At 42.0% G+C, this 72,089-nt stretch overlaps 2 protein-coding genes across 6 annotated transcripts in view; both read right to left on the reverse strand.

Moving 5' to 3' along the window:
• Positions 1-369: 369 nt before the first annotated feature.
• Positions 370-24,514, reverse strand: thbs2a (thrombospondin 2a). 5 transcript variants are annotated; one of them, XM_049008336.1, is made up of 23 exons: positions 24,454-24,514; positions 23,526-23,597; positions 22,605-23,158; positions 21,666-21,750; positions 18,252-18,463; positions 14,431-14,571; positions 13,571-13,664; positions 12,287-12,460; positions 11,003-11,179; positions 10,462-10,635; positions 10,056-10,183; positions 9,068-9,220; positions 7,355-7,573; positions 6,351-6,458; positions 5,761-5,920; positions 5,520-5,638; positions 5,115-5,349; positions 3,669-3,896; positions 3,319-3,590; positions 3,126-3,223; positions 2,753-2,892; positions 2,190-2,220; positions 370-1,872 (listed from the first exon to the last, which is right to left on the reverse strand). In XM_049008336.1, the coding sequence occupies exons 2-23, from the start codon at positions 23,590-23,592 to the stop codon at positions 1,869-1,871; spliced, it is 3,573 nt and encodes a 1,190-aa protein (XP_048864293.1). In that variant the 5' UTR covers positions 23,593-23,597; positions 24,454-24,514; the 3' UTR covers positions 370-1,868. The 5 variants fall into 5 exon arrangements, with proteins under 5 accessions (XP_048864293.1, XP_048864295.1, XP_048864292.1 ...); XM_049008338.1 differs by lacking the exon at positions 24,454-24,514 and adding an exon at positions 24,102-24,411 and having other exon boundaries at positions 12,287-12,457; XM_049008335.1 differs by lacking the exon at positions 24,454-24,514 and adding an exon at positions 24,102-24,411.
• A 17,350-nt stretch (positions 24,515-41,864) lies between these two features.
• Positions 41,865-72,089, reverse strand: part of wdr27 (WD repeat domain 27) — an 85,366-nt gene continuing 55,141 nt past the window's right edge. The window contains exons 24-26 of the mRNA XM_049007890.1: positions 66,717-66,815; positions 43,527-43,614; positions 41,865-42,931 (exon numbers count right to left, since the gene is read on the reverse strand). Of these exons, the coding sequence (XP_048863847.1) occupies positions 43,561-43,614; positions 66,717-66,815 (153 nt within the window). The 3' untranslated portion in view covers positions 41,865-42,931; positions 43,527-43,560. The remainder of the gene's footprint in view (positions 42,932-43,526; positions 43,615-66,716; positions 66,816-72,089) is intronic.

Raw genomic sequence — 72,089 nt, forward strand, 5'->3', positions numbered from 1 at the left:
GCTATTTTCTAGTAGTATTTTAGATGGGATTTAGGAGAAGCTTAACCACTTGTCCTATTCAGGGTCGGGGGGGGGGGGGGAGGGGGGGGTCCGGAGCCAATCCCAGAGCCTACAGATGCAAGGCAGGGAACAACTCAGGATGGGGCTTCGAACCATTGCAGAATACAGTCCAGAGAATGAATGTACGTATCATTTCATAATTAATTTTCTTAGCATAATTTGTGGTTGAAATCACATTTAAGGAAATGCAATGCATGTTTTTGTGTGTTTCATACGAATCAAGTATCATACGCCATGTTACAATCATACAGACAATGTGATACGATGTCTCACATTACAGTTCCTAAAAAAGTCACACCTAACAAACAGTGATAATGAAATGAATATAAAATATTTATTTATGAATCATCTCTCCAACAGTGAACATGTACAAAATGTTTGCTTTATAACTAAATCAAAAAATGAGGTGGGTAGCAGGAAAATTTACATTTGTGCATCATAAACCATCAGAAAATATGCTACTAATTAAAAATATAAAATAATGCTATACAAAGAACTAGTAGCTATACATTGTCAATGTTTTGCATCTATGTATCTGTGGTTATTCGTAATATAAAAAAAAAAAACAATGAATGTGTAATTGCATCTGGCTTTTTATGTTTAGTAAAAACCAAAAAGTACAAACCCACTGACTGAAGATATCAAAAAATGTGAACGGTTAGCATAAATAAGCATTTGTTGGTTAAACCGTCATTTCTGAAATGACACCCCTTGATTTGCTGATCTGACGTTGTTTAAACATGTCTGCACAATCACACAATTAGAGAAAACGGCTGCCTTTTTCCTTTCATTGAATACATTGTGCTTTATATTTTGTGATTTTAGGTGAACATACCAATCAAAATAAATCTGTAAATATACTTAAAAAAAATATCCTGATGTATGGAAAATTTGGATGCTGTAATTCAATGTGTTTTGTACTTCAAATTATGAAATTCCGTCAGTGTAAACAAATAAATAAATATTTACAATCTTTGGCAAAAATGGAACAAATCTAACATCAACTAATAATGCTGTAAGACAAATATAAATAATTTACAGAAGAAATTATCATACAGTCTAAATATAAACATCTTCATCCGCCAAAAACTTAATAAGTTTTTAAATGATCCCTGTTAGAATATAGGGATAGACTAAAACAGACTACATAAAATTTTAATAAACTCAAATTAAAAATTAATTCAAGAACTGGTATGCATTCAAAAGGTATGTATTCAAGATGGCAGGAAACACTGCAGTAACAACAAAACACAAAAGAGGCCGTTTGTGCATCGAAGCCGAGGCCGAAGAGGACGGCCACCGGCCCCCACGGCCCCCGCAGCCCCTGTTCAGTCTGTGGTGGGGCAATACATGGATGTGAAGCGTGGTCCTTCATTAAGGATGCATCAAGATATCTCGTATCAAAGTGCAAGAAAAGCGTGACACACCATACCAACCTGATCCAGGAAACCGAAATATGTGTGACCAGTAATAAAGATAATGTAAAAAAAGTCAAAAGACTAATCTTTAAATGATCCGTTTAAAACACTGATGAAAATTAGATGAAAGTACTTGGGTGTCAGGGTAACAGTATGATATCCAGAGAAGAGTAGGACTCCCTTCGATGCTGACCTTTGCTCGTCCTCAGACACATCTGCCTGCCATTGGCAGACTGGGTAGGGAGTGCGCATTGTAGCTTCGATAGGGGTGGGGCTCTCACTTATTGGCCAATGGATGGAGACGCAATTGGTGGGAAAGCTTGATGACCAGGAGGAGACTGAGGTGAGCCTGTCCAGTACTTCATCATTGTCGTGTCAGATGTAGGTCAGTTATCTGTAGGAGAAATACGTCACATTTACCAAAGTATTTAAGCTTGGTTCACCTGAAACGCAGGCTGGAGAAATGCAAACACTTGTTAAGAGTGAACGCATAGCAGAAGGCGTGAATATTAAAATGAGTGTATTTCACAGGGCATCTGCAGGTGGAAAAGGAGCGGTGGCTGAATTTCCAGTTAGATTAATGGATTATTCTGCTTTCTATTGCATTAATTACAGATCCAGTCATCAGGCAGGTCAGGCTGCTGCAAGACGTGAGAGGCAGAAACAAAAGCGTGTCGCTAAAGGAGATTTGTGGTTCCCCATTATCTTTACCTTATCAACACAGGGGAAAATTCCGGGTTATCTAGGTAACAAAGCAAAGTTCCAGTCTCTTAATAATGCAAATTTCCCCCCAAAGGTTTAAATATAACATCCTGTGTTTTATTTTTACAATTCTTCATTTGTCCAAAGTTTTTAACAATTACATACTAATTAATTGATCATGCATGTGTCATAATGGGGGGAAGACAAGAGACCCTTAGATTTCGGCTACAGTTCCCAATTCACAAACTGCTGAAAAGGAGAGATGGTGAACTAGCTTCTAGTCCAGGAGAAGGTACAAAAGCTGCAATCAAAAATATTTGCATATATGCATGTTTTTTTTTTAATTTACACCTAAAATGCAAATTCAGTGTATAAATCAGTGGAATAGGTATGGAAAGTTCTGACGATATTAGCACCCAATCCACTTCCTGATATTTACCATGTTTTTTGTTTCATTAAGCATTAAAGTTGGACACATTGCCATCTAGCTTGCCAAAGGCTCTTGTAAGTTGCACTGAGTTGTACTCTGACAGGTCTGGCAAACCATGGCGATCTCTTCAGGGGTTTATTACCTCGGCACTCGTATTTGAGATCGGAGAAGAAGATCAGCTCCTGAGAGAAGACAAACAGCCCTAATCTGCCTCCAGCGTACGTCTTGTCATAGACAGGACCCGAGTCAGCCATGATCTGCTTTCCTTCATACACCACGACCCTAGAAACAAGGACAGACCCGAGACGTTTTTTGGGTTCTGTGCCATCATAGAGTGGACAGCAGATGGGTTAGTTCCTTAGAACATAAGAAATTTACAAACGAGAGGAGGCCATTTGGCCCACTCAACTAATAGCTCAGAGTTGTTAAAATCGTATCTGTGTAAAGAAGTGCTTTCTCAAATCCATTTTAAAGATCGATAATTTCCGCCTATCAATGCCATAAAGGTTCCTCACCTGATGAAGCCAGTCTTCGGTCTGTGGATAAGATGCCACCGGTAGGCGGTATAATCTTTCCAGCCAATGTTCTTTGGGTCATGCCACAGAGTTTGCACCTGGGGACAATTTAGAAAATGTCGTGACGCGAGGAGCTGCACCTCCTGCTGCCGAGGATGAAGATGAAGGTGAGTGTAAAGATGAGGTCGCCCACCTGGCCAGCGGTGTTACCCGTGTGCCACAGGGCGTTCCGCAGATGCTCTCCGGTGCCTGTAGTGGAGTTGACCACCTTCAGGGAAACTCCGGAGATACCAAATGCCTTTGAGGGTTTGTCTTCCCAGTAGGTTTGAGTGATCTGCTTCCACATCACCACGTAAAAACGCGCGCTGGATTGGTAGCCAAATACAAAGCCGGCGTAGTCGTCATCCCGGTCGGTGTTGACGTAGAATGTGCCGCTGAAGTCCACTGCACTGAACTCATCAAAACCTATGGTGGCGATTTAGGGTCAGTAAACATCCCAGCAGTGCATTCACATATCAGTGATACTGCAGACATTTGACTCACCGACGGCAATGCCAGGATCAGAATTGGCAGTCTGCACCAACTCCTTGCCTTGGTGCCTCACCACCCAGTTAGGGTCAATCTGTGTGGTCCCCTTAGGGTCCAGGTGGACCATCTGGAACTTTCTGAAGTCCGTGACACTGATCTCGTTGTTCTCTGGACACACGTCAAGGATGTCAGGGATGCTGTCGTTGTCAAAATCATCTTTGCAGGCATCACCGCGGCCATCTCCTGTGTTTGAGAAGGATCAGAAACATTCAGCGGATTTGCAATAACTGTGGATTTGACCAGTTTGCTATATATGAACGTCCCATATATTTTTTTCAGCTTCAGTGCAATATGATTTGATGATTAGTGTATTGGTATTACTGGAAATTTCCTTACAAATGTGTCTGAAAACTGTGGAATCCAGTGAAATGTAAGAGAATAAAACAGGCAACTCTCCATTAGAATGATTTGAGGGAAAGTAGTTCAAAGAAGCAACGTTCCTTGACTTTGGGGCTCTGCTAAGCAAAACGCAGAATATCAGCTGCCATACTGTGGTAGCTTCCACTCGAATACATAATTTTAGAATGGACATACTGTTAAAAACAAACCCACTTGTTAAATGGAGGGAAGAATGCAGATGGCAAATTAAGTGGACCCAAAATGCTTAGCATCTATTTGCTGGCAAAGTTCCGCGTAGCCATTTGTCTCAGTGGTCTTAAATAAATACCAGCTGATGAATTGTCATTTGCATGGAAGTCCCTGGTACCACGACGACTTCTGCCAAACTGATTCATTGCACAAGAGTCATTTTCATTGCGCCATGTGCAGGACATGTTTGTTATTATTTTAAAACTAGAATGATTAATCATCATTGTCTTGTCTTTAATTGCTTTTCTTAAGTCGCTGAACAGTATGGCATTCATTTAATAACAGATTTGCTCTATAACTTGCAGGAACTGCTACGTATGCTTTAATCTAACCCAGTCACTGAAGCGAGTCACCAGAAAGCAACACACATGTTGTATTCTTGGCTGTTTTGTCCATTAGCAGTAAATGATAAGTCATATTAATAGCCCTGTTTTCCACAAAACCCACAGGATTGTATTTAATATAGCATTTATTGGTCTGGGAAACAAAGATGTTTACCACGTACTCTGATGACTGATAACTCTTCATTCAGTTACGTTTTGGGTGATCTATAGCAAGATGCAGGATAAAGGCCTGAATGAGAGCCACTATACTAACAAATCTATGACATGTTTCTGATAGATAAAGCTGAGGAAGAGCAATGGGAGGAAACCCATGCGAAAATGAGTACATGCAAGCAGAATATGCTTGAATTATGAATGATTTTTGAATTAATCTAGTATGATACAATTTTGTTGGAAATATGACTCATAAAAAGAGATTACATCAAACTGCCAGCAAGGTTAACCACTGCAGACTGTGCCCTCTCTTTACCGTCAGAGTCCAACTGGTCTTTGTTGGGCACCAAGCGGCAATTGTCCCGGTCGTCAGGGACACCGTCATTATCGTCGTCATAGTCGCAGGCATCCCCTTTCCCGTCCTTGTCATGGTCAGCCTGGTTGGCATTGGGGATGTAGGGGCAGTTGTCCAGATTGTTCTGGTGGCCATCCTCATCGATATCCTGGTTGTTGTCACACTGGTCACCCACCCGGTCATTATCTGTATCAGTCTGTGGAAAGTCAACGAATCGTAACAAAGATGTAAGTACGGCAAATATTTTTGGTGGAGTGTCGGCTCCCAAGGAATAAATTCCAAGAAGTGTCAGCAGGAGTTGCTATAATGGAAGAAAGGGGATATTTGTTCCCTATAATATTTCTTCATACTGGTACTCTCCCTCACCTGGTCAGGGTTATGCATCAGTGGACAGTTATCACATTGATCGCCTACACCATCCAGGTCAGTGTCTTTCTGGTCTGTGTTGTACACGTAGGGGCAGTTGTCATCTTCATTCAGAATAGCTAGAGGTGAAAATGCAGAATGAAAATCTAGGCTTTTGCAGTTCTGGTTACATCATGGAGTAGTCACACACTAGCATCTGGATGATGCAGATGGCATCAGAAGAGATAAGAGGTTCACGCACCATCACCATCGATATCAACCGCACAGGCGTCGCCCTCCCCGTTGTTGTCAGTGTCAATCTGCGATGGATTGTGCTCATAAGGGCAGTTGTCACACCTGTCGCCCACATCGTCTTTGTCATAATCGAACTGACGTGGGTTGTACAGCAGGGGGCAGTTGTCCTAGAGGAAACAAAACAATATATTTTTTTCACGGGCATCCCTATTTGGTGAGTCAGCTGCAATAGACCCCCCCCAATCAAACTTCAAAAACTTCCAAGCGAAGAAGACCTTCATAAACATCTGCAAAGTCAAAAGTGAGAGTGCAAGCAGCCAAAGTACAGACAGTTTCTAGTAGTTCAGTTTAAACTGGGTCTATGCCATAGTTCTCGGACTATTAAGGGACCATTAGAGACACTTAAGGCATTTGCTCTGCTTGAGAAGCTGTTGGCAGGAGGGGATGCAGCTGTGGAGCAGCCTTCTCAGATCTCTCCGTCACTGTAGCCCAGTGCTCGTCCCCCAGCCAAACCTTTATTCTACCTTACGGTGAAACGTTTGCCCCGTCCAATGACTCAGTTACCCTCACGATAAATGGTATGGGGGGAAGACGCACCCTCTCATCGTCGATGTTGTCGTTGTCATCGTCTTTGTCACAAGCATCTCCTTGACCATCCTTGTCAAAATCTTCCTGCCCAGAGTTTGGCAGGTTGGGGCAGTTGTCCTACAAGGCAGAGTTTTAAATGCAGAGCTTAATACTGACCTCATATTGTTTCTCTTAGTGTGCTCAAGCCAGAAAGACATTATATGAACCTCCTGAGCTCTGGCACACCACTAAAATTCATGATGACCAGCAGGATTGCGTCATACAGGTATACGAATCTTGTTTATATACAAACGTGTCATCTCAAGAACAAAAGTGTAATACATTATTCAGAACAATATTTTATATTATCTCTGATCTGTCCTTGTCTGTTTTATATTGCCCCACTACTAGACACCACGCATGAATATCTTTTAAAATTCTACTTTAACGATAGTGACAATGGAATGCACATATAGAAGATGAGAAACATCTGCACTTTGAAAACGAAAAAAAATACCAAAAACAACGATGTTTATGGACAGTGATGAATTGCAGGTGCCCATGTAACTTGGGCTAATTATTTTTTATTGACAACTTTCGTATTGGATAATACCAACATATTATGTTGGCTTTCTGAGTGGGTAATCTAAATTTAAAACCATTCCTTTTCATGTAGATGCACCACAGTCACTCTTAGAGTTAAATTGCTGTGCGAGAGATGCAATTTATCGTCATCGTTATGATGTTAGCTATTCATCCATCCATCCATCTTTCCATCCATCCATCCTCTGTAACGGCTTTGTCAGTACCCCTTCATTGTGAGGAGCCAGTCCCAGAGCACACGTGGGACAACTTAGGGGACTTAGGTATGCCACCGAAACGTATGCAATATACAAACATGGGGAGAACATTCAAACTTCATGCATAGAGAATAGTGCTGGTGACCCACAACCCTGGAGGCTTGAGGACACTATGCCACTCTCATCTCTGTCAGCCAGTCCACTCCTCCAAAATGCAGGTCTCACAGCCCGTACCTTTTTGCAGTGATAGGTGGCGTTGGCCCCGCACACCAGGTTCTGATTGGGCCAGCCGTCCAGGTCGGAGTCCTCACCACAGATGATGCCGTCGCCCGCGTAGCCGATCCTGCACTCGCACTTGTACATGGGGTCGCTGAAATGGCTGAGGTAGACGCATTCGGCGTGTTTGTGGCAGCTGTGGGTGCTGTCCTTACAGGGGTTTTCGGGGTCACACACCTGTCACACACAAGCAGGTGGCGTTAGTTCAGCGCTGGGTTAGGCTCACATCTAAAAGAAAGGCAATCAAATGGATTTAAGGCCTTAACGCTTTACACCTGTATCAGTTGGAGCCAAATTTCACAGCTCTTTACATCTCCCTGCGCTGGGAGGAAACTGCATTCATTAAACCACAAACTGTCAAGCTGTATTGTTCGGCTACAGAGCAGATAATTTGTTTCAACAAATTTGGCAGATTTCCTGTTGTTTAATAGGCAAAGGCTGTTATAGCCAAAGGTGTGACGTAACCATGAAACAATGACTGTACCCAACGTTATATATGGAACAGTGCCTGTATCCATAATAGTTACATCCAAGGCATCTGACATAAAAGTTCTGTTTTAAGGTTTACGCAGAATTTAAAAACTACTTATTCCTCACTAAATCTCTAAAAATTGTTGTTTATCGTTCTGTCTTCATACACATAATGAAAAAAAGAAACCTTCAAACCTTCACAATGGATGTAGTTATTATGTAAGGTTATCGGTCAGTGGTAGGAAATTGACTGGTGAAACAAAAGAGGATCCATAACCAAACTGCTGCTTGTTGTTTCCACAGCAGCGAATCAGTAAATGAATCACAGACACACACACACACGCACACACACATACACACATACACATACAGGTTTGTGGGGACTCTCCTTTCATTTCTATGGGGTAAACTCTAATCCCTATACAGTTTGATGACCTTAACCCCTACCCAGTCCAAACCTTAACCATAAGTAACCAAGCAAAATATGAGACACACACACACTCACACATACCCGCTCGCGCACACACACACACACACACACACTCATTTCAGCCAGCTGGGACCATGAAGCAAACCTCTGGTTCTGCAGCCCTGTCACAGAACCACAGGCAGAAAGAGAGCCCTTGAGTGACGAAAACACTAATTGGTGCTCTGTGTTTAATAAGATCCACTCGCAAATGTGGTCGTAGTTCACCTCAGTAATCTGTAACTACATAATTTCCTAGATTAATTTGACTCCACTCCACAGTTCTGACAGCCTAAAAGAACTGAACCATAATCGTAGTGATCCCAAGATGTCTGCTCTTTGTTCAAACAGAGATTATGGGTTGGGGAGGGACTAAGGGACACATTTTCTTTTAGCAGCTCATCAACATGTATTGTGAGCCTATTTTCTGAATCCAGCTAATGGTGCCCCCCATTCTTGTCTGATGGGGGGAGGACTGCTTTCACTTGACACTTAAGCACATTAGACAAATGAGAAGCACTCAAATCATGGTGACTTTGCTGACAGGTCATATATTCCTATCTTGACCAGCACAACCCTCAAGGCTCTGCTGTGAAAATTTAAATTGGTTGCAGCTACAGCATGTTCTTCTGCTCTGTTTGAAGAAACAGTTTGTTGAGCACATTTATGTTAAATGCGAAGTCTTCATGTGCAAAGCCTTAAGTCACGGTTGACAACAGAGGCAACTGACAGACCTGCTTGTTCTTTTTGGCTGCCTCCACACCCATACCGAAGGGCTGGTTGCCCTTGTACCGCGGGGGACAAGGCAGGCAGTGGAATCCTGGGTTGGTGTTGATGCATCTCGGCGAGCCATGGAGTTTGAAGCATGTATCTGACACCAGGTCACACTAGGGACAGAGGTGGAGAAAAACACTGGGGGTTCACTGAGAGAACCTGAGAATTCTGTATTCAGTTCCCTGTTAGAGGAACAAAGCACCAAATCCTGTAGGGTGTCCGATTGCACTGCGCTGTCAATCAACCAGAAGGATTCCAACAGAAAGGGGGTTTAACCAGTCAGTGATTGACAGCACGTAACCTGCATACTAATGATTTTGAAGCTGCATGTTTCCACTAACAGTACCAGTCAAACGTTTGGATCTGTACCATTCTCTAAATTTTAGAATAATCATAAAGTCAAACTAAGACTGCACAGACCAAAAAGATATTAAACAAAAATAATTCATTTGTTGAGGGGGGGGGGGGCGGGGGCGCAGCTCTGTGGGTTGGGACTCAGAAGGTTGTCTGTTCAAATCCCTGGGGCAGCAGAGTGATCCCACCATTGGGCCCTTGAGTAAGGCCCTTAACCCCAGTTGCTCCAGTGACTGGCTGCCCCTGCTCTCTCCTCTGTCCCAGTTCCATGAGGTGGCCTCCTGGGATACTTTTCCAGCTGTCCACATATATTCTGAGCACTCACTGCTGCTTTTCTTTCAGTCTCTGATCAAATTCCTCCAAAGCCATTTCTACTGTGATTAAGTCAGGTGGCCAGGTCATCCCAGTAACAGAATGATGCAACACTCTCACTCTCCTTTGTAAGTAGCTTGGCATATTCAAACTTGACTGGTGCTGTAAGTTTTAGGCTTGTGGGACTGGAGAGTCCCATGAATTAAACAGGACAACCCAAGATAAACTGCTTTGGTGTGTCCTGACATGACACTCAAACTGCAAATTTCAATGTCATGGTACCTCATTGATGTCCTCACAGGAGGTGCCATTGCCACGGAAACCCACGGGGCAGGGGCCACACTCCCAAGAGCCATCAGGGGCACTGTTGCAGTCCACTCCACCGAAACAGGGGTTAGAAAGGCAGCCATCTGCTCAAACAAAGAAGCATGGAAACACCTTTAAATACCAGCAAGAGGACAGTGGAAAAAAACTAGCTAAGTCCCTTCTTACTTGCCCAGACTTAATGATCAAGATTGATGGATTTCCTCTGTATACAGATTAAATCTGGCTGTACATTGAGGTAATTCCATTCCAGTGTGTTATACACTGATTAGCTAACCTATGATGTAACAAAGGAGTCTCTCACACAGTGATTTAAGCTCTGGATTCATTAGTCAGTGATGAAACACTGCTACCATGAACCTACCGACAGGGCAGTCTTGTGGGTTGCAGACATCGATGTCTGTGGCGTCCCCCTGGCATTTCTTGCCGCCATACTTTGGGCGGGGGCTGTTACAGACATGGGTGCGACTGCGAACTCCTCCTCCACAGGTAGCTGAACAGGTCGCCCAGGGAGACCAGGGACCCCAGCCACCGTCAACTGTAATTGGACAGATACAAGCCAGGGGATTTCAACATAAAGTACATTTTATTTAGACAATTACATTCAGAAAAATCCATATTCTCCTCTAATGTGATACTCTAAAGTATAAGGCAATTGAGTAAAGTTAAGCTCAATTGAAAGTCAGTTTTTTTATCCTTAAAGAAAATACTACTTTTATGAGATTGAAAAATCTTTTCAAACTTGGCCAAAGACCCCAAAGCTACGAAGACCCCCCGACTGCTCGTTTCCTTCCTAAGCTGACAAACAGATCAGCCACACAGAATTCAAAGCCACACATGCTGTCATCTGATCCTCTGTAAGTGACCCTGCTGGAAGATATTCCTCAGGGGTTCACCATACTCACCAGGGCAGGGGCTGGCCTCGCATTTTTGGGTCTCTCTCCCACTGCCGTCGCAGTCTTTGCCACCCAGCTGAGGCACAGGCGAGTTGCAATGCCGGATTCTGGTGATCTGGCCCTCGCCACACGTCACTGAGCATGATGACCATGGCGACCACAAGCTCCACCCACCATCCTGACGGACTGCGGTGCAAAAATGAGGTTAACAGCAGCCAATCAAAGAACTGGTTCCACCTTTAAGGCAGTAATGTCCAAATGGGCCTTTGTTTCTGTTGTACTTTAGAATGTTCTCAACAAGCACATTCTGCCTGAACTGCCCCCCCCCCCCCCCCCTCCTTAGCTGGGAGACTCCCAGACCCCCCCTGTGCTACCACAAACCAGAGAACATCCACTTTCATTTTTTCGGGAGGGGGATTACCAAGAATAAGTTCTAGGATGTATAATGTAGAAGCCCCATTGAGAGGAGCCTGATTACATTTCACTGCTCTGTTAATCTATCTCAGAGGATGGTGGTTTTGGGTGGGGGGGTGGGGTCCAGGGAAAGGAAAGAAAAACACAGAGCATGTGTGACACGAGTGCACAAATAAAACCTCTGATATATTGTGGAGTTTTCTGAGCTTGGAACATGATTTTTGACACTTCCAGGCAAGCCATAAAGCCCAGGGTCACTGTAGGCCTTGCCGTGAGTTGATCAGACAGGCGTTGTTAAAACGTTAAAACGTTCCAAATCTTGTGTTTTCCCAACTAAATGTATTTCCACTTGGTGGTTGACCTCACTGATCTCCTCCAAAATGTTCTTGGGGGGGGGGGGGGTTGCATGGCCCTATTTTCTTGAGTGCTGAGGAAAGTAGGGACTAAATTAACTTCATGCACTAAGAAAATGGGGGTTAGAAGGATGTCCTGTCCTCCTGCACAGGAAATGAGGTTTCCCCCCCTAGCTTCCCTAACAGGATCTGTGACAAACTTGATTCTAATTACTAGCCACAACAAACAGCTTTTTGTAATTAATCCACCTGCGCGGCCAGGTACATAGACAGACATACTACTAAGTCATCTTTGCTCTGTCCCAAAATACATGTTTGTGCCTTTCTGATTTAAACAAGCAAAGCTTCAAGGAATCAGCATGACTTCGTAGTTTGTTATTCAATAGCTTTACAGAGTGTCCCCTATATAATATACCGTTTGGTCATGTAACGTCATGTGTTCTACCATGCAAACATTTTTTCGCCTGATATGCATAATTCATCCACTTCCTTCTGCATTTTGACAGCGACGTGAAAATCAGCTAACCGCGACTGTCGCATTTCCTCAGGCTGCATTTGCGGGTCTGGATGGAGGGCCCAGTGCAGGGGTTGCTGGTGGCATCACAGGACCTGCCCCTTTGTTGTGTACCCGTCCCGCATGTCACGGTGCACTCAGTCCACTCAGACCATGGGGACCATCCGTCCTCGCTGCCGTTTGCTGCTGACACACAAACAGAGCATTACAAAAAAAGGGGGTGACGTTTTCATTTTATCCTTAAAATTGTAAATTAATAACACTGGAATTTTAACTTCATTATAATTAGTTATTTTTCTCTTGTTTCTGTGGAATGCTGAACAAGAATTAGTGACTCGATGCAGGAGGCTTGCATGGTCATTGGACAGTGTGGAGGTGCTGCAGACAGGCTCTGGAGGGAAAGTCATGTGACCAGGGCTATCCACAGCAAATCCATGTCAGTTCCAGAACTCAAAACTGGCCATTTGGTTTCTGCTTGTCCCTAAGTCACAAGTTTTAAGTTTGATTTTTTCCCCTCAAACCAAACTCAGTCCTTTGCCCTTGTGTTTGTTACTTTTCTGACATCTTGGCACCGTCCCCGTCAATTGTCCCCACAAAGAGAAAAATCCCCAGATAACGACTTCCCAGCAATCCCGTGACCTGGATTCCTTCCTTAATAAATGGATGGATGGATGGTTGGAAGGATTTTTTTTTTAATATGACTTTCTATTCCTAGGCTCACTCTAAATTGTTAGGGCAAGTATGTCATGTTTATGTGTGATGTCACCACCCTGGGATCAACACAACGACCAGGAGAATCCACTCTCTGGGGCTAAGCTATAACTTGCCCATAAAAATACATGGCTTACCCTTAAAGCTTCTTAACAAGCTTCATAACAATAACAGGTCACTATCATTAAAGCTTAAAAAATTTGGAAAGTTTCTTATCCTGGTTTATGGGTCATGTTTCTCAAATGCCAAAAGTCTTGTATTTGGGTTGGTTACTTATGGTTAAGGTCAGGAATGGGTAGAGAGGTTAAGGGTGTCGTGATTGAGATTAGGGTTTTTCCCATAGAAATGAATGGACGGTCCCCATTTAGACAGGTAGGGCAACTTGTGTGTGTGTGTGTGTGTGTGTCTGTGTGTGGCACTTCTGGTCAGAGCATATTAACTGTACATTTGAGTGGATTTTACAACTATAACCTTTGCTGTCAGATTGGTACTATTAGGAGCAATACAAGAAAGACTGAGGCCAAGAAATCAAAGCAGGCATCTGAGTGCGACTCCCTGCGTGTTCCTGCAGGAGCTGCTACTTACACAGGCAGACAGGACAGCACTCCTCGTCGATGAAGGAAGGGCTTGCGCAGGACACTGCCGGACATGTGATCTGGTGACACAAGATCTTTGACTCCTGTGGAGAAATGCCATAATGATCACATGATGTCAATTATGTCAGCTGTCCAGGGCCTTTTTCTTCCTGGTAGCAACAAATCAGGAGGCCACCAATGGGGGATGTAGACTTCTGGAGTAATAGGAAGTACAATCATGGAGGGCTAACAACATCCGCTGCTGTTTCTGCGAGAAACCCTTCTGTGTTGGACACATGGGTCTTCTCAAGCTGTTGTCTAATGTTTTACAGGAAAATGGGGATTTTCAGCCTTAGTACTGCAGGATTTGCTTGCTTGTGTAGACATTGCTGGTGTAAGGAAGGTCCTCTAACAGAAAAATGAATCACCTCAACAGAATTTTAGTATTATGTATGCTCAATCAAGCACACGTGTCCTTAGCTGACCCTGAGCAAGCCTTCCCGCCCCATTTCCTGTCAGCTGCCACGCCTTCTCAGTCAGCATGCCACGCCCACATACTGCCTCAGCTTCCTTCCCGCCCCATTTCCCACTAGTTGCCACACCCTTTCAGACCCCAGGCCACGCCCACATTCTGCCTCACCATCCTTCCTGCCCCATTTCTCTATCATGCCCTTTCAGACCCTAGGCCACGCCCACCAAAGCCACGCCCACTCTATTGCCTGTCTCACTGGTCTCCCGCACCATTTCCCTCCCACCTGCTACACCCTCTCAGTCCCCAGACCACGGCCACTGCATTGCCTGCATCATCAGTCTTTCCGTCCCATTTCCCCCCTGCTGCCATGCCCTCTCAGTTCCCAGATCATGGCCCACCTGGCAGGTACACTTGGTGCAGCTGTCTACGATCCAATCCTCCTTGTCCTCAAACAGACGTCCGTCCTGCCAGCACATGTGCTTCTCTTTGGTGTTTTTCATCTTTCCAAGGGCTTCCCGCATGATCATGTTTTCATCCGTCTGAGAGCAAGCAAATTGGGTCAATCAGGCACTTTTCATGATGCTTTTATCTGGGTAACATCTCAAACAAGCTCTTCCGTAAACACACGTGATGTCAGTTGTAGCACATTGGAGGGGCTGTGTCACTGGGGGATTCTGCCCAGTCAGACTGTGTTGTATTCTGCCCCTGAAGAAGCCAGAAACCAGCTGCTCCAAAAGAGCATTTCTGTCTGCACCAGCACAACTGAGACGAGGAAACTTGGCGGGGAATTCTAATGCTGCAAAGCGATCCTCAAGCCATTTAGCTCTCTGGGAATCTGCGTGCCAGGCAGTTCGGCTTGCATGGAAATTTCACGTGTTGAGTGTCAACACATTCGTGGGGGAAGTCTGGCATATGTATGTGCATTTGTATGCATGTTCATCCATGTGCAATTATTTGCCTGTGATTGTGAAAATGAGTGCAAAGACATTGTGCTGATTACGTTTGCAGGAAGGAATAAAGATGTGTGTGTATGAATATATTTGTGGCCCTGCATTTGAGAGTGATGGGTGATGTATGTCCTGTTCTGTGCTCCACAGCCTCCAAGCCTCCCTGTAACCCCAGCCAGGATCGGCAGTTAGAATGGATGGGTGAGGTCATATATTTTCTGCAAAAGTACATTTGTCCAGGACATTGAGTATCATTATATGCATGTACATACATATGTTTCCACTGCTGAATTTGAATGTGATGTATTTGTTATATATGTGTTTGTCCAATGCATTGCACATCATTGGCTCCGTATGTGTGTGTGTGTACCCAGTGCATCATTGGCTCCCTATGTGTGTGTGTGTGTACCCAGTGCATCATTGGCTCCCTATGTGTGTGTGTGTGTACCCAGAGCATCATTGGCTCCCTATGTGCGTGTGTGTACCCAGTGCATCATTGGCTCCCTATGTGTGTGTGTGTGTTTGTGTACCCAGAGCATCATTGGCTCCCTATGTGTGTGTGTGTGTGTACCCAGTGCATCATTGGCTCCCTATGTGTGTGTGTGTGTGTGTGTGTACCCAGAGCATCATTGGCTCTCTATGTGTGTGTGTACCCAGTGCATCATTGGCTCCCTAAGTGTGTGTGTGTGTGTACCCAGTGCATCATTGGCTCCCTATGTGTGTGTGTGTGTGTGTACCCAGTGCATCATTGGCTCCCTATGTGTGTGTGTGTGTGTGTGTGTGTACCCAGTGCATCATTGGCTCCCTATGTGTGTGTGTGTACCCAGTGCATCATTGGCTCCCTATGTGTGTGTGTGTGTGTGTACCCAGTGCATCATTGGCTCCCTATGTGTGTGTGCATATAGTACATCACTGCCTCCCTGTGTGTGTCTGTACAGTGCATCACTGCCTCCCTGTGTGTGTCTGTACAGTGCATCATTGGCTCCCTGTGTGTTTCTGTACAGTGCATCATTGGCTCCCTGTGTGTGTCTGTACAGTGCATCATTGGCTCCCTGTGTGTTTCTGTACAGTGCATCATTGGCTCCCAGTGTGTGTCTGTACAGTGCATCACTGCCTCCCTGTGTGTGTCTGTACAGTGCATCATTGGCTCCCTGTGTGTTTCTGTACAGTGCATCATTGGCTCCCTGTGTGTTTCTGTACAGTGCATCATTGGCTCCCTGTGTGTGTCTTTACAGTGTGTCATTGGCTCCTGTGTGTGTCTGTATAGTGCGTCATTGGCTTCCTGTGTGTGTCTATATAGTGCGTCATTGGCTCCCTGCGTGTGTCTGTACAGTGCATCACTGCCTCCCTGTGTCTGTCTGTACAGTGCATCATTGGCTCCCTGTGTGTGTCTTTACAGTGTGTCATTGGCTCCCTGTGTGTGTCTGTATAGTGCATCATTGGCTTCCTGTGTGTGTCTATATAGTGCGTCATTGGCTCCCTGTGTGTGTCTGTATAGTGCATCATTGGCTCCCTGAGTGTGTCTGTATAGTGCATCATTGGCTCCCTGTGTGTATGTGTGTGTGTGTGTGTGTGTATAGTGCATCACTGGCTCCCAGTTTGTGTGTATGCGTAGGATGCTGGACACACCAGGCAACTTCATCAAGCTTCCAGGCCATCCAGCCCTTTTCCCAGAGTTTGTACCCAGACTCCCTTGTTGTGTCGTGGCTCCCAGAGGAAGTACAAGACCGTTAAAACCACAGCCAGACACTCTGTTATTCCCATTCACTGCCAAAGGAGAATGAGCCTTGAAAACAGTCAAGGAAAACCCAGAAAATCCCACAGCGTCAACAGATAACAGGATCCAGCCACGAAGCCTCTATAACAGCCTTACCTTTAACTTCCTTACTATTATTAAAACCATTCACCAGAATTCTGGTAAAAACACAAGATGATTGGTTGGATTTATCCAGTGGTTTCTGCATGGGTTTGTAAACTGCTAGAACATTAGATTTAGCTCTATGCAGGATAAAATTTAATGACCAAAATTGGGAACTGTATCAAGTCTTTGAAATGACATGGTTTTAATCGACATTGTTGCAATGCATCTACCCACAAACAACCTAAATGAATGTTGCAAAGAATTAAGCCCAGAGGTGCAGCTGAAACCAGCAACGTCCTACATTATGCCAGGGACATTATTTGCTTCGCAAAACAAATAAATTAAACCTCACCAATTTCACCCAGTTTCTTTGTTTCAGGTGCAGTCATATTTAATCCTCAGCATTAGCCTTTCTTAAAGTATAATGTAGGCAACATATATCGACATTAAGGCATGTGATATGATTGTAAATATGTCCTTATTTCAAAAACTACTCTTTAAATCAGGGTTGCCCAAGTCCAGTCCGGGTGGGCCAGTTTGCAACACAGTTTGCAGATTTCCCTGTCCAAACACACCTACTAAACTTGCTAATTAGGTAATTAAGATAAAAAAATTACATGATGTAAAAAAAATTGCAAAATGTTGATGCTGGTCCTCCAGGACCGGAACTGGGCAGCCCTGCTTTAGACACTTGGTAATCACAAACTCTTTGACTAATGTTAAGTACCAATTGAATTCGTAACTTGGAAATTCCAAACTCCTAGTCAGAAATTTCAACTGGAACTGGAACCTGAAGTCGGAATTCCCTCTTGGAAAGTCGGAGGAATCTACACAACCTCTCAGAATTCAAGATGGCTGAACCCTTTACTAACAGAAGTGAAAGCTGTAGTTTTAGACTGTTTAGTAGCACTTATCCTTATTTGTGGCTCATTAAGTCGCTCATATACACGGTACTGTTCAATTGCTATCTGTGGACATGTTGCTGTGGTGTTTTTATATGCAAAATACTATGTATTGTGTTGTTATGAACTGATACTGCTAACAATTAACTAGGCTAGAACTGGGGCCTGTTTCAGAAAACAGGATTTCTTGCTTAGCTGGATAACCTGTCGGATTTGAGGTAGTCTGGGCTAAATGTAAGTCAACAAAGGTAAAGGCCAATTAAACTGAGATAAATTAAACCCAACAAGTTATCCAGCTAAGCAAGAAATCCTGCTTTTTGAAACAGGTCACTGGTTTTACTAAATGTCTTTCCAACTTGTCGTACTGGTATGTGGTTAACTCGGGTGTGACGTCATTCCCAGCTCTGACTTACGACCTCCGAGGTAAATGGAATGCAGCATTCATCCTCAGTTCCAGCAGCTGTAAGAATAGCTGAAGCTCTGCAGGGGGGAGGGGGGTTGGGGCTTACCACTTTCTGCAAGCCCTCCATGAGGTTTCCTACAACGATGCGCAGACCCTTGAGCTCCTGAAACATGTTGCTGAGCTCCTCACACGAGCGCTCGCACGTCTCCGGACCCAGCTCCGACACCGCCTCCTCAGTCTTCTTGCCGATGATGTTGCTGGAGATGGCCGGACTGATGTCCACTACTTCCACATTCTCACTCACGGTGTTGGTCTCCTCTGGGAAGAAGGGGCAGGGGCAGAGAGAGTATGAGTGTTGGCTATGAAGAGGAGAGTAGAGGATGAAGGGTAGGGCAAGGTGGGATACAAAAAACATCTGACTGTGGAAGAGCCAAGGTGACGTGAGTCCATTGGGGAAATAGCATAAAAACTTCAAGGTTAGCAAAACTTTATGGCTCTCCGGTGCCTTGGACCATCACGCTGCTCCACAGATGTCAATGTCACACGCATGGTGCCTGCAACTCCATTCAACTTCCACACTCCAGTGTTCACCAAACGGGGAAGTTCTCCCCAGGCAACTGTAGCTGGAGCATTACTCAGGAGAGGATCATGGGCTGTTGGCAATGGAGGAGGGGGCATACAAAAAATAAATAAATAAGAAGGTAAGGAGAAAAACAGCTGCGGGCTTTTGCAAGTATGATAAATCATCATAAATCCTAGGAAGCTTTGAGAAAACACTGGAGTTCCCCAGGAAATCAGACGAAGGGCCACGTATCCTCTTCTGTGAGATTCTCTACAGGCTAGGATGATTTAAAAAGTGTGCTAAGATAAGTCTTAAAAAATAAAGTTTCTAGTTAGTACTTCTGTGAAGCAGTGAATGTACCAATTGATCATATGTGCTATTTTACACATTTTGTTTCGAAGTGCAAGCAAAACGTCTCCAAGAATAAAAAGAAAAGAGAAAAAAACCTTAGCGACACTATCATAGCAGCACCACATATCTTGAAAAGGTATATTATGAAGATGTATAAGAATTAATAACAGTAGTTTTCTCTCTGTGAGGTCTTAGTGTTAAATCCTGCAGATCCAGGCAGCTCTTGGTCTCCTGCTGAGTTCATCTGCGTTAAATGTCTACAAGAATTTTATCGGATCTCCGGCTTGTTACCGGACCAAGCTTGGCAGTCAGTCTGCCATTCTTTTGGCAGCACACTGTTTCAGAAAGAGGGAACTCCTTCTGTGTTCATTTGCATTATGGGAAGAGAGGGAAGCATACAGAAGTTTGAGGTGTTGGGGGGGGGGGGGGGGGGGTCTTGAGAAAAGGCAGCATCCCTTTTCCTGCCAATATGGAGTCCTGATCTGGGTCAGAATGTCTGGGAGTGTCCGGTCACTCAATGGGTTATCCATGTGTCCAAACACTGCCCTGTTTTTGATCACAGTTCCAACTGCTATGTCTGTGAGCAACAAGCTCCAAAGAGAAGAAACCAGTAGTTTAAATACAGCTTGCAGCACCCTCCGAACAAACTGGTGGTATGGATATACAGCCTCTCTGTATCCACACTCACTCCCAGAAGCTCTCAATGCAAAACAATATAGTGTTCGGTGCCATAACTTAACCCAACACTATAGGCAAAGGAAAATGTGCATTAGTCAGACTAACTTCTCGGAAAGTGGAAAAAAAACACTTATAAGAATTGTGTATATTGATGTATATGGGGTGTGATTTCCTGACAGACATAAGTCTTTTACTCCCTTTTCAATCTGCAAGGCTGACTCATCCATCCATGCACGCTGATATGTGTGACTATGTTTGTTGGGAGAGAATTGCAGACACTAAATCCCACAACTGGATCCTATTAAATGCAAGTTAAGCCATGTCCTACGTGGCAACAGTTTTTATGATGAAGGAAATTTTAGGCTGGTACCCGGGTGAAACCCAGCCTGTGGTTCTGTTTAGAAGTTTTTCCACACTCGCTGGCTATGATTGGCTAGAACCCCTCAGTGGGGTTTATTAACCGTATATGACCGCTATCCAAAATGACAGCCCTTGTGGGATTAAGACATCCTGAAACACAAACATAAAGTCTTCATACGGCTTCATTCCGTCACGCTAGAGACAATGTGGTTCCACCAAATGCAAAACCAGAACCAACGTCCTGACATACTTCACCACATGCTGGCTTGAGTCCAAAGGAAGGATGGCACAGTGATGGAAAAAATTAAGATTCAAAATCCAAGTGGGTGGGATTACTGTAACCCACCAATCACTGCCCGATTATGCCAAACAGGAACTAACAAGTAACCAATGGGATGTGGGTTAAATGTCACAGTGATTTTCAGTTCACAATAACCCTACCTACTATTGGTTCAAAGCCTCATGTCTCTCGTCAAAAGAACCAAGATGGTCCCAGACCAGGATGGAGCTTTTTTCAAATCAATAAATTCATCTTTTGAGTGTGAGAATGCAAACACAGAACTGAAAGCTCATGTGAAAAAAGGCTTGATATGGACCAGCACATGACCTCATCACTGGCATGTGTGTGTGCGTGCCTCTCTTAGGAGGGTTGGGGTCTATTCTACAACAGCATAGCTTCCATCAAATCTTTGCACTTGCGGCCAACGCAAATAAACGTAAACATCTGCCCGGCTCTCCGTGAAAGCTGTGCGACATTACCGACACGACAGTTTCCCAAAAACATGATGTAATACAGTAAGATATTTCCACATAAAAACCTGCACACGTTGTGGCCTACTTGCACAAAAGGGGAAAAATACAAGCTGGGAACAAAGTTCTCTTCTGTCCGTTTTACCCAGAGCGCCATTTGCAGTATGTCTGCGCATAAAGAGCAGACTCTCTCCTATAATTAAGGCTGACATTATGCCAACTTCCGGCATTGTTCTTAGAGCCGTGGGAGAGCAGTCCTGTTACATCAGCATGACAATAATGAAGCCCAAAATCCAAAAGGAAGAACTTGAAATGTCAGTGATATTCTAGCATGGTGGCTCAGCCAAAGGCACTTCTCCTTCATAGGCTGGGGGTTCGAATATTATCTCCAGGTACACCAAGTTCCCCCCACAGTCCAAAGACATGCAGTTAGGCTTTTTGGCATCTCAAAATTGCCGATACTGCATAAATTAATGCGTCAGACTGTATGCATGTTAGGAGAGGGATGGATGATATTTTTGTGAGTAATATATCACCCCTATTGGCCAATTTAAACATCTAGTCTCTTCAATTAAAAACTTACCTAGATTACATACAATTAAGAAATGGACAAACTTGAAGAAAAATTCATGAATCCTAGCATTGCTCGCTGCCATGTCTACAAAACCGAGTCGGAATGATTAAACATTTTGTGATTAAAACAGTGACCAGGTCTTTGGATTTATAGGCAGCCATCTTGCAGCAGAGAGCTGACCAGACTTTCTTATGGTGCTATCTGCGTTAAAGAAGGAACCTTCGGGGGTTCGCGTTCAGTCCTACCTGGCTTGGCCACCTCGCATCCTTTGCTTCGCAGTATGTCATTCACCGAGGTGTCGAAGATGAAACGGACATTTTGCAGCAGACCCTGCAAGGAAGACAGGCAACACCGTCAGCAGGACAAGAAACACTGCGGCACAGCAGATGCGTTTCATCTCAAAATGGATAACAAATGCATAACAATGCACTATAAACACAAAAAGTAGGTCACTGCAAAATGCTGACACTATAATACATTTCAAAAACAATACTTGGAATGAGACTGCGATACCCCAATATCCAGAATCTTACTCCGTGGACATACATCCTTATAAATTACAGACTCTGTTTAAACCGAGCAGTTTCTGAGAGCCATACAGTATCTATAAAACCTTACTATAATTAGACAGCCAGCTCCTATGAAAACCCTAATTATGAGTCAGGGCACTTCGGGAGAAGGAGTGACTCTTTATTTCTCTTATTTTTAACAAAGGCTGCCTCTTAACAGCATACCACACAAACTAATAAAAAGTGAGGCAGGAAAATCTGGGAACTGTTTCTGCTGGGCAAACAGAAGTTCAGTCACAGGACGTGCAACAGGACTAAGACAAAAACAGCAGGATGGGGGCTACCTGGTGTCTCGGTGTGATCATTTATAACAGTTTAATGGGACAATGGACCCCTCTTACCAATCTTATTGTCCCCCCTACCACCCAGTCCCTTATTTATACAGATGCTGACACAAACACAGAGAAGTGATTTAACATACATAAAAGCACTCAGCTTGTTAAGCAGCCAAGTGAAAAGAAGATGCATTCAACTTAGAAAAAATTATACCTGAAGCATTAACTAGCAGACACGTTAAGTATTTAATAAACTTATTTGAAACACATCTGTGTGTAGGAGTCTGCAGAAAGGCATCACCTAGCAAAATGATGGGGCTCCTTTTCTAGCCATGCTTACCCTGAAGTGGTTTTCACGCATGGATCCCTTGGCAACAAACATGTGGGCACCATCTGGACGCAGATGCTCGTAGAAGGGCTCGTCCAGCACGAAACTATCCACCAGGCTGCAGCCCACGTACAGGTTGGCATTCTCGCCCTGCACCTGCAGCGTGACGTTCTTCCACTGCGAGTCGGCCATGTCCACATCCTCAAAGGACACCACGTTCTGGGAGCCGTCGAACCAGTAGATGAGGTCCAGAGAATTGGCGTGCCCATTGGAGATGATATCGAACTGGCGCTTGCCCCCAGGGCCCTCCAGGCTGAGCAGGGTGCCCCGGGAAGCACGGTCCTGCCGCACGGTCGCCACAAACACGAAACCCTCGCTACTCTGCATCCGCTGCAGGATCTGCTTCAGCGCCGGTGGCCTCACGGAAGGCAGCTGGTCGAAGCGGATAAAACGATACGCCGGGGCGTTTGGGTCTTGGCCCCGGAAGAGCTTTGCGCCCAGAGTCTTTCGCGTGATGTGACTTATCTCAAACAAGTCAAACACAGTCTCCTCTTCAAGATCACCATCTGTGGGGAGCCGACATCGACAGTGGCAATTACAGAGCAATCTTGGCAGAGATTACCTTCCTCTCAGACAGAAATGAACTTAAGAAATTAAGCTACCTGTTGAACTTCAGTTTTGTTTGTCAATTAGGCATTTACATATGGGCTATAAAATTCATACAACACAATTCCATAACTCTGTAAACAAGCCCCTTGTATTAAACAACTACCTTCTTATTAAATTATAACCTACAGCCTTGGACATTTAGGCATCATATATATTAATTAATTTTCTCTACCCTGAAAAACAGTATTCACAACAATATAGTTTATAAACCCTTAACATATGCACAAACCAATCAGTTTTCCAATCTAGGCACAACGTTATTACCTTGACTCTGGGAGGAGACGGAAAGGACTAAAAGGGAGAGCCAGTAGAAGATACTCCTGGAGATCATAGCTCCTTAAACCACAATAAAAAGGACACATCGTCAACAGACACATTCTTCTACACACTGCAAAACTGACTCATTCTTATGTCCAAGCTTTAGTTTGTAAGGGGTAATTAAATTAAACGTAGAATATTAACATTGCCTTTTCGTAAACGTCATTTCCATTTATTTTCCAATAAAATAAATCTTTTTCAGAAAAATGTTTTCATATACACTTCATATGTATATATATATATTTAAAGTTTCAGTTGAGAATATTTTTTTTTTTAAGTATCAGGGAGAGAACAGCACGCTGAGAACCCCAGAACTAACGCTGTCGTTCTGGCGCACTTCGTTCCCCCACAATGCCACTCGCAAGCTTTCTGGTTAGTCAGTATTCGCAAACTAAAACACCTGAATCAGCAACGTCCAACAAACTGCAGGCAAGAGTCACTTCACCTCTCAAAGACGCACAGAAATATGAAAGGATGCATGGACGCATAACCGCTTCCAAAATGTAATGAACTCCCATTTACCTGGAGCAAAAGTGCAATCTTTTTTAAAAAGAAAATTTCTTAAATATCCCTTGTATAAGGCTGATAAGACGCGATGTATTCCTCACGAAATATTATTCAAACGGTCTAAAAATAATATATATAAATAAATAAAAAATTAAGCACTGGTGCGTAAAATATTATGTCCACGGTGTCAACTAGATCCACTCTATGTGCCTTAAAAGTTAGAGGCTCGAACGTAGCTGTGTCTTCTTATATATATAGTTTGGTATCGAGTTATCTATCATGTTTAAATATTTTTTTTAAAAAAATCAAAGTACTGTGGCAACGATATTACATAATTTCTATTTGATCGCGCAATTTGCTCATATACCTGTTTGCCGGCTTTAGCTCCGCCCTTTATCTTTAAGTCCTCCCCAGAAGTCTGCTGCCCTTTCTCCAAAGCCAAGCTGAGCCCACTTCATAGCCCGATCGGAATCCGGTTTCATGGAGGAGTCATTCAACAAGAAAGGGGAAAGCCGCCGTATAAAAGAGAGAAAGGCTGAAGTAAAGCCCCACTATCCGGACAGGCGTAGGTCGACTCGATTTCCCCGGGGAGAGGTGCAAGCAGCACCGCAGGAGTTAATGGGATATACAACTCAGTAAATTATGAAAACATGCATAAAGATACATCAGCCCTTACCTATGTGCAAACATGCAAATCCGTAAATGTTTAAGTCAAAGATGATAATGAGGGGATGATGGTGGCCATGAATTAATATTAATATTTTAAAGTGTTACAAACAGTAGTCTATTTACAATTTTGGTATTTATAGATTATTAATATCGTTATTTATCGTTAATCTCGTTATTAATTATCGTTATTTGTCATTAGTTCATATCGTCAAATAATACCAATATCTATATAATAGCTGCTTTTAGTTTAAATATCAAGAGTAGAATCATGTTGTTACTTTTTTAGTTGTAAAAAAAACTAAATTTAAAAAAAGGGAAAAGAGGTGAGGGGTTTAAGGGACTTTTGAATGAAGGGAGAAGTTTAAACATCTGGCTACATACGTAAGTGAAAGATTTTATTAGTGTTATAAAGTAAGGACTATGGAGTTTCTTAACCGAGAGATTTTACCCATATTTAACGCTAAATATACAGTTAACACCATTGATGCAAAGCATACATGAAACCGATGTTCATGACTTTTTACTGAAAAGGGATTCAGGAAGGCATCCTGCCACAATCACACACAATCACACGAAGTCTAGTGCATTTAAAATGCATCTGTTGCATATCTTGGTAGATCCCGCAGATAATTGCCCCAATAATTATTTTGCTTCCATTCAATATGAAATATGTGACATGAATGGGTACTATTGGGTAATTAATTGCATGCTCTAAAAATATTTAAGGGTACAATATTTTATCCGTATGTCCTGAAGATTTGACTATGTGCTCGTTGCTGGCGAACTTTCTCCCCCAGTCTGGAAAGAATTATTTTTGTCCAGACTGCTATTTTGCTCTTGGTGTCAGAAAAGAATGACTTGTATATTCACTGGTGGGATCATACATTCCTGAGAATTTAGGGGAGCAGAAATGTTAAACAATAGGGTGACTCTCAGAGATACTCCGCGTCATTTGAATGCAGCTGCTGTGTTTTACGCATTTGGCGTAATGTTCTGTATATATCCGAGCGGCACAAAAATGTGAAGCTGCGATTCAATGCACACTGGGAAGGAAACAGAGAAGTACACAGAGCCAACGGAATAGCTGCAAATTTTTTTCATGTGCATTGCACGTGTGTGATGTAAATCTCCATACAAATGATAATTCTGGCAAAAAAGATTAAGATATATATAGATAATTGGCTACAGAAACATGATTTGCGGGTAATTTTCCTGAAAGGAGAAAATGTTTCATTATAGAAACATCATTGTGCTCCACCTATTATTTTAAATGAGTCATATAACGCAGCTAAATATTGGACACTACCATTTATAGGCATGTCTGCCTGTCAGTAATCCTGTTTCCAGCGGTGATTTATAAACCCTTTATACACACACACACACACACAAGTAGGGTATACCTATCCTTATGGGACTCGCTCATTCAATTCTATGGGAAAAATGCTAACGCTAACTATGACAACCTTAACCCCCACCCTGCCCTAACCGTAACCATAACTAACCAAGCAAAATACTAGAGTTTTTGCATTTTTAGTTTTTTAATAGCAGTCACTGATTTTAATAAAACAGAGTTTTCCCTTATGGGGACCAGGAAATTGGAAAATCAGAAAAAAAAAACGTATACTTATCACGTTATGGGGACATTGTGTACCCATAAGGATAGGTATACCCGCTCACACACACACAAACAATCAGTTGATGATGTAAAGACATCTTTGGAGAACTGGAAACTCTCACAGAGCAATTTGTACCTTTGCTTGTCACTGGGGCTGTACCTTTTGTAATTTGTAATTGTACCTCAGACTCAATTTCTGTAGCGTAAAAGGTACGATTACCCACAGCTAAGGGTACAACTGGCAGACCCTTGAGGATACAGCCCCAGTCACCAGCAAAGGTACAAATTTTGACCCTTTTTTCTGAGATTGTAGATGATAAAGCGTGTGGTGTGTGGCTGAGGGGTTAGGCTTCTGTGCTTGTGATTGGGAAGTTGCTGGCTCAAACCCCACGGTCAGCAGAGTTGCCACATCTCCAGTGTTTCTGGAATGTTCCAGCAATGCTAGAAGAATGGGTGAACCTCTGCTTTGACACCAAGATTACCTCTGTATGTGCGTGTCTTACACAGGAGAGCAAGATGGACTATGTGAAACACATTCGAATATAACTGGACTTGTACCAATGACAAATACAACCTAATTTCATTATTAATGCCTTGTTAATCACAGAAGCAAGGGAAATCAGCCACTTGTCTCTAAATTTGCCCATAAATTGGCCATTAATGTTGATTACTTTGTGCCAACAAAAAGCCTGCACTGCTATACCAATTCAGCAGCAATGGTTCATGTTTGGTAGAATATTTAAGTGACAGTTCAGCTACAGTAGCTGGACGGATGGGTTCTGTGTGATAGAAGCTCCAGTTAAACTACTACTGCATATAAATCCTGCTCAAAGACTTGTTTGGGTTTCCTGTCGTCTTGCCTATCTGCGGGCAAATTTTTTTCGGAGAGAAATTGGCTGCTGCTCTAAAATCCACAATCCAAAATAGCTAACGGTTATTCAGTATAAAAAGAGTCAGCTTGAAATGCTGAGATTCAAAGAGCAGGCTTTAAGCGCGGCTTTAACTGAACCTTCTCCATTTGCATCAAAGACCAGGGTCTCACTGGCAGGCTCCTTTTCCTCAGATTTGTACCAGCGCTATAGACACCAGGCTTGTAGTGATTCACAAACTCACTATTTTCTAGTTGTAGTTAACAGTTCTATAGATACCTTCAATGGCATTTCAGGTTACATCACCATGACTGGATGCAGGTTCCAGTTTGAATAAAGGCTTCAGTTAAGCAAAATCACCAGGCAGGGAAATGTTGCTGTCACCACTGAGCTGTCAGTCTATCAATCCATGCATCTCTTGACTGCTTATCCTGGTCAGGGTCTCGAGGACAAAAGTACCAACCTAGTTAAAGTAAAGAAAAATAGTCAAAAGTTAATCTGTTTTCAATAATTACACCAGAGGCCTAAGATAGACAGGTGTTTACATTCAAAGCAACTTGCAGAAATTTTTGCATGTCTATAAGTATGAACATTTTAATTAGTCATATTTTAGTATCATACCTAGAACCACTTACAGTAGGTCTCAGGATGGGACTCAAACCAACAACCCTGGTAAAGCCAAACACTTAATGCTGAAAAAAAAGCCATCTTTGGCCCACATTTCAGGCTGCTGAGAGCAAATTTCATGGAATTTCATAATTCAAATTTCATAATTAATGCACTGTAGTATCAAAAATAATCCGGATTCAGGATCTCCAGTTCAAAGGACAGAGACCATAGAGAGCTGCAACCCCAAATAAATAGTTATTCACTCTTTGTCTCCTTCATCAAGGCCCTGGTCATGAGACAATACAAATGTAGAAGGGCCCCATTTTCACATTTTGCCGAAATCCAAAAAAGTGTTCCTCTCTCTAGACCACTAAGTCGTGAGCACGTCAGGCTTTGAATCATTTCACTCTTTTTTTGGCAGGATCCATAAAGTGTTCTGCAAGATCTTGTGGGTTTCGTGAGCATCCAAAAAGGGCTGTTTCTGCTACTGACATACATCATTTTGGGAGTTATCGGGATTCCGGACAAAATGCAAAGAAAGTTACAACACGATCCCATGGAAATTCATTCCTGTCACTGTGACTGTGTAATTCTTATTTAAGTAAGGCCTTTGTCATCTGAGTGATACTCCTGTGTGGGATTAAAGAGAGCAATCAGTGAAGATTAGTTTATAAACAGGGCATATTTCTGTGTTGATTTGTCTGTGTGATTCATTTTTTAGAATTCCATTAAATGCTCCATTTCACAGCAAAATATATTCCTAGCTAGTTACAGTGGTATCTGCAACAGTGAGACGCACAGCTTCATGATATACTGACAACTAATAAAGCAAATAGTAAGTGCAAATCATGCAATCATGGAGATGATATCTTGCACATATGGAAAGAGAAGATAATTTGGATTAATATAACTGTTATATAACCATGGTGAAATGACTATGATACTTTATAAGCATCACTATTGAAATTATGACTAAACACAAAATACAAGTCATTTTTATGACCTATAAATGTTGAATTTCTGGGTATTTCATAGGTTCATCCATCTTCCAAACATTTATTCACTACAGGGTGATGGAGAGCTGGGAACCTATCCCAGGAGGTGCAAAGCAGAGGAACAAGACGGAATGCCAGTCCTTTACAAGGCACAGACCCACTAACTCACACACTGTAGGCAATTTAGGGAACAAACTCTACATACACTCAGGGTGCAGGATTCAGCCCTGGAGGTGCTATGAAACAGAGCTACCCACTGAGCAATGTACATTTTATAATTCACATGAACTAATCTACTGCCACAACTTGCTAATTATATCTATAGATATAGATATCTATTAATCATGTTTGGTAACACTTTACTTGAGGGCACACAACTTAGTTATTCAGTTACCACTCAAGAACAAATCATAATCTAATATGGTTATTGTGTGAAACACATGAACCGTCATGATTGATTAATGATGAAAAAATATGGGATCAATACACAACTAACAGTTAGATTCTGGTTAATTATTTATTGATAAAATAAGTCTGTACTGTTACATTATTAGTGCCCCTTCAAGTAAAGTGTTTCCTAATGTTTTTTCTTCAGAATGGCTGACATGGTGATAACCAGTAGAACAAGGAAATAAACATGAATGGATAGGGACAAAAACGTAGGGTAAGAACACGTAGCAGTACTACTGATATAATCAGATGAACCTGCTCTTTACATATGATCTTAAGAAGCAGTGAAATTTTAACAATCTGTATAAAAATGGCATGACCCACATTACTGAATGTTACTGGATTTCACAGTATGTACCAAAAAGCTCCTTAGTTTTTCGGTATTCAGTTTCTCTTAATCGTAATTCATAGTTACAACTCCTCAGCAAAAACGTATTTTTGAACAGAGTAGAGGAACAGGTCAGCAGTAGCTTAGTCTAGACCAAGGACTCCCTCATCCCATCCCTGGAAGGCGCAGATATGAGTAAGATGGATTTTTAATTCCACTAGAACATGCCGTATTGTGAACAGGAAGTGCTCTCCCCCAGCTAGTGGTTTTGATCTTGAAGAAATATTTAAATTGTATCATATGTGGTTGCTAAGAATTCCATATCGGGGACCTTGAGCGAGCCACATGCAACATAACATGTATGGCTTGTGTGCTGTTGAAAGTGTTTAAAACCAAATGATGAGGCTTGGTCATTTCAGGCTGGACAAACAGGTTGGGGCTAGAAAGTTTGTTGATAGTAGAAGTCTGACCATAGACATCCTCCCACCCCCATCATCTGAAAGCAAAAGGAAACAGGAATCACCCTTCGATCATCTCTCCTTGGAACATTCCAGCTTGTAGCGGTAGCTAGCAAACCGATTATAGTATTGCATGGACTCTCTCAGTTGGAATGAGACAACCGTGTAACTTGGGTCTTACAAGAGAAGGGTGCCAATGCTTTACAAAATCAAACACAAAATTGCTTTATTGGATGACAGAACTATCTGCACAGGATGCCTGTCAAATAAATCATGTAAATTCTGTATTATGTATGTATTTTCCATGCAGCAATTTCAGTCTTATTTCTTCATGGTATGTACTTTTAGTATGAACTAAACCTTCATTTGATGCCATGTTTTCTGCTTAATATAGCGTCCTGTTTGGCTGGTCGAGAACCTCACAAAACAGAACACGCACCTGGTAGGTAGACAGAAAGGGAGAGAGAAAGAAACTGAAAGAGAGCTGAGTACTTGGTATTTTAAAAGATGGAACATCAGGCAGTAGACATCAGAGGTCTAGGCCACCTCGGGATCATAAATACAGGCCATTTTGATTAGTGTGCATGTAGTGTGATACCATGCATCTAACTGACCCATTTAACACTCAGCTTAATGGACATTCCTTTGTACTTTGAAGAGATTTTGTTCATTCACGTATCCCTAAGCGGACCCAGTAAACGACTCCATAATAAGCTAACACAATCTTAGAGACAATTCTGGTCTTCATGATACTGATAGTCCTCAGCTGAACTGAGTCAAGGCTGCGGGATGCAAAGCTGACAGCTTGTTTGCTTTGCAAGACTTCAGTGACTACAATCAATGACCAAACTCAACAGCTGCATTCCATACAGGAAGGTCTTATTTCTGCTCATCTCCTTTTCTTTTTTGTTACAGACACAAATATAGTATATTATACATAAAATATTTACAGGTTATATCCACTTCTCAAAATACAAGGAGTTCTTTAGAACAGTTATAAGAAACTGCCAATCATGGATATGAGCTGTGGTTTCATCTTGATCAGTCTTTTGTTAGGACTTGAGAAATGAGGAATGAAGTCTTTAAAATCTGAAAAGTGGTCAACTGGAAGGGGGAGGGGGGAAGCAGTGAAGTGTTTCAGGACTGATTAAAATGAGACACTTGGAATGATGGAGATGCCACTCAATCCATCCTTGACAAACAGAAAAGAGGTATAACAAACTCCACTCAACTTCTGTTCTGAGATCTAGTGAAAAAGTAACATGAAAGAAATCGTGTGAGGATGTTACAGTCAAGTTGACAATAAAGGGCCAGACAATTCTCAAGAAATTCAATATTCATAAATTCAGTATTAAAGAAAACGTATTGCACCCAAATGAATGCAACGCTCGTCAGAAGTATGGCAGTCGAACCTCAGAAAGGAGACGATAAAGCCTCACTCACTATTGAGCAACACCAGTTCTCAAGGTACTTGCCAGATACTAAATCCAATAGTGAATGTGATGTGATTAAATATGATATGTAATGAGCTGCCAGAAGTTAAATCTGATAGGCTGTCTCAGTGCCAGCTCAGTTTAAACCAATTAAAGGGTTGCAAAATAAAACTTCAGTTCAACAGTTTATGTGTGTCCTAAAATGTTACTGAAATGCTGGTATGACACACTGGCAGATGATCAAAGTTCTATACAAATGCACAAAACTGAAGAAAATAGCTTGCGTTATACAATCATGGTCTCTCTGTCTTCAGATTCTCTCTCTGCTATCCTTCCCATCTGCCATCTTATTTCTATTATTAAATTGAAATTATTCTGTAATTGTTTCCAGTCTTTTATTTTCCACCGACTGCTGATAGGAATCTATCACATGAGAACATAGTCACAAGAATCTGCCGTTAGAGTCATTTTACACCAAATAATCAACTCAAATTAAGGGTGAATCTTCCGTCAACAAAGGAAATTTTTTTCCTCTGAAGTAAATTCTGTCCGCCCTTCACAAATGAAATGTGAGTTTGGTTTGTTTTTTCAATACGGCTGGAGAGACATGAGATGAGAAGCTTCTACCTGCTTACTAGTTACATAAGATCTGATTCTCTTTTTTTGTTTTCCTTGCAGCTCCTGCAGAACCCTGGTCCTGCAGTCTGTTCCGTTATAAATCCTGTCCCAAGTCCTAAAGACTAATTCGTTTGCCTCTGTGCTTCCATCATGCTGAAGTGGTTGTCTTGTGTTTTCATACTTCCCCACTGTTTCATTAAATCCATCTCCATTCCCAAACCCAAATAAAGTCGCACGTCTTCCCTTCGTGATGTTATGTGGCTCTGTTAACCGTCCCACTCAGAGCAAGCCTTACGGTTTCTGCGTAATTTAATCAAAGATCTCGTCTACACAAAATTATTAGTTTACTGATTAAACTTGAATTTCATGCCACCTACCCACAAATAATTATAACATCCGTCCATAAAGAGACCACTGGTCTTTTTCTGTCAGTGTCAGTGAAGATGTTGGCTTCACAATGATGGACAGTTTCAACAAATGAGTTTCTGTTCCCTTCATGTTCTCGCTGTTTGAAAAGAAAGATGAATAGTGACATGGACCTGGAGTCTAGCATAGACGCTATAACTACTGTAATATTGAAATATGAAGAAGTGTGCACAGAGCAATCACAGCAGGGCAGTTTCTGAAGCAGAGTAATTCAATTGAATCCAGCAATACACTACTGTTCTGATTATTTCAAATACTTCTTAATTTACCGATTTAAAAAAACACATTCTTTGGTCCAGGTCTAAAGATTGTGGCTTTTTGTATCAGGCCAAAGTATTAGGTAAGAGGTCAGGGGTATTTTTGTGAGGATGAGACATAGAAAAATATATCCTTCCAGCTGATTTCCAAGCACTTATCAGTAAGGGGTTAGGATAAGTTCACAGCCTATCCCAAGTAGCACGGTTCAAGCTTGGCAGGGGTCATCCTGCATGGGACGTCTATCCCAGAGCCCAAAGTAAAATACAAAACATGCAAAAGCAAAAGGACACCACGTGCAAACAATAATCTGGAATTTCAGACGCGTTCATGGACTCCCCTGGAGGTGTGAAAATGTCTGACACGAAACATCATTTCTCCAAAGATTCGTGGAACCCTCAGAATGAGGACTAAACCATGACACGCTGCAGATGGCTGTACAGAGCATGCAAATGGTACCACTTAAGAGTCTCGTTCCAGCACAGTGACTCAGCCACGGTTGGCTTTATGTGACTCTTTCGCTGCCTTTTGACTCCATGTTCCCTGACTCACAGCAACCTTCATATTCCTCCTCTGGGCAGAAAAGAGGGAAACAGAGAGAATGAGGGAGCATCCATGTGGCGAAGGAGACGGAAGGTAGCGAGAGGAGCGGGTCGACAGTGTTAAAAGGAGAGTGAAAGTTTGGGCTTGTGCTTGTAGCGTATGGAATCCACAGGAACGTCGCCATTACTGTTAGCTGACTATAGTATGATATATATCTTCTACTGTTATACTTTTAGAATCTTAGATACCATATTCATCCAATGGGACTTACAATTTTAGTTAGTTACATTGTAATGCGGTAATACAGGTTAGCCTATGACCCAGCACTGAATGACGTTACAGAAGATGGATGTATGACATTTAATCTCCTTGCCAAAGGATGCTACAGTAAACCGCGAATGAGCTACCTCTAGATCAACTACACCAGGCCTCCAGGTTTCTACTCTACAGAGCAACCGAAAGATCGCATCAGACCACAGGCCATGCCAAGGTACAAACAGGAAACAAGCTCAGCCCCAATGAGCCCATTCTCTTTTATTCATTAATAATAAAAAAAATCTGTGCCAACACGCTAATATATTTCATCCAAGTTTCTCTTATTCAGCAAGATGGATTTTTTTTTCTCCTCTTGTTTTTGCAATGTTTCTCTGAGTGCTTTTGTCTGTTGTGAAGCAGTGTTCTTCCAATCAGCCTTTGGCTTGCTTGTCAGCACCAAATGCAGAAATAGTTTCTTTCAGGGTGGCTTCTCACAGCACATTCACCATCATCACACTGCCTTCCCAGAGTCACACGTCACTTTTAATTAGGAAGCTACGCGCCGTTAAACCAAAGCACATTTGTCCCACTGCACCACCCGAAATGTTTTCAATTGCGAGGCGCCGTCAGCTGGGCTGACAGTGATGAGTCTGGTTAACCCCGTGGCCCCGTAGTGTTGATGACACAGTAAAGAAATGTGCCTAGGAAACAGGGAAGACCATCTCCACCCCACATGTCTGCAAATTAATCAGCAATATGTTGCTGACAGAAACCATGTACATCTGTACAGTTCTGCATCCACTGCTATTTCTAAAAAAACAGACCACAGAGGCTACTGGCAGACATACAGTGTACGATTAGTCAATTGTGTGCTTAATTAAAATTCATATACTCTACACACGCATGCACACACACACACACACACATATACATATATATATATATATATATATATATATATATATGAATTAAAATATTTTGTTCTGGCAGTTGCTTCCACATTTAAAGACTCATTTCGGGAAAAATTGCATCAGAGTTAATATTCTGATAAAGGGTGCTTTTCTGTAAAATCTGATTTACTTGGTACATATTTGCAGAGGTTTGGCCCTAACATTTAGACATGCATATCTGATTGAAAATTCATTCATGGGGGGTGGGGGGGTGGGTTACAGACTGCATTTGGATCTCCATTTCCTGATAGACAATAGGGTATATTCCTAGGCTCACAGCTCTGATCAGACCTGACAGCCTGCCACTAGCTCCGTAACTCCTCATTCCTGGACCGGCGGTGACACATTCACAAACAGAAACAGTTCAGGTTGGTCTCTGGGGTGCTGGTGGGCCAGGCGGCAGCAGAGGGAAGAGGCTTTGCAGATGACAGCACAGCCAGTGGGAGGGAAATGACTTCGTGAGCCACGTGGACTGGCATGCAGACAAAGAATGCCGCCCGCTGTCTCCACACAATAAAGCATTCATTCAAACTGCATGGGTGGTCACTACCCTTTGCAAAGAGAAGTGTTCTTGTTCCTCTCTGAGACAGGCTCTCCTGGAGACACTGAGGGACCCATCTCTCTGAGATTATCATTGTAGACATTTATTAAACCTGGGTCATTAGACTGGCATGAAAGACCTAATCCATCTGCAGGAACTGTCCAGGTAGCTATTCTCTCTTCACCCTTGGCCAAAGCCAGTGAGGCAGTTAGGCATTTTGTGTTTCCTGTGTTGGACTCTTCACTTCCCAGAATTGATCTTATCACAACTGGAGACATTTTGGTCTTGGAGACATTGGCCTGGCATGTGGCATTAATTTTTGCATAATTCTACAAATTCCCTGTAAACAAAAACAGTTGTGGAAATCACAGCATTTTTCTAGAGCTAGAGTTTTGTTTTGGTCTTTTTTTTTCCGGTCCCTGTGCAGTGACACGCAACAGTATATACAATGCAGGTCCACCCATTTTCCTGTAACTGCTTGTCCTGTTCAGGGTCGCGGGGGGTCTGGGGTATGGGAACATGGTAGGGAAGAACCCAGCATGCCAAACCATCGCAGGGCACAATCACACACGCAAACCTATGGGCAATTTAGCAACTCCAATTAACCTCAGTATGGTTTGGGATTGTGGGGGGAAATTGGAATACCCAGAGGAGACCTCATGACATGTAGAGATCATGCAAAATCTACACACATGAAGCCATGGTGCAGACTTGAACTCAAGGCCTGGAGGTGTAAGACAACAGTCATAATGACTGCACCACCATGCCGCCCCCACAATGCAGCTCATCAGGTCATTATGTAAAAATATTCAGAGACAAATTTCTTGAGGTCATTGATTTTTTAATTTCCCACCCATTATTGCCATCTCCATTGGTCTGTTTTACATCTGTCCTCTAATTTCCCTCCTTATCATCTCAGTCCCAGAATATGCCAGGAAGCATCTGTGTTTTTTTCGATATAGTCCCTCCGTTACATTCAGGATCGCGTGTACAGATACACTGGCTTTCCTGCAGACCGCACACTCTGTGCCCCTGATAATGCACTCTGTAGTGCACACTTTTATCTGCAGAGGACACATGTAATGCTTCAGTTGGCTTTCCAGGTGTCATGACATCATTATTGTATAAACGAAGAAGCCGGGCCGAAGAAGCACATCTGTGTTAACCACAAACATACAGACAAAGTATTTTCCATTGTATCTCCTTCTTTCCAGGTGTGCCAGTTTGAGATTTGCTGCCACTATTTGTACTCTTGACAAGTCCATTAGCTTAGGGTCAGGGAGTATCTGACTTTATCGAACCCACATCAGCTGTTGTGAGGCATTAGTGAAAATACAGGGCCTTATTCTTAAAGTAATCTCACAACTGCCAGGTTCTTGAAAGAAACCATCTCTCCTCTCTTCATAGAAATTCATGCACACCCAGTGCATTCTTCTATACCTTCCCATCCATCATTGCAATTATCTGATTGGCTTTCTCTTGTCGAAACACTAGTGCACCCATTCCTTTTACAGTATTTCAATATTAATCAATCAATTCATATTTTAATCCATCCATCCATCCATTTTCCAAACCGCTTATCCTACTGGGTCGCGGGGGGTCCGGAGCCTATCCCGGAAGCAATGGGCACGAGGCAGGGAACAACCCAGGATGGGGGGCCAGCCCATCGCAGGGCACACTCACACACCATTCACTCACATGAGCAATTTAGCAAGTACAATTACCTCAACATGTCTTTGAACTGTGGGGGGAAACCGGAGTACCCGGAGGAAACCCCACGACGACACAGGGAGAACATGCAAACTCCACACACATGTAACCCAGGTGGAGACTCGAACCCGGGTCCCAGAGGTATGAGGCAACAGTGCTAAGCACTGCACCACCATGCCACCCCTTGTATTTTAATATACTCAACACAATAGATGTCTGTATTTATATGACACGGAATTGACTAATCACAGAATCTGTCTTTTGGAAAAACATAAACACACTGTAACATAAAAAGATAAATATATTACCAAATTCTGATGGCTAAATAGTATCATTATTTAAAATAGCTGGGCTCAGGATAGTAAGAACAAAGCTTCATAAATGAGTAAATCCCTTCAGCAGTGATTACATGCAGACGTATGGTTTTCAAGGCACAGAAATCAGTAAATGCTGATGTTTGTAATTCTTCTGTAGCCCCAGCCTTCCACCCATATTCTCGTCTGCCCTCACCTGTTGCTTCCCAAAATCACCAGACCCCATATCCACAGGAACACTCTTGATTCGGCCTGTGTAAGTCAGTAAACCTGTAAGTCTTGGTCTCTTCCGGCACCTAGACTGAGAAGTTTCACAGATTTGCTTGTTATCCATTAGCACAAAGCACAAAAGAGCATTTGGCCAAAGCTTCAGGGAAGCTCCGACAGACCAGTCCCACGAGAGCGGTGGGGTCCCTGTCTCAGAAGCTTGCTGTGACACACCAGCACTACTGACAGAGAGGTCCTGGGAAAATTTCACATCTCGGGTAAATATTTACCTTGGGAGCCATTTGTGTGGCCAGAGATGGGTTACTAACTGAACAGGAGGATGATGCAGCCATTGATGAAGTGGTGATGCTGACAGAAGAATGCATTTGATGGACGAGTTCATTAAACACTGAAGGTCGACTCCCAAAATGCTCTCACGACTGCATGCTCCTGTGAGGCAAGGTAACTGTCAAGCAAATCTTATATAAGCTGTAAGCTCTGAAATATAAAATATACTATATGGTGTAGTGGTTTAACAGCAACGAGATGAAAGTTTTGAGAACCACGGCCTGGCAGTTCAGGTGAGGCACTGCTGGAGCAGGTTAGCTGGACTAGAAAGGTGGAAAAGCAATCTAATCCGTTTCCTGGTGACTTTTTGAGCTGCGCCAGAAACAAACATTTGGAGGAGAGAGATTATCTTTCCAATGCAACAGGGAGAAGCTGTCAGGACTCAGTGGGAGAAATTTGTTTTTCTTTGGAAAAACGACCTCAGACAAAAGAGTCTATAAAAATTTAATTTCAGTAGACCTGAGGTTCAATTGCTTCCAGTTTAGGATTAAAATGATTCCACTCTTCCAGATAAACCACCAATAAACCACATATCAAACTTCCAAAACTGTTCATGACTTCTCACACCGGCTGGAGAAGCGGTAGAAGGGAGGACGAAACTGGAATATACAGAAACGTAAGCCAGGAATTCTTCATTCAAGCGGATAAAGTCATTCCGGACAGAGAGATATTTATGGCTGGACGAGTGTATCATTTTATTTTGTAACATTCAGTTTGTAATGTACTGTTCTGCATGAATTCAAAATATGTGTGGTAAGGCAGTATCACCAAGATTAATCGCTGTCAAGTATACTTTTGATTAGCATCATAGCATGACGGGCTGCTTAAATTTAAGTGTGAGAATCGCTCTGTATAAGCATTCCCTTTCGACCTTGCATGTGATCTTATCGGTCTGACTAGCAGGCGTCCTTATCCAGTGTAGCACGCTGACAGTTTTACATCTTCTGCATTCCACGGTGCATTTTATGACCCGGGCATGAACCGAGACAGTCGATACACAGGGTTCAGTCACTGGCTGAAAAGAATGAAAGTGTTGCATCGATTTACATTTCCGCATGATTTGTATGTAAATACCTCGGTCCCTCTGATCATAAATAAGTTAAAAGACGCTACAGTATTAAGAGTAATGATTTCAAAGATTTCACTGGGCAAGTTTGTAAACTGGACTTGGATAAATCAAAACTATTCACTTTTTTTTGGGGGGGGGGGGGGGGGTTATATAATGATCATGATAGAAACACTGGCTCATTTCAGAATTAATTGCATTCCAGCTATTTAAGATAAGATTCATTTACTTTTATTACCATGATTTTCCTATTATTACAATTAGTTATGCAGCCCTATTAAATGTAGAACCTCATTCATTGTTATGCTTTGTAAGTGCCGGCCTGACTTGGCTGTGAAATCAATGTAAAATCATTCAGTCTGGCATCCTGGACGTATGTTTTTCCTTTCATTTTTTTTAAATGATGCAGAAAGAATTGGTTTCCGGGCTGTTAAGCTGACTGTGGAAAAGGTATCCTATAATATTGACGACCTTAATGAACAATGTGAAACACAATGCATCACGGTTTCCAGTACACTTTAAGCAATTATAATAAATAAATTCTGTTTGTTCTGGCACACATCCCCTTGTTTTTTGGCCTTGATTCCTTTGGTTATAGACAAATTCACAAAATTAGGTTTCATACACCAGTTACCACTGATTTACTTATTTTTGCAATATTTTTTATTAAAACCAACCATTCTTAATAATTATTATGCACTGTCTATCACAATAAGTCTATATATGTTATGTATGCATATTTGTACTTTATATGTAAAAATGATTAAATGTAATTACTGCATAACCTTTTGGAGAATAATAAAATCTGGAGGAATGAAAGACCAGGAAAACGATGACTTGTCCAGGATTAATTTATGAGACTCCCTACCGATTGCAGGCTGCCTGCGGACTCAGGAACATGCAGGCCCACGAATTCGGGCAGCGGGGGTCCAGTGTCTCCCCTGGTAGCTCAGTTATGCGCCTGTGGGCACAGGCGCACATACTTTTGGCGGGACACACAGAAACATAAATGCAAGCAGATGTATACACAAAAGGTTATGTACATACATACACGCGCAGACCATTTGAATACTGAGAATACCACCGAATTCACTGGTTACTGGTCTACCAGTAGACTATTTTGGAGTAGTTTGTCTAACTCAAACTAATGAAAACTGTCATAGTTCATTAATGTCAGTCTCTGCGTGCCAATATCTACTCTGTGATGCTGAGCCATTTTTTTAATTAATTAATCTTCCATTTTATGGCATCATTGATTTTCCTTGTCAGCGTGTAATGTGCAGTTATGCCGTAAGGCTTTTTGACCAGCCATCCAGCATTCACACAGGGGTGAAGGAGAGAAATGGAGAAGAAAGTGAGAGAAATGGAGCTGAGTGATCAGAAAAATGATGCAAGCCCAATTCAATCAGGCAGCAACTGCATCAAGGGAGGGTCATGCAATACAAACCAATGAGCCCCTATATTGAAAGTCGCAGGTCATGTTGCAGCTGGTGAACATGTGAAGTGCCCTTTCACAGCATCATCCATCCATCCATCCATCCATCCTCCAGCCAAAGGATCATAGAAAATAATCTTGCATAACATATGTTCCAGATGGAGAATTCTGGTATTGCTTCTTTCAGAACATAACAATGTGCTTGTCAATGCATCCATCTTGCTACAGATTGTCCAATGCACGGTAACAGGGCACACCACATCATCACAGGGCACACAGTTGCTCCTATACTAAGGGCAGTTTTGGTACGCCTGTTCACCAAACCACATGTTTCTGCACTGTGGGCAACAGACAGGATGAAGAAGAAATCACAGATACCTTACATACTTCCATCGGGTGGATTATACTGAATCTCTTCTTTTGACACCCAAGCAGCACTGGTCCCGTGCCTCATACATGACACAATACGGGCCCTCAGACAGTGGTAGAGATACCACAGGAATATTGTGTTTAAAGGCTGTGCCCTGTGGCTCGGATCCTGGCTTCCAGGAAGTGCGGGACCATGAGATTCTTTTTTCCCTGTCCTCCTCTCCAGTGCACCGCCGACAGGCAGGTGAAGGGAGGGTTCAAACGAGAAGAAGCGTAAAAACGGAATAACTGTCAGAATCCAGCCAGCACAGGCATATGACATGTATTTGACTATTGTGTCATTTATTTTTTATCATTTTATCTATGTCAGCTGACCCAGGGAGGGACACCTGAGACAGCATAATAAAAGTCAGTGTCATGGTCAGTAAGTTACACCCAGGCCCATTGATTAAGGAGAAGCTAGGTCATCTGCTCACCCTACAGTAAGAACAACAGCTTTTAGTGCCTTTTTTCCTGGGGGGGGCGGGGATGTCCACGGTCTGTCCCATCCAATCCATCCCTTTTAGCTTAAGCTTCAGGGTCATTTGATTTCAGAAGTGGCTATTCCAAACGGGGAGAGAGCCCAGCCCCCGGCTGAACTGCTCATGTGACCTTCTTCATTCTCTTCGCCCTGTTTTATGGTGCCACTGGATTGTTGGCCACATTATTTCTCGGGGATGATGGACTGTCTGAATGTCAAATCAGCTTCCAAGCTGCACTCAGCAGGATGTCGTCCTGTTTTTTTCCCCAACCTGTGCTGGGATCTTCACATGGGCCACTGGTGCAACATCCATTGCTGCTACATCAGTTAAGTGAAAAATATGCACATTGACATACATGCACACTGCCAATAAAGAAAGACAATAAATCAATATTGATTTAAAACTAGGATTCGGTTCATACCTTAGACTCAGGCCCCTTGGCAGATTCTCAAATTCCAAGTGTAGTCTACTTCCAATTAAGTCGACAGCTAAGGAACTGAAAAGCTCACTTCTAAAGCAACAAGGATTTCCTGCTTTTGATGCATTCATTTCAGTAGTTAAATGGGTCAGCGGACTGCATGTATGACTGAGGATATAAGTCATGCTCTTCAGACAGTTACTGAACTGTCCTGCTGCTCTTTGATTTTCCCTTAAAATTCACTGCGAACTTGTTCATTTTCTATATTCTTTTGCTTAGCATAAAATTTATACATATATGTCTTATGACAAATTCAATTAACATGCGTCGCATATTTATTTTGAGTGTCATATACAGTTTATATGATTTGGGTAAAACACATAGGAGTAATCTTATGTAAATCTTAAGAGTAAATATAATCAATAATATTTCATTGGAACTTTGATTAATGCTGTTTCACGAAATGACTTCAAACAAAAAGCTCAATGTCGATACAAAATATGAAAAAGGTGATTGTGCTGCATTCTAGAATAAAGAACAGATTATATAATAAAATAATATATATAACATAATGTAAAACCTAAGCATAGTTTTGTTATATATGCAAGACACTTCATATTAGTGTAAAGAATACAGATAATATTTCTACTTCAGAAACGTGCAAAATCTTAGACATTCAACTGGTGAATTATCTAGGTCCTACTTGTTGACAAAAAACAGACAGTTAAATTAATTTGTGGACACCACGCTCCTTCCCCTCAATCCAGAAACGCTCAAACCCGCCTCTGTCTCCCAAGTCCCACGGTCCCTACACAGCATCGGCCCACATTTTCAAACATTCAGTGACCTAATTCCAGTCTCTCTGGGAAAATGAAGCACCAGCTGTTAAAAAATGTTTGATTTGGAGACGTCCAGACAATGAGGAAACAAAATACAGCTGTCATCAGAACGGAGAGGGAGACAGGAAGACAGATAGAAGGATAGATAGACAGATATGTACATTTATAAAACAAGCTGGTATGTATTAAAAACACCAAAAGGACCTTCTGTGGAGCAGCGCTCAGCTGTACTGAGTCATATGGTCTCCACATTAATGGAGGAGCCCACGGGCAGCGGCAATAGGCTATGCACGTCAAGCAGCAATATGAAATTGGGGGGGTATTAGCTTTGAACCAGAGTGGTTTTTAATACCATATAATAATGCGTAACCATATGCAAAAAGAAAAAAAAAACTGTCATTGGCAGCCAAGAATAAACTTAAGGCCTGAACTCTTCCAAAAACCTGCTGGTCATTCCTCCCCGAAACAAAGGGGTGTTTTATTGCAGCGTGGGTGTTTTACAGAATGATCTCAGATGATCTATCCGGTGTGAAAAGCTGCCAGGTCCTATACAGCCTTCCCACAATCCCTCAGTTTTTCCTCCTGCGCAGCCCTTCGATCGGTGCTGTTGGTAATGAAGCAGGGAAACATGTCAGAAGCACAGGGTTATGTTTCACGTACAGACAGAGAAACCCCCATCCCCCTTTTAAATGTCATCCTTCACTGTATATTAGTTTTACTCCTCTGTTGTTGATACTTTATAAAAAAGACCAAAACCAGCCTAACTGAACACACAGGCAGCAGAGAACAACCAAAACCTACTACTGGAGATTGACACTGAACGTGCTTCAGTTAAATGGGCGCCTTTAAACTAAAAGTATCCCTGTGCAAACACATGCAAATGCATTTGTTTAAAAATGTGTTTGTGTGTCTCTCTGTTTAAAAGTGTGAGAGAGCAGGTTAAACTTTTAAAATTTTATGCTGCTATTTAAAGTTTATTGCGCTGCTGGCTCCATCACCCCAGTCCCAAAACCCTGTTTCCTGTTGTGTTTAGAGCTCTGCCAAAATGTGAGACCTTAAACTGGGCCTAGATGCTCATCTCTAGAATGGTGGAGTCACACTCTGCCAAAGAATGAGGATGAGAGTGCAATTTAAAGTCCCAGTGAGAAAGGGACCCAAAAATCTCAGTGAAAAGGTAGAAATGTGCAAGTTGGACTTACATGTGTAAGTGTAGAGGATGGTTCCACTGCCGGGTCAGTTAGCCGGTCTGAAGAGCTGCAGCTTTCCGTCCAGAGTCCCCGTCAGCAGCTGGACAAACAGCAGAAAGTCCTGGGAGATCAGAAAACCTCTACACAGAGACAGACAGTGGACCACATACGCATGTCACGCCCGTTAACATGTCTGGCCGCTATGCCAAAAGAAGTGCTGAAATGACCCTTCATTACACTCCAATACTGAGCAAAACTACTGTTTATGAACAATTTGTTCGGGTTTTTTTTCCAGAGTTATAATTTTGCAGCCCTGACAGCATTAAATGAAATGCAAACCGACTAGGGGCAGAGACCAGATCTGTACCATTGAGCCAGGGGTTTGACATTACTGTAAATCAGCTGACTATGTCTCAGCTTCACTGCTTGCTAATAATAAAACTTCATAATCAATATATCAATATGTATCATAATACATAGCAGCACACAGGCTACTCTGAAGGCTCCTTAAAAATTTCTATTTTCCTAGTATAGAAGACCCTGCACTCTTTTGCTTCAGCTGCTCATCCAATCGGCCATCATACTGAGCAGATCTTCAACTCCGCTGGATTGGGATCGTTTATGAACCTTCCTCTCCTGTTCTCCCCCCTCTTCCTTCCCTCGCATTTCTCCTCCTGTCCCACACTCCATTTGACAGGGTGTGGCATCCTGGGAAGCATTACCTCACCACCTTGCGGGAGTTTATGACCTCACCATGCAAAGAGCTGACTGGTTTAGACAAAGGTTCAATGGCAAGCAAGGGTTTGTTTATGTTATAAGGTTGATAGATGCTGACCGTTTGCAACAGCTTCTGAAGACTGACAATAAATCTGAACTGTAACTTCTCACTTACACCCAAACTGTTAACAAAAAGCGATGAAATATACATATAGATTTTTCTTTTTATTGCAAGATAGATGCAATGAATTTTGGACAGACCCCGTTTGTACATGAATACCAGGGATTATAGAAACTTTGCCTGTAGGTTAAGATTTAAACCCTAATACAGGTAACCCCAAATTGTTAACCTACTTAGGGATGCCTCACTTTGGAGGAGTCCTGTCAGCAATGAGCTTGGCCAGGGGGTTTCTGAGGGTGTGCAGACCCACCTGAGATGTTGCCTTCCTCATTCAAGCACCTGAGGGCATCTTTACACACGAGACAGACCACCTATCTACCATCAGAGTCACAGAGAAGGCAGTACATCAAACAACAGAAAAGCACTGGTATGGAAAACTCTACAAATTGTAAAATCTCTCTGAGAAATTTCTGTTGGTTTGTGATTTCATGTAAAAACATCACTGACTGTACCATTCCAATGAAGGACTTAGGACATCTGTCCCTCTGCTAAGATACCTGCAGAACGCAGGCGACCAAAAGATGAGTAGGTAGCACTGAGGCGTATCTCCCTGGCAACTCCTGTGTTCTGATGACAGAAGGACATGATCCAGTTGTCTTTTTGAAGGGAACTTAATAAAGAGAGTGAAGGGTGATTCAGGGGTCAGAGGTCAATCCTCATGTGTGTGAGTAGCTGTAGGTGAATGTGCAACCTGCAAAGGGATGTCTGACAGTTTCAAGGGTATGCGTCGTATCTTCCTTAAAAAGACGGTAGCAGAAAAAGCTTTAAAGCTCTACTTCAGAGAAGACATCTCTTAATGTTTCTGTCCTGCGGAGGTCATCAGTTCAACAGGTGCCCTGTTATTCCCTCTCAGGATGTGACAATATCTGTGCACTAAGCATTTCCAAGAACTTGCCCTCAGGCTCCTAAAACAGCTCCACAAAATCCATCAAGGCCCAGTGATCAAGCAACAGCCCCCTAGCTGTTGCCTAAACAAAAAATGGCCGGGGAGTTCAAGATTAATTAGCCTGGCTGCTATGCTGTTTTCATTCAACCAGTCAATGGTAAAGAATCATGGATAGGTTACAGATGGAATACTGCGAAAATGTGGAGCACTGGCTTTCCACAGATTTGCTGAACACAACTCGTAGTAGAAATTAAACCTTTTATATTTTATTTGCCAAAACCACATCCTTATAAACTGCCATGTTCACTTCAAATTGCTGACACAGAACCCATTTAGCTAGATTATATTATTACTATTATTAGTGGAGTTATATACTTATAGCTTACTGGAGTGACCTAAATACTAGACAATAGTCTGTAATATTATTTGAAGCAGTAAGGTCCCACGTGTACAGAACCAAATCCTGAAGCACTAATGCATTCATTGCAGCACTGAAGATGTATGGATTTCACATCTCTGGATTTTGCATTTCTGTGTTCATCTTCTACTATTAAGACAGACTCAGGAATGTTTTTGAAGCTCAAAATTCTACTAAATCTTCCCATGACCATGTGACTACAGTATCAGCCCATATGCATATGCTTACATGATCTCTGATATGATTTAATGGTATTTATGTTAAACGTGGACAGAATACAAAACCATATAACCTTCTAACTTTTCTCCAATGACTGGTAAAATGCAGTGATGCAAATGGCAGATCAGTGAGCTAATTTTTTTTTATTTGGTCGATTCCCATTTCCATAAATTAAGACTGCCTCAACAGATAAATGTCACTTATTTAATACTTACTCTATATCTTCTATTGTTTTTGGTTTTGACAATGGCTGGTTAACGTTCACAATTTACGTTTTTAGCAACAGATGGCAAAAAGCACTTCATAGGATGTGTATGAGAGTAGAGTTTGCTCAGTACGTATATTTTAAGCTAGTGTAGTGTCAGGTGGTCAGTGACTCGGGGCATGGTGCAGGTGGGAAAGGCCACTAGCAGTTCCAAAAGGAAAAAGGGGTTTTATTTAAGGGAAGTACAGACCACTGCGAATCACACAAAATAAAGGACCACGAGGAGTCAGAAAACTATAGCAGAACTTTATACTAAAACAAGCTACAAAAACCATAAAGGAAACACAACCACGGAACAGGACAACACTGAGAGCAAGAACAGGAACAGGAACAGGAACAGGTACAGGGACAGGGACAGGGACAGGGACAGGGACAGGAACTGGAACCAGAACTGGAACCAAGGACCAAAGCACATGGCAACATTACACCATAATATTACAATGGCAGAATGAAGCAAAGAATGAGGGAAGGCACTTACATACACATACATACAGGAAAAACAAGGAACAGCTGTTACTTAATCAATGAACCAATCAAGTGAGACAAAGCCGCAACAAGAAACAGGTGGACGCAATAATCCTAAGAATATAGCGAACTAAGAGAATTAAAAAACACTAAAGATGCCACCAGGAAAAAGTAGAGACAAGAATACATAAAAATAATCACAATAAACCTTGGGAAACTATAGAATAAGAATGAAATGAACATGAAATAAACACTAGAGGACAGAATTCCAGAAAACAAAAATGTCTGACACGTTGGTCCCAAGCCTCGAACCCATGATATGGGGGGACAGTATCTGAGCCACACGTTCAGCCCACTGGCCCATGCAGCAGCATGGGGCATAAGGAAACACTGGAGAAGACTAGGAACTAAGAGAGAGAGGGGGGAAGGGCAGAAGAGCCAGCAATGCCTGCTGGCCAATCGAGGAAGGGTCACAGAGGGCAGAGTTGGATGGTACCGACCCCGACACGGGTATCATACTGTACATACACATTCAGAATGACCAACAATACGTTGTTAAGAATGCCTGTCTCAACAGATTGAGTATCACCAACAAACAAGGGAACAATCTCATTAATACCATTTTCTCGGTTTTCATCTGTTTTTACGCAAAACGTTTCACTTTATTTTCTGAATCATTAACAGGAATCCCATAGTTCATCCCGTAACTATTTTTACAAGCGGCAGAAACAATAAATCTGCATACGAAAAAAATCTCCACAAGGCTTTTGTTTCACTTATGTAAGCTGGATTATTGCAGGAATTACCAGATGATCGGAATCAAAAAGATTTGCACAAATCAATACCACTGCTGGTGGAAAAAAAGAGAAAAAATGAAGACGCTTCAGTATGACTTAATGCCCCGACAAACAGGTCCTGACTGGGCAGGCTGAGGGCACCCAGTCCACGATGACTGGTTTGCCGAAGCTAATGGTTTCAGGTGTTTCATTTTCAAACACTCATCAAGATTTTCCAGACTACAAAAAAAACGCACTTAGCACAAATAGTCAAACATATTAAAGGCACTATAGTGAGATAATGAGGCCAATTGGCTCCAAGGTAGTTTTGAATATATGTACGGTTGGAATTTGAAGATGGCGGCCGTGTCCCCTAAGCCGTGGACAGGACACAGGAGAGAAGAGGGGCGGCAGAGAAGGAGGGAAAAGAGGATGGAGTGAGGTGTAGGAGGTGGATGGACGGGGCCCAGGTGACTGTCACTCATCTCTTTCTCACTCATGCCAATCACATGAGTGTGAGAGTAGGCAGCAATATGAACTTGGTACTGTGACAGTCCCTAAACACACAGCCATTCCGGTTCTCAGACATTATGGCCAAGGCTTATAGTCTAAACGTGTTATCTGTACATTTCAGGCTACACCGTGTTTATGAAAACTGCCCTGAATTATAAAAATCACGTCTACTTTGGGTAACTCTATATAATAATGCTCAGCAGGGACATCACTGGGGTTGAGGGACAAGGGGGGCTTAGCCCCAGGGTTGTAGGAAGCCCAGAGGGCTGAAAAATTGTCACCAAACCTAAACAGGCTTCTTTAATTTTATTATCTCATGTACAGCAATTATGCTATTATCTGGCTCACTTTATTTTACTGGCTTCTCTGGAAGATTCCCTTCCTTTGGTCTCCTTAGTATTTAGGATATCTACCTTTTTTTTAATTTTTAATTACAGTCTAAATGAGTCCATGAGTATTTTTTTAACAGCCTACATATTGGGGTTGTGATCATTAAAAACATGCTAGCAAATATATCTAACAATGCATTTAATAATGTTAAATGTGAAACATGATATCTAAAGATATGTAGTTTCACAACTCCTCTTTCTTCTTGGTGTCTTTACAAATAAAGTTTTTCATTGCTGTCTACCACTGATTGACCAGTTCTGTATACAAATGAAGACAGACTACCAACATTGAAAAGAAGATAACATAATTATGTGGCACAATCATTAGTTTATTCACTGGTAGTTTAGATCCTAGAAAAATCTGACAGAACAAAAGACGCATGAATATTTCTCAAATATTTATTCTGCCAAATGAGGATACAGTCTCACAATCTCTGACAATGAAATTATCTGGCCGCTTGTTTCTGTGGAACTGCGGATAAACGTTGCTACTCGCTAACAAGCAGCGACATGTAGCTTCCGCCTGGGTCCTAATGCCCGCCCCTACCTGATAGAATGATAGCTAGACTTACAGAATTATTTTAAATTTTAATTCGTAGTCTTGCTTCTATTTCTTAAGTGTGTACCTACTCTGAGTGATATCTTGTATGAAATGTATGGATATATAATTTAAAAATAATATGATAATTACTATATTTTTAAGGGGGGCTTGGGATCATTTTGGGGGCGCTGAATTCCACCATAAACAGGCCTAACGACGCCCATGATGCTCAACTATACTGCTTTTTCAAATGATTAGTTAGCCCTTAAATACATGCTTGTAAATATCTTGTGGATTTGTTTATCATTAGCTACAGGCTTGTTTGTAAATGATTAGTTAAACGAAAGGCTTATATATGTGGTATAAATGAACATTATTATAAAGTGTTACCCTACTTGCTTCATAAACAATTATAGTATTTCATTCTAATTCTTCTAATACAGAATGAGGTTTTAGGGCCAGGTCTGTATTAGAGTTTTAATATACTTTATCTCTGAGTCGCAGAGCTGTAGGAAATTTTCCTAAATGTTCATTTTTATCTCCTTACTCAAAAAAGATGCAATGTTACCCAAGAAACAAGGCAATATACACTATATATTTTAGCTATATCTACAGTTTGGTTAATCCATCGATTCTCCTTTGAAGGCTATGGTGTGGGAACTGCAACACATTCATAGCCTTAACAATGTACACTGGCAAAGCAAAACTGGAGGTATTCACCTTGAATGTTCAAGGGCAGTTTGTATCAGATGTTTCAAATTAGGAAGACAATGAGTCCGTTCAGACATTTGTGCATGGGTCTCTGTGTCTTCTAGGAGAACTTCTCTGCCCCAGGATTATTATTATTGAGTGTACATGCTTACAGTAAGCTATCTCTCAGTCTGTAAGAGCGGCTGCGTATGGAAATCTGCTAAGCTCCGACTTCTGCAGAAACCATCTTGAGAAACCACTGAGTAGGAGGGCAGAGGTCTCAGAATGCCATTCATACCAGGCTTCAAGAGCTGCATAGGCTTTAGGGAGCCCCGCTTGGAAAGTCAGCGAGCCGTCCACTGGGAACAGACCGAGCAAGCTATGCGGAGCAGAGCTCCACGTTAATTAACAAATCTTGTGTCAAAAATAAAGCTCTCCGTCAAGGGAGCATGCCTTTATCTTACAGGGGCAGTGGAAATGCTATTCATATGTACTGTACATTGATTAATGCCTCATATTAATAAGAGGCCACTTCATAAATGGCTAAGATAACTATACTGTACACCTGACCTATATTTCTGGGGTACAAAATTCAGCAAAGCCTCAATCAACATTATAGCCATAGAATAGCTTTGAGCTAAATATTGACCACTTCTTTAATGAGGTCCTCTTTGCCTGTTTTGTGTTATTACTGGTGGTCATCCTATTGCCCAGCTTCTCCAGCTCCCCTCTGCCCTGTCATCTGACGGAAAGCCATCCCGTCCAATGGGCACCTTTCATTTAAGGTCTCCCACACAACTGGACCACACCACACCTCAAATGTATGCCAAATCCTGGGTTGGCCTGTGGACTTTTGTCTTTAACCTTAAGCCTTGAGTCTGAATCCACTGTGTTCCCAATCCCAGATGAACCACAGACACGTGAAAAGGTGGGGGGCACAGGAAGCCCAGAGTTTGACTGTCAGAGGACAGCTTGCAGGACTAAGAGGCTTGCCCTGTAATACGCCCAGTGGGATGCCTGTTTTACTATTTTTCTAAAAAGGCCTCAGATGTATCATTTTAGCATGGAGCGTAGCTGAAGATAGGGGATTCAGTTGGACAGATGATTAATTCCCTGTTTTGTTGCTCTGAATGGAGTGACATCGCAGTCTCTCAAAAATGTGCCAGGTGCTAACTCCTACAAATCAATACGTAAAAGTACTTAAAGAATGGCGACCTGGTGCGAGATGTTCCTTCTCTGAACTTCACTATAGCTGTTCAAAAAATGTCAGGGCGGCGGTTTAAATCTTCAGAAGAGGTTAGACTCTCGATTTGAGTAAAATCGCAGCTGTGCAAATGTGATTCATTTACCAATAGCGAGGAAATCTCCAGGAAATCTCCCTGATACCACTAAACCATTGTACTTTGTTGAAGTAGTATTACAAATTCAGAAACAGAAAACAAAGATTATTATTATAGCACAGAATTAGTAGGTCTGCTGCTATTTGTCTACAAAGTGTCATTCTAAATAATTTCTAAGGCAAGTTATCCATCCATCCATCCATTTTCCAAACCGCTTATCCTACTGGGTCGAACCTATGATATGTGGCATCCCGCGACGACATGGGGAGAACATGCATACTCCACACACATGTGGCCCAGGCAGAGACTTGAACCCGGGTCCCAGAGGTGTAAGGCAAAAGTGCTAACCACTGCACCACCATGCCACCCCCTAAAGCAAGTTATTATGTATATAATAAAGTTCCTCTACATACATTCTCTGGTTCCAAAACAAGAGTTCATTTTTCAGTCTTAAACATGCCCTGAAAATTGCACTAAGAGTTCCAAAGAAAGGAATTGCTCTTGCACATTGCAGGTGAACTGGCCTTGGTGTATAAGTGTGTGCATGCATGCTCTAACCCAGTGACCTGCTCCCCTGTACTACTGTATGGTGTCTCCTATTCCATGCAGACCCATACTGGAACTGCCCTGCAATCCCGTAGGAGAGGATGCAGTTGGGGAGAGGGGTAGATATTTCTTAGTTGGGTACACTGAAATGGTCAGCTGCACGATCAGCTATTTTGACATTTAACAACTGCAAGATCAAACTGCAGATTGACAGTATCGGTTATAATCTTTCATTACATCCATCTTCGAACTGCAGGCTTGTGGGACATGGTAAATTTAAATAATTAAATAATACAAGATGGGAAAGGCTACATAATACTCTGTGGAGCACTGGTCATTTGAGGTAGTAGACCTTCACAAGAGAGACTTCATAAAACTTTACTGTGGTATGCTACAATAAAATCAGCACAACAGTGCTTACAACAGCGCAAGGCGCAGTGAGGAAATGTAGAGATCAGGATTCCCCAGTTACGGTCCTGAATGGGACAGAATCCCATACAGTTTGAGATTTTCTGGTTTAAACACTTATACTAAACCTGATGATTAGCTGATTAAGATGTGTTTGAGCAGGGATATCTCCAAACTGTGTTGGTTTCTGGCCCTGTGGGGACCGTAGTTCGGGAATCCTGTTAAAGATTGTCTATCTATAGTTAGAAACGGTTAACTTTGGAAAAGTCTGTTATATATTTGAAAATGTCATAATACATATTGGCCATACAGTAAATCCAGTTTTCTGTATTTAAAGATCCATCAATCCATCCATTTTCCAAACCGCTTATCCCACTGGGTCGCGGGGGGTCTGGAGCCTATCCCGGAAGCAATGGGCATGAAACAACCCAGGATGGGGGGCCAGCCCATCGCAGGGCACACTCACACATCATTTACTCACACATGCACACCTACGGGCAATTTAGCAACTCTAATTAGCCTCAGCATGTCTTTGGACTGTGGGGGGGAAACCAGAGTACCCGGAGGAAACCCCATGACGACATGGGGAGAGCATGCAAACTCCACACACATGTAACCCAGGCGGAGACTCGAACCCGGGTCCCAGAGGTGTGAGGCAACAGTGCTAACCACTGCACCACCATGCCGCCCCCTATTTAAATATTTCAACCACTTTTCAATAAGTTTTTCCTGTTTTATACATAGGCCAAAATACCCAGATACATGAAAAATTGATTAAAATAACACTACACACCCATGTATAGTGGAGTACTTATAAAAATCAACTATATTCCAACAGATTATACTGGTTGGGGTCATACAGGGCCTGGTCCGTATGACAGAGCACACGGCAGTGGTATATCCAGACTGGGGTACAGATTGCTTTTAATAATCTTAATCTTCTAAATGAGTTTAAGGATAAGGGATTAAATAACAGTGAATGAAGATACTGCCCTCCACATGGCCCCATGCAAGTAAAACAAAACAAAGATTCCAGAAGTTTCTACCAGGGGGACATCCTTGGATCAGGACCCCGCATAATCTGCAAAACTCGTGTGTTGAGACGTCTAGTCAACAACCCAGTTAAAGAGAGTCAAAGAGGAAACACAGATATTCCGGCTGAACACCAGGTCACCGGCAATTATGCTCAGTAAGAGACGTTTTGCAGGAAAGCAAACAGCAGGCTGATTAGTTCATTATGAGAAACAAACCACAGACACCAATGGATTCATCTATTAAAGGCAGATTTAGAGTTTATAAATAAATGCTATCTTAGCTCATCTGATCAGTATGGTAATTTTCTGTTCCGTTTAGGAAGCACGTTGTATCTAAAGCCTTTTTAACGATGGAAAAAAAGACAGTTCACTTTTCTGGGATCCATTTCAGATATAGACCACATTTCCACATTGTTTAAGTCCCCTAAAACGTCTCCAAGACTTATCATTCTGCTATTTTTCGAAAGCTGCCATTTTGATCAGATATGCTCGGTTACGATTTTATCTAAAACGTCGCTGAATTATTTCTTAAGAAAGAAAGATACCGGACCTAAAAGAGACATTTATGTGATAGCAGTTGAGTCACAATGACACTCTTCTGCTGGGTTGCACCCATGTCATTATTGAGTCATAAGACAAACATAAAGAGAGAGCAGAACTCAGACTACAACTGCATGCTAATTCACGGAGAACTCACTGTTCATCGTGCAGGCAGCCAAATCAGAGGAGATTTGCCAGAATGTACTGGGACAAAGACGCCGGTCCAGTTTTCAAAGGAAAAGCACACGGCTGTCGTCCCCTAACCATTCCTCAAGGGTGATACAGAAAAGAGAACTAAGTATCTCACTGCTAAATAAAAATGATGGAGGCTTCCTCACAACAGGCACGCTTCCTCTTCTGGGAATCTCATATGACGAAGTGATTAATGTTAGGTGACACTCGGATTCCAGAGCAAAGATACCCGAAAGCCTCCTAACCTTCAATGTGCTCTGACCCCATTACTGAACTGACCTACATGATGGTCACTCTTTCAGACTGTTTAAACATTTAGCTAAATTTTAGAAACACAAATATGAATATTGGCTTGGAACTCTGCTTTGCCCCAACACTGCCAAATCCTTGCTGCCTGTTCTGTCCTGCCAGGGGGCTGCACACAGCGCCAAATAAAAGCCCCTCCCACAAATCACTTCTTTCACAGTCTTTCATTGACGTATATGCATACAGGTCCTAATTTCTAATCTTGCAAGTTGCCCATTTCTGTCTCTGTCCTTACCAGTTAAAAAAGGACATTAATATTAGAAATACTGTTTTATGTATATGTACCAGTACCCCAAGACTACCATTAGAGTATATTTCTTGTAATAGTCACACTATAAAGTAAAGCAATCCTGCTCCTCTCTACTGTGTCCCTCTCCCCTTTCAGACAAAAGTTTTCAAGTTCTTCTTGACCTGGTTCTCTATGGAGTGTGTGTGTGTGTGTGTGTGTGTGTGTGGGGGGGGGGGGTTCTGAAAGTGAGCCCACAAATTGGGCATGGCATGGAACAACCTTGGAAGGGTGCATTAGGCTGAGAGCCATTCCCTGGACGTTCCACACCACTTCGTAAGACTTGGCTCTGAGTCGCAGTCTGTCCACATCGTTGCTGTTCAGCAGATCAAGCAGAGAAACTTGCACGCAAACATCAACGTCGTTTCATGCGATCTGTTACCTTCACCTGGGTAATTTTTTAATCATTATGGACGGCGTCTAGGCCCAGTGTGAGGTACGGTTTTGGGGGGGGGGGGGGGGGGGGGCTGCAGAAGGTTCTTCCTGCCCTGTTGGTCAAGCTCAGCTTCCTACACATGAGGAAACCCAGGCCGATTCAGAACAGGTCATAAATCACATGGGCTTTCTGGGGTGAAAGATCATTCTTAAGGCTACTCGAACGTAAGCTTTAAAATATAGGAGGCTGCCGCAGAATCTTTATTTCATTTATGGACTTTTTGAATCTGGGTTATATTCCAGTCTCTGAGTGCGAGTCAGGCTCGCATCTCTGCTGGCTGTTTACAAAGTACACTTTGACATCTGAGTACCATCTCCACAGCTTTAGAACCATAGTGTAGCTGTAACTGCGGCAGACAATAAATAATAATATTAATAATAATAATAATAATAATAATGATAATAATGTGGGGTTTCCTCCGGGTACTCCGGTTTCCCCCCACAGTCCAAAGACATGCTGAGGCTAATTGGACTTGCTAAATTGCCCATAGGTGTGTATGTGTGAGTGACTGGTGTGTGAGTGTGCCCTGCGATGGGCTGGCCCCCCATCCGGGGTTGTTCCCTGCCTCGTGCCCATTGCTTCCAGGATAGGCTCTGGACCCCCCGCGACCCAGTAGGGTAAGCGGTTTGGAAATGATGGATGGATGGATGGATGATGGATGATAATAATAATAATAATAATAATAATAATAAAAACATTTCTATCCAAAGTGACTACCTCCACAGCTGCAAACCTTATCCTGGACAAGTTGCTGGAAGATGGATGGATGACTGATTTTCCTTATTCCTAAAGCTGGTTAGGCCACCAAAGCAATGGCTGTCATCCTTACAGGAGATCATTACTCCGTGCCTCTCCTGGGACTTCAAAAAGCAATCTATATGTAATGAAATCACAGTGAAATCTATGATGTGTTGCTTCTCTTTGGGAATAATACTACAAAACAGATGGCAATCTGACCATCTGAATGCCCAGTGTAAACGTGCAGCTGTCTATTTTTTTTTTGGCTTTTATCAGCCAAAAAAGGTGGTGATGGTGGTTTAGTGGATTTTCCAAATAATATATTTAAGACTGTTGCAGGAAGCCATGATTCAGAATAGAATGTTTATTAATGACACAGGAGTTCTGAAAGGTGAAAAAAGAGACAAGTAGATGCCAGGTGAGTCCCATCTCCATCGCTCCCATCCGAGTGGGAGGACACTTTCTGCAAAAACGTTGAGGGTGAGAGGAGCATGGACCCAGCTGCTTCCAGAAGGTTCCGCCAATTAGCACGCGAGCTGGATGCCAAGACAATGACGAACCCATCCAATCAAATTTGGTGACTCAGCAGACAGGAAGTTGCCTGGATCATATATCTGTTTTATTTTAAAAGATCTTGTTCAACTTTAAAGGAAGTCATATTTAAATTTCAGTAAAATAATAATAGTTATTAAATGCTTCATAGTGACAAAAAGGGAGGGTTGGCTTCACCTACAGCATACAGTAAAACCACAATCTGATGTTTGCGTCAATGTGTCGGAACCCTCTAATCTGTCATCATGCTAGTTCTGTAAAGCACTTAACAGAGTTGAACAAAGAGAATGAAAATGTTTAGGGCTGAGCTGACGGATTTATAAAGACACACGGTGCTGGTCTTCTTCTACTGTTAAGTGCTCTTAAATCATGATTTGGATCATGATTTGACATGCCCTTCACCCTCCTTCAGTTTCTTGAATTCCTCAAACAACAGACTTTATAAATATTAAACTACAATAATAAGGTTAAGTCAGGAATGAGGCTCTACACAAAGAAGTATCACCTCTGAACTGGGATATATTGCAGGAAGGCTTGCTACGTGGAGTAAAACTCATGCATCATTTAAAATTGTATCTCTTACCATAACCTGTCCTTGTATCGTTAAAGCCATCAGCTACACAGATAAAAATGAGCAACTTTTAAACTTATAGCTGTTTCCTCTGCCAGCACCAGGCGATTTTTTTTTTCATTTAAGTGCAATGAAATTTTATGTAATATCTTCAGCTTACGGAAGAACTGACTGAGAAAAGGATTAATTCTCAGGTTGTCTGTCATTGCTGTAAGGAGAGCCAGGAACGTATATGCTCTTTGAAGGAAACAACCCGAAACGGATGGGTGGTGGGTGAGCAGAACATCCACACACACACAGGTGGGAATCTTGTCACATATCTGGAACACGACAAAAAGCAACACCCAGAGGTGGGTTTTTAGGATGAGTGCAGGCCGCCGTCCAGTCAACTCTTACCATCCCGGCTGGGTGTGCCGCTTCCCAAGGGCCCTACGGACCGCTTTGGCTCCTGGAAGAGCACAGCAGCGGGATGAGGAACTGACCCAGCTCAGAGATTGATGCCTTCCCGGGACAGAGTTATTCCTTGAAAGTTCGGAACAGCAAAACCCCAGTCCAGTGAGAGAGATTATCCTGTAGAGTTTTGTTTTCCATTTCACTGTTTCAATAAAGTATTTTTTATGTAACAGGAGCTTGCTGTGGTTTTGAGTCTCGGGATTTTTGCGACAAATATTTTCACTTCAGTTAGAAAACAGCAGCCATTTGATAAAGACACAGCTGTTTCTTCAATCTTATGGAAGAAATTGATCTTAACTAATCAACGTATCCAGAAGCAAGTCTCCTTAAAAAGGGGGAAAATAGGTCTTGTTTCATGAACCTAATAAATCAGAATATAATGTTTTGTTTGTTTAACAAAAAAATACTGTGCAGCATGTGAACATTTAAGATCCCAGAGTTCCATAAATTGCAAACAAATGCCGACTGAGGGTCCACCTGTCTGTTTTTATCATCCAATCAGCTTTCTCAGCTTCCATCCTGAGCACTCATCTCCTCTGAAGTGCTATTTCCACAAGATGGAATGAAATTTAAGTGCAAAATTGCAGGCCTGGAAGAACTACAACCTCAGTTAACACAGAACTGCATGGGTCTCTGATTATTATTATTTGTATTACCGTCCTGTTAGTGCTGGTGCAAAGATCCTGCCCGCAGATGAGAATCGTCACATTGCTAAATGAGTTATTTTGCTAGCATGACAGAAACATAACGGTTTACTTGTCACTGCCCTGCTGTTTTTACTGGCATTTAAAGACACGCTCTGTGTGAATGTAAAAAGCAGATCTTTCGGGTAAATGTCAGCGCTGATTTAATACAGTGGGTAATGGAAGCCTACTCGCTGGCTTCCTCCAGCGTCCGTGTCTAACCTCTAGTCTGATGGAGCAGGAGATTAAAATCCACAGAGAACGGAGCAATCGGAAGGGCTGTGCTGAGTTTCCATTTCCATCCAGTGGGACGTGAACTCCATGGATCGGGACTGAGGAATACAGCTCAGGGAAATGCAAGTTTCTCAGACTGCGTCCAATTTAATCTTTCATTTCAGCTTAAATAATTTTCTTGTATGCAGAAGTTGAGACCAAAAACAACTTTTTTTTAATTAGCAGTTCTCACAGAAATATTATGATCTATCCAAGACATGAGAAAATAGGATACAGGGTGTTTTCTGAATGTGATGCATAGAAGGGTCACAAGATATGGTGCTTCAACCCATCGATAAAAGAATGAATGACATTTGTCTGTTTCCTAAAGTAAACTGTACAATAAAGTTTACTCACTACATATATACCAAAGGACATCTTCAATGAGCAGAACATCATTCTAACTAATACAGGAGGTTTGTGGATACTGATGAGTGACAGTTGTAATGGCTGCGCCGTATTCACACCGTCAGTTATGGAACAAAAGGTCGACAACACCAGAGAACAGTAGAGCTGAAGTTCTGGGGACCACCTTAGGTTGATATGGCCTCACAAAGCGACAGCTATCACACCCCAATGACTTTCTGCAAAGGCAAAGTTTTTCATGAAGGATGACAAATGGATGCAGCCACTATATGGAATTATTTCCTATTCTTAATGTGATAATGATGAGTTTCCTACCCAGCACCATTTACCTAAAGGTTCCTAATTACAAATCCCAAAACTAGTGCCCTGGAGAAACAGAGTAATTATATTTTTTTACTGAATGGTATAAACAGACTATTACAGCAGTCAGAGTTAATACTTATTTATACAGGCAGATATTCACTGAAACTCCCCCACCTTCGATTACAATGTGAAATCTGTTGCACATAAGCCTTATTTCTTGATTTCTTTATTTTAAAACGACAACACACTGGTGCTTTCAGTTGCCTTTGTTAGCTGGTTTGAAGATATTTGTCTGGGCTTCCTTCCAATATCACTAGTTTTACACACCACAGTTTATACAGAAGACAGCTATATAAAGAGATGCTGACTGACAAACTCCGAGTTACTTCGTGACAGACGACATGGGCAGGCAGCCCAAATATCTTACTAGATCAGTTAATTGAGAATTCCCCAGTTATGATGTTGACAGAATTCAATTCATAACATACAATTCTGAGTTGTATAAAGAGTTTATTTGATCAAGACTTTACATAATTTACAACCATTCTGTGGTGGCAATAGTAAGGTTCTGCTGGGTGATTACTCAGGGGTGGATTAACTTATAGGGAGCCCTAAGATGACATCGGCATGCACACTCAGGTGTTGCTGATTTAACTAACCATTCCATTTTTCCCGAGGCCAGGCAGGGCCCTGATGTTTGCTGCGGCCTTAGGCTAAGGGCGAGGAGAGTTTATGCATTAGTCTGCCTCTGTGTTTATTGCAAACCTGATCCAGATTGAGTTTAAACTGCCTTTTAACTTTCAAAATGGTTATGAGCTGTGAAGACCTCATATACTCAACAACGAGCAAAGGAAGGTCTCTGGCCTCAGTTTATGTACTTCCCCAAGCATTTTCAGGAAAGAGCCCTTTCTCAGAATCGTCAGCAGCATGGTGAGTTACTAACACAAACCCACTTGAGAAGTTCATTCCTTCTATGTAGTGTGATTCTAAATGGTAACAAAGGAATTAAAGTGTCATAGCTCTATATGACTCATATGACGTCTCGCATTAAACGTCATTGTTAAAATTCCACTGCACTTTATCAGTATTTTACCATATTGTGGTATAATTGCATTCTTGTCCCACTTGCATATATTTATTAAACAAGTAACTTTTGCTTTCATTCAGTTACACCTACAGTAAGCATACCAGTTAAGGTATCACAATTGATAGGTCACTATAGTATTTAGTGGAATCTAGTCCATGGGAAAATTGTATCATATCTCATCCAGCCATCTGCCTACATGCTACTCAGGTAGATCCTGCACAAGATGCCAGTGCGACACACATACACAAGCATACATTACAGGCAATTCATTTTAATGAACTTAACCTGCATGTTATTGCATTGGGAGAGGAAACTGGCATGCAAACCCATACAAACCCATACAAACTCCATACAGACAGGGATCAATTCTCCCATGTGTGCAAATTAAAAATGCGTGAAGCTGTGTACTTTTTTCATTTAAGTGTATTCTGCCATTGACTTAAGTCTGTGGTTTACGTGCATGTCACATGTAAATAACCTTTAAGCACATTCTGCCAATCACATTTTTCACAACATGCTCTGGTGAACCGTATCAAGCCACGTGGCTCTACATGGTCACACGCAACATTTCAGTGTTCAAAAAGTTGAACATGTAACAGAACAGAACTTTTAAACATGTATTATACATTTAAAAATAAATGTTAAATCAATAATGTGGATAATCTATATAATAATTATATAACAGAATGGTATATACAAATATTAGGCAGGATTCAAGTCAACATGCCTAGCAGGCAAATCAATTTAGCTAAAAGGATTTTATATTACACCTATAATAATTTCAATAAAAAAAATAAAAATAATAAAAGATAAAAATCAATAACAAGAATGGTCCCTAGCACTTTGTGCTTTGGACCCTTAATTAGTAAAATACTGTATAGGTTTAACGGAAGTAGTGTGTCCTCACAATACTAAGCACAGTCCATGTACTTGTGCTCCTGAGTGGGTAGACAGAGAAGAGTGTAAAGATGTAGACAACCACGAATACGCTGCCCTTGTCTTGATGTACTTCAGTTTTAAATCAATATGGGATGTGATTTGGTCTTTTTGTATACTTTGTCTCATGCATACACAAGTGCCCAACAGAATTACCTGACTAAGACATTTGCCGAATTGTTAACCATTCTACGCTTAATAGTATAGTTGTCTGAGTTTGCAGTGGCAGTGACTAGCAATAAATTTGGAATAATACGTTGCACCTGTAGCATACAAGCTTGTTTGGGCTATGCCATACTTGCCTGATTTCAATGATTGGGGGAGGGGCTCAGTAATATTTGCTGACTGGGGAGTGGAAGCAAATTTCCAGGGGGGTTCAAACTCATCCATGACAGGTTGCATCTCTGATCAGTAGCATACATGGTTTGGGGGAGGGGGGGCAAATTTTATGTAGTTCAATAAAAGACTAACATTACACAATTTCATTGTATACAATATCAATTTTCCCTCTGAGGTAATTAATCAATTGCAGAATAAAACAACTGACAATACAAAAGAATTGAAGAAATAAAGGTACAACTTATTATACTAATTGATTGTGTCTTGTTGGGTTTCATGCAATGAAACTGAAAGATTTAAAAACATTTTATCTGATTTTGATTTTTGGTCTAAGGACTGTCATGTCTGTGCGAATGAATAGGGGCAATGGGCTACAAGCATGGTGAAATAAAATGATTTCTGTGGATTTCAGTTAAGTTCTCAATGTAAATAAAAGAGTTCATGTTTCACGTTTTTTTCGTTGCCAACATTGATGGCGCGACTCCCTTCTCTAGACTGATGAATTACTCATACTACTTGAAAGACGGTGCCAGCTTCCTCAGGTTCTGCATGACTGCGCAGAGTACAGAGAGGAAATACACTATTTCATAGTTAGATTTTCAGACAAAACAAAAATAATCATCGGCATAACATATGTGCACATGACTGTCATAGGCTGAATCAAAAATGCACAAAACCCACAATATTTTAAAGAATACACTGGCATCTGCATGTATCTCTCCCGTCTTTACTGTGGTCATGGAAATGTCCAAGAATTCATAGAGCATATTCGCTTTAGCTGACTTGATGGAGGGAACATGGTTATTGAAAGCATTTCCCCACATAAACTTGTTGGGTTCACTGAAAACCATGAAGAGAAACAACAGAGTAATTAAAGGTTACTTTTAACAGTGGCACTACAGAAATGGACTGATGGTACATACAGTAGTAACTAAATAATAAATGCCACGTTTAAGTCAATGCCTAAACAGTAGGCCTACAAGTATGCGTGTGTGTCCAAAAAAGGCAAAAGATGAAAGGATAGGAAACACTGAAGATGGACCACTCCTTTTTACATCTACTCTCCAAATGCCAAGTGAAACAGATCTATCGTCTGGATTTCCATCCGTCTCATAGGTGTACTTAAATGGCCAATGAGAGCTCAGTTCTCCTTTGGAGGAATGCAGCTGTTGGACACAGCCAAGCCTACTCCTCATGTCAGCTGAGAGGCAGGGAAAAACTCCCCAGCATCTGCGCTTCCTCACAAACAATCAGTCACTTTGAAACCTGACAACCCCAAAACCAAAAATTGCATTTTTCACATTAAGTGGAGCATCACAGGATTATATTCCAAAAAAGCGGAGAGCATCAAGTAGGAGAAAAACTATTTATTTTTTCCAAGTATCTTGTCCAGCTAATAATTCATTATTTGATAATCCAGTTTTTAAGAAAACACATAGAATAGCAGTCAGACACGAATGCCTTGGAATGGAAATGGAGCCTGTAGCGAATAGACAGCATATCGGGCGTGAGACCTGTGTGAGGTCCATTCTGCAGTGGCACTAGAAGTTGGAACAGCTGTTGAAGCCAGCAGACATTACTGATGAGGCAGTCATTAGCATGGAGGGGAATTTTTCTCAGTATTCAGAGCATTGAGGGGAAATGGTCACGTTTGCATAAGCCCCTACCCCTGAGGACCGTGGGACTAAGGCCCGAACTACTACTGATTAACTACTGGAGTATTATATACTTTCAGAGGAAGTATAGCTATCTGTCCCTTCCAATAAAGCCAGACTTCCTTGAGCAGCACGGCCTTTGTTCTGGAAGGAGAGCTTCCAAAGCCCAGACACCCACAGTGATCTGTTTCTTTGAACAGAAGAAAGTAAAAGAGAGCCATACTACAAAGCTGTTTCTTGTTTACCAGTCACCTAGTGGCTGACAAAGAGCAGAGATTCCACGGAAGTCAGGCTGCTCAGATTGGGCTTGTTTTAACATTCTGCTCATCTTGGCCTGAGTAAACAGCATATCTTTCAACACGGCCGGGGAAAAAAGACCTCAAATCTCCAGCAGCCATGGCACAGTTACACAGGAGGTGCCGAAGGAAGGTTAAACCTCAAGGACTGAACTTGGAACTGCAAGAATCCTAATATCATCGCATCGCATTCCATTGGGTTCATCCAATATACGCCATCCTTCCTACCTCTCTTACTATTGCCCGTTAAAGAGGACAATGAAGGGTTTCTCTCTTTTACAAGGCAGTGAAATTTCATATCTTTACTCGTCATCTACATTTCCCATTCCTCCTCTTATTGAAATTAATCCATCTTTTCAAACCGCTCTTTCTAAAATCTTTTCCTTTTTCTTTAGAGCCATCTTTCTTTTTTGAACCTGGATCCATTATCATCATCATCATCATCATCATCAAGCACTAATAAATAAACAATAAATTAAAATTAAAACGTGATCCAGCAGTCAAACATCTCAGATAGAAAACATGCCGCAATTATTTCTAGCCTTGGTTTCCACAAACACGTTCGAAATGGACAAAGTACAAACCCCTCGCCAAATTTATTTTGAACTCCTTCTCGGCCACTTTTAACGGGGCTTTTCGGCTGATTACTTCTGCAGGCAGGAATATAGCCAATTATCTCTATACTCTCAAACTTTGGAATTTGCGTGATTTATGTCTGTAATGTCTGGCTTTGAATCTCTCCAAAAAATAAGATTAATGTCAGCGGCGTAACAATAAATTATATTTGTCATGCTATTCGAATTTTTCAAATAAAATAAAGCAGAATATGGTAATATAAACATATGGAAACAAGCTTCATTTGAGCTAATACTAATACGCTGTGCTTGTTGTGCTTGCCGTAGAACACTCTAATGTGCCCTGCTTGTAAGTCCAGCAGCTTCACATTATCTGACTCAAAGTAGAAATAAAATTCAAATTTAAAGACGTTTTTACAAAGGCCGTGCTGACCTGTTTCTTGTAAAACCCTTCTTTTGCAGTACGCCAGTATCACAGGGAAATTATCAAAAATGGAGGCAATATTTTAGTAGACATCTTGAGGAAAACAAGTGATTTTTAGCAGAAACCACTAGTATCCCGGTGTTTAAGATTCACAGTACTTTTTAGGCAGTGTGGCGGAGAGAAAAGGGTTAAATATTACTCTGCCGTGTTGTTTTTTCAGTCTGGACAGACAGCCTGGAGCAGACAGTCACCTCTGTGAGCTGATGAATTACAGTTGAAAAGGGCCCAGCCACCCCCAAAGCACGGATTGGCCCCTTTGCTCTGTCAGACCCCAGGGATTCTCTGGGAGAGCTCTCTCTTTATACGAGGGAGAGTGGGAGAGCAGGAGAGCAGCACGGAAGCAAGGCTGAATATCAAGAAGGCGACATCGACGATCAACACCTAGGTCATGGCTGTAAGCTCCTCCTTTTCCTAAAACAGCCATGCTTTCACATGCCTGGTCAAGGTAGATACAGTCCTGACTAGGGTTACAGAGCATCTCACTTTATATTGTCCTTTGTTCTACTTATAAGGAATTCCCTATCTTTCACATCCAAGAAGCTCTCCTCCAAACCTATAAATATTCAGAGTGCATGAACTTTTATACCTTTGTAAATTTAAAGTTCTCCTGGTCATTGAGTTATGTTGCAGGCATAACAATTCCTTTTAAAATGAGTTGTGCAATGAATTTGGAGTCACTGAATACATATGTTAGGAATAGAGAGGGAACGACCATTTAATACACACTATGCCAGACGCATATTAGTGGGATTTGAAGAGGGGTTAAGCAACTTTTTAGATAATAAAAAAACAAATCTACTTGTTTGCTCATTTTCTTGGCCTGGTATTGCCAGTGAGGGACCCCATCCAGTTATTATAGGAGGAACTGATTTAGACCCGTTCATCTTTCTCATAGAGGTCTAACAGACAGCCGGGGTGACTAATTGGGAACAGAGGCTTGACTCAAGGCCACGCAGCAAAATTAGAGTTTGACAGCAGAGCCCGAACAGACTGTCTCCTTCTCGCGTCGGGTCACAGTTACAACCTTTTACGATACCCCACGTGAATTTCTTCCCTTTTCCTGGCAATAAGGAACAAGTTATAGGTGATGTTGAATCTCCATATTAAAGGAGCTGTTACTACAAAGTCCTTTGTCACCTCCTTCTGTGACAAGGCAGAGAGATCATCACCTTTCTCCCTTGTTATCTTTTTACGGTCTTGAAAATGACGGTGCTGAAGTGGTTAAGGGTCTGTGTAAATGAACAGTGTGTGAATTAAGATCTAGAGAGCTGCATATCCTTTACTCACTACATGCTAACTATGCACTCACGTTCAAACTCAAACATAGGGGCCGAGGGCTAAAACCCAGTAACACAACTCAACCAGTGACCCCATGCAGCAGACAATAAATAAAGGGGATAATATTGGCAGAGGACGACGGATAACAAGATATATCGTCACGTAATAAATACGAAGTGGAAAAGTCTGTTCATCCATCCATCCATTTTCCAAACCCCTTGTCCTACTGGGTCATGGGGGGGTCCGGAGCCTATTCCGGAAGCAATGGGCACGAGGCAGGGAACAACCCAGGATGGGGGGCCAGCCCATCACAGGGCACACTCACACACCAATCACTCACACACGCACTCCTACGGGCAATTTAGCAAGTCCAATTAGCCTCAGCATGTTTTTGGACTGTGGGGGGAAACCGGAGTACCTGGAGGAAACCCCACGACGACATGGGGAGAACATGCAAACTCCGCACACATGTGACCCAGGCGGAGACTCGAACCACCACCATGTCGCCCCCGGAAAAGACTGTTCAGATTCACACAATTCTGGACACAGTCTTTCTTATTCTGCTGAGCTCTGTGACGTAGACTGGATGGTTTGGAAATGGAGGGTCTTTATCAGTAGCAGTATCTAGAGGCCCCATAAGCTTCTGCACATTTGGCGCAACTGGTTTACGAAGGGAGGTGCGTTTTACAAACTTGTTTAACATACGGACCACGGTACATCCATTTTAAAATTCAGGTTGGATTATGGGCCCTGTGGAGCCGCAGCTTTTCCCAGAAAAGATTTAACTGATGCACAAATAAAAAGCCCCGTTGGTTGAAGCTCTTGGTTAGGCATGGGGCAGCCATTCGGCCAACTGTGTTTATAACTGTAAGAGATGTAGCATGTATTTAGCAGTAAAAGCCGGATGATGTCAGCGCCTGGTGATGGTAGACTGAGGCCCACACCCAGGGAACCAAGCAGGTTCCTGCAGGGCCCCGCAGAGATGAGTGTGCAGTGTGTGTTTATGCCAAAGGGGGAGGGGGGGCCAGCATGCTTGAGTGATGGGATGGTGACGGGTTCCTGCTGTGGCTTGAAGCGTTAGAAATTCAGTTCAAGCACCATCAACCAAAGCAGACTCCTTGATGCAGCCATACTGGAGCTGAGTCTTACTGGGTTACACCTCACACTGCTCTTGATGGGGGTCCGGAAGCAAACATTTCCCTCCCAGAGAGGGTGTCAGAATACTAGGGCAGCTTGGACACACCGCCAGACAAAAAAAAAAAAACATCTTTTAATACTTTCCCTGCTTCAAAAAACTGCTTTGTAATTACAAAAATGAAAGCTCATTTAAAAATTTTCCAGGGGTTCTCAATATCACCCTTTTTTTTCAAGACTGCAAAAATAATCCACTCAGAATGAACAAGAGACACATTGTGGGATGAGATATGAAGAAGAAGGAGAGCAAGCGGAGGGAGAAATGACTGACCTCAGGGATGCAGGGGTTGAAGGCAACGTTTAGGACCGTGTCTGTGTGCCGTGGGAGCTTGTTAAGGTAGCTGCTGCTGCGGATGTCATAGAGGTAGGCCTGTAAAAGAGCACCTCCTTAATAGGCTGGCACAATTACTGTACCACACTCGAAAACAGAAGCTGTGAGAGTGAAACACTTAAGGACAAATCCTATCGATTTATTTGCTGGTGATTTCTTTCTCATTACGATTTGGTTGGCATGTAGCTCTATTTGAACTATTCTGTTCGTGAGATACTGCCTATAATTTTGGCTTCAAAAATACAGACATAGAAACTTTTTTTTTTTTTTACTCATCTTCCTTGTGAACCACACAGCTACATAATTCTCTTGTGCTATCTCACTCTTTCAATGAAGAGCTGGTGTCCTATCAATAATATCTGCTGTGTCAGATGAAAGATCACTGCGCAGCAAGTGAAAATACCACCCCCCCCCTCAACAAAAAAAAATTATTCCAAAGAAAAGAGGGAAGATAGGGAATTTTCCATGAAATATTCAGAGGAAGGAGAAAGAGTGTGAGACAGAGAAGCGAGTCCATCTGCCTTGAGCGCAGATAAAACCAGATGTGAACGTTTGTGTTAACCAGAGGCGAATTGTCAGTGTTCAGCAGATGTTTTCCATCAGGCATCCTGCGAACGAATGGGCCGGCTCTCCGGTAAGACGGCCTTGGCCCGTGCTGGAGAGGCACGTGATTACAGGAGCGAGCCTGAAACCCAACGCCTGGCTCATTCGCTGCTGGAGATTGATGGTTCTGCCATGGTACCTTTGTTGTTGGGTTTTGACAATCTGCAAAATCTGCAAACCCTTTAAATAGCTTAAATGAATAATGGCAGACTCATGACGCAGCCTGGTCCATCGTAAAGGGATTAATCAAAAACTTTCGCAATAGGGGCGTCAGAGGTTTTGGACCTGCTAGGCCCCTCATTCCTGTTGCAGAGGTGAAGATGGTGTAGATCTTGCTGGTGGTTCACATATTTTTTTTTACACAAAACTTTTTCTTTTTTTCCCCGATAAGCAAAATTTTTTACGTGGAAAATAACCACTTTTTCCATGTTATATAAACCAAACTGACTGCAGGCCATTATTCCTACAGGAGGATGACAATACATATCGATTATACAGATGTTATACATATAGACTTGTGACATCTCTCGATGGCTATTACTCATCAGATGTCTTGTATTGTTCTGTATCGTGCTCCCGAATTTTGGGGTGAGCAGTTTCATTTAAGCTTTATGTTACCATTATAAATGTTAAAAGTGATCTGGCCAGATCACGTGACACTCAGGGATCAAGCGAGACAGGTTACCAAAAGAATCCCAAGGATCCTGAAAGGTCTTTCATCACTTTGATCACATTTATGATGGACAATGTATGGAGCAGGAACTTAAGAATTATCTGACCTTAAGGATCTTAGTATAAGTATTTGATTTTAATAATTATCAAATAACAAAAAAGGATTTTATATGTTGATATATACCTTCCAAAAAAAGAAAAAAAATATATACACTTGGGAGAATAAAATAAAATAAAAAAAGATGAACGATGCATCTCACAATGATACAATGAAGCAGTTAAAATAGTGAAATTCTTCTAAATGTATTAATAGACACATATTGTGCACATGCAGACACTAGGATCACACCTGAACTACTTTTGGTCCATTTGTGCAACCTGACCCGGGAATTTTTTCCTGCGATTGTCTGGTGAAATGTTGAGGCACGTACAAATGCTCCTGGCTTAAGAATGTCTCAGGGCAGCCACAAATAACAGCGAAGTAGCTCACTACCGAACGGGCGTCTGCCTCCAAAAAGCCCTGGAACCGGCCTCTCTCCATGGACATCTCCTCAAACCCCTGTACTTTGGAGAGGCCCACCATTAATAATGGCTATCAACATTCATATATTATTCCACTGCCTTAAAAAATCTTCTTCTTTATAATGGGCAGAAAGAGAAGCCTGGTTCAAGGAAGGGGGCAATCTTCCTGGACCCTGGATATCTTGCAGGGTAGATTCTAGAAGCACTCTGGAAAAGTAATTAAGACAATCTGCTCTCAACTAAAAGGCTGTCTTAAACTTGAAGGTAAAAGGAAAATATATCTAATTCCCCCAGAAAAATCAACAAGGGGAGAAAAAAGAAGGATTTTTTCAGCTCAGTGACCAGTAAAAGAGTCTCTGTGGTGAAAGAAAATTCAAGTAGTAATTATAACGAATTTTATTTCAAGGCGAATAGAGGTGACATTGGCCTGTAATGTTTCTGCTCCAGGTCCACAGCACAAGCCACAAAACAGGACAACAACATTCCAGGAACCTCATCCAAACTGAAACTTGGGACTTTGCCTCAGCAACATCCTAAAAAGCTTATAAGGAAAGGAGAGGTTTGAAAGTTGTTTGAAAGCAGTTTTGTGTTCTGGTGAGTTTATGGAAGTGCACAGACTTTTCAGCTGTAACTACTTCTGTACAAAAATGAAAATAAAAATCAGTAACTCCAGAGCCTTAGAGCATAAACTTTCATATCAGGAGCCGTCTTACTTGAGATCTGATACCTTCAGGACCTGTGCATTGTTGTAATGAAACGTACGTACAAAAATAATCAGAACAGTTTTTGTTATATATGACAGGAATGGCATATACAAAGCTTAGACCTTTGGCTTAAACCTTCCAGATATATGATTGGTTCCAAGCTTCCCACAACCTACTGGACCGAGCTAGCAGGACATCTCGGAGGCTCTGGATTAAATAACCTTAAGCAGAGGTCCATAAAGGCTATAGCAGAAGGAATAAGGTGCACTAGTCAAGACACATGGCACAGAGATTTGGCACGGCCGGCAGACTGGCCAACATTTCACTTGGTTATACTGCACCAATTCATCATGGCTCAAGAAAGAGACGTTTTTGGTGTAAAGGGCCATTGGGATGTATAAGCACAGTGACCTGCCAAGGCAAAGCAGGTTTACACATAAAGAGAGCAGGGAAATCCAACAGCTTCAGGTTCTGGGTTTGTCATTACCAGCCCCGCAAGGTCCACAGGTAGTTTTCTGAGCCCCGCTGCCCTACATATCTAAAAATAACCTATGATGGACATTTTACAGAATGAAGGAACCTCTGACCACCTTGGGACAGAGGTGAGGTGTCTGGGGTACTAGTGAAGTATTCCGCTGCTTCATCCCCCTTTTTGCATTATGTTGGTACCATCCATGCCGATGCCACATAACTGCCTGTAAAACCTCTTCCATTCTTAGCCCAGGCCACTGTCACATGGCTTTGACACTATCCTGTCCAGAATGTTTTTGCACACTGATATGTGTTGGTTACTTATGATTAAGGTTAGGGCTGGGTAGGGGTTATGGTTTCATTTTTGGGATTAGGGATTCCCTACTGGGCTTATTTATCCCATAGAAATGACTGGAGAGTCCCCACAAAGGAATACAAACACATATGAATACAAACGTGTGTACATGTGTATTTTTTAGCAAATCATAAAACATAAAATATGAAATCAGAACACTTTATACTCAAAAGAGATTGCCCTTAAATTTTACAAAAGTAAGGCAAAACTGCACTATGAAATCAAAACAATGGGGGCTGAGAAAAAAGATGGAGGTGAAATAATTGTACTGTATTCTGCTTAGTGTAGCTGTCCAGCACATACCCATTATTGTATGCATACTAAGTTGGATATGGGCAGTGGGGTCATTATATGGCTGGCAGTGCTGCCCATCCTCCTGCACTCGTTACACTAATACACCCACTAACGTCCCACTATATCTGCTTTCAGGTGTCCATAAGATCCTCATTTGTCCAGAAAAGAGCAGAATTATTCAAAGTGTGCATTCAATAAGGAGCTGAAATCTGTCCTTCTGGAGTTTCATCTGTGACATTTCTGTACTTTTGTTCTTTTTCCCTCAGGACTGCCACTAATTGGATCTTTTGGATCTCCGCCACCCCAAAAAATTGGAGGATGAATAAGTTGTTTTGTCAGTTATTGTTGGAAATAAACAGACATATAGCTGCCTGTACTTTTACAATCTTTCACCCTGGCGGCAGTAAGGGAAGGGATTCTCTACGAGATATATGTAGACATTGCTGAAGTGGAGCACTGGCTGGTTCTTTGCTGTTTTTAGTGACTGAAACACTACGGCGGGTGCTGTAAGGGGATCACAAATGCCCAAAACTTGCCATTTGTTCTCATTCATTGCTTGGAACAGGTGGAAAATGAATGAACCTACGCTGCAGGTTTGTGGAGTGCCCATTGTTAGCCACATTGTTAAAAGGGTGTTTTTTGCTCTGCGGGTCTCGAAGCCAGTCACGTGACTGAAAACTATTAATAGAAGTGGAAAAAAAGACCCAAAATTTTTTCCTAGTAAAAATATTTACTGTGTCTGTGGAAAATGTTGTACCACATAGAATACCCTAACAGCCGTGAGACTTCACACCTGGTCGAGGAAGAGTTCTTTAGCACTGAGCGGGCAAGTGCTATTCTGACTGTACCCCGGATGTCACCAGAGACCTTGAATCAACTATATCTTGGCTTTGGAATGCACTGGCCTCACTGAATATGAAACATATCATTATCGCCTGTTTTACAAATGTTCACTCTATACCTCTTCGCTTTTATGAAAGACCTAAATTAGCGCCCGTTTTCGCAATCCGATAGATATCCGAAGAGGATTTTCGCTTTTACAAAAAAAGAAGAAATGACAAATTAGCATTTGTTTATCAGCGAGCCAATTATTGTTACACAGTCACATGCCACATAGCGATGCTTCGGTCAATGACGTACTGCATATACGACGATTGTCCCATAAGATTATACCGTAAAGGAGTGCCTGGTGACGCTGGAGCCTTCGTAATGTTATAGTGCAACTCATTACTCATACTTTTGTGGTGATGCTGGTGCACACAAAACTACTGTGCTCCCAGTCGTATAAAAGTATAATATACATTTATGTACAGAACATAATGCTTGATAATGATAGAAAACATCAACGTTACCGGTTTATATGTTTAACATGCTGTACTTTTTATTGTTATTTAGGCGATACTCTATAACCTTGGTGTGTACTAGGTTTGTGTAAGTATATTCTGTGATGTTTTCAAAATGGCAAAATCACCTAATGACGCATTTCTCAGAATGTCATTATGTGATGCATGATTGTATTGATTCTGGTGAGTAAAACTATTCTGTTCGTACATTACTTCGGACTATCAACGAGTAAATGCTGTAAGTGTCCCTGTTTCCTTTATCGCTAGTGGAACGTTACATAGATAATGTTGGTAATACTCAATTCATTAATATTCAATACTTCATTAATAAATTGAATTTGCTAAGGGG

Source organism: Brienomyrus brachyistius, chromosome 3 (assembly GCF_023856365.1).
Source record: "Brienomyrus brachyistius isolate T26 chromosome 3, BBRACH_0.4, whole genome shotgun sequence".
NCBI lineage: Eukaryota > Metazoa > Chordata > Actinopteri > Osteoglossiformes > Mormyridae > Brienomyrus > Brienomyrus brachyistius.

Excerpts from the sequence above, each read along its gene's own strand:
- thbs2a (XM_049008336.1), bottom strand. The coding sequence starts at position 23,592 with ATGATCTCCAGGAGTATCTTCTACTGGCTCTCCCTTTTAGTCCTTTCC. Across the intron at positions 10,184-10,461 it reads CCCACAAGACTGCCCTGTCG|ATGGCTGCCTTTCTAACCCC; the intron begins GTAGGTTCATGG and ends TTGTTTGAGCAG. Across the intron at positions 3,591-3,668 it reads TGATCCTGGCATTGCCGTCG|GTTTTGATGAGTTCAGTGCA; the intron begins GTGAGTCAAATG and ends TCGCCACCATAG.